Source organism: Marmota flaviventris, chromosome 17 (assembly GCF_047511675.1).
Source record: "Marmota flaviventris isolate mMarFla1 chromosome 17, mMarFla1.hap1, whole genome shotgun sequence".
In the NCBI taxonomy this organism is placed as follows: Eukaryota; Metazoa; Chordata; class Mammalia; order Rodentia; family Sciuridae; genus Marmota; species Marmota flaviventris.
This window is the reverse complement of record NC_092514.1, coordinates 77252638-77317321: the sequence shown is the minus strand read 5'-3', so window position 1 is coordinate 77317321 and position 64684 is coordinate 77252638. Positions and strand designations below refer to the sequence as shown.

The 64684-nt window shown below is 55.8% G+C and overlaps 9 protein-coding genes across 21 annotated transcripts in view; 7 read left to right on the top strand and 2 right to left on the bottom strand.

Moving 5' to 3' along the window:
• The window catches only part of Notum (notum, palmitoleoyl-protein carboxylesterase), a 5912-nt gene extending 5361 nt beyond the window's left edge, over positions 1-551 (top strand). Inside the window, exon 11 of the mRNA XM_027955576.3 lies at positions 245-551. Coding sequence (XP_027811377.1) covers positions 245-551 — 307 coding nt within the window. The remainder of the gene's footprint in view (positions 1-244) is intronic.
• Positions 552-11968: 11417 nt separating this feature from the next.
• Positions 11969-12892, top strand: Myadml2 (myeloid associated differentiation marker like 2). The gene has a single exon (XM_027955577.2). It carries the CDS (start codon positions 11969-11971, stop codon positions 12890-12892), a length of 924 nt encoding a protein of 307 aa, XP_027811378.2.
• A 3227-nt stretch (positions 12893-16119) lies between these two features.
• Pycr1 (pyrroline-5-carboxylate reductase 1) lies at positions 16120-20475 on the top strand. 4 transcript variants are annotated; one of them, XM_027955582.3, is made up of 8 exons: positions 16120-16176; positions 16510-16623; positions 16871-16941; positions 17562-17741; positions 17909-18073; positions 18335-18427; positions 18595-18758; positions 19543-20475. In XM_027955582.3, exons 2-8 carry the CDS (start codon positions 16557-16559, stop codon positions 19700-19702), a joined length of 900 nt encoding a protein of 299 aa, XP_027811383.1. In that variant the 5' UTR covers positions 16120-16176; positions 16510-16556; the 3' UTR covers positions 19703-20475. The 4 variants fall into 4 exon arrangements, with proteins under 4 accessions (XP_027811383.1, XP_027811380.1, XP_027811382.1 ...); XM_027955579.3 differs by having other exon boundaries at positions 17909-18130; XM_027955581.3 differs by lacking the exon at positions 16120-16176 and adding an exon at positions 16238-16257 and having other exon boundaries at positions 17909-18130.
• A 4763-nt stretch (positions 20476-25238) lies between these two features.
• On the top strand, positions 25239-29897 carry Mafg (MAF bZIP transcription factor G). Of its 5 annotated transcripts, none has more exons than XM_027955526.2 (3): positions 25239-25419; positions 29114-29175; positions 29263-29897. In XM_027955526.2, the coding sequence occupies exons 2-3, from the start codon at positions 29140-29142 to the stop codon at positions 29713-29715; spliced, it is 489 nt and encodes a 162-aa protein (XP_027811327.1). In that variant the 5' UTR covers positions 25239-25419; positions 29114-29139; the 3' UTR covers positions 29716-29897. The 5 variants fall into 5 exon arrangements, with proteins under 5 accessions (XP_027811327.1, XP_027811328.1, XP_071459142.1 ...); XM_027955527.2 differs by lacking the exon at positions 25239-25419 and adding an exon at positions 25904-25932; XM_071603041.1 differs by lacking the exon at positions 25239-25419 and adding an exon at positions 25931-25988 and having other exon boundaries at positions 29236-29897.
• Positions 29898-34157: 4260 nt separating this feature from the next.
• On the top strand, positions 34158-40877 carry Sirt7 (sirtuin 7). 4 transcript variants are annotated; one of them, XM_071603038.1, is made up of 11 exons: positions 34158-34289; positions 34360-34497; positions 34578-34682; positions 36886-36956; positions 37054-37126; positions 37820-37918; positions 37991-38227; positions 38350-38430; positions 38897-39003; positions 39738-39847; positions 40215-40877. In XM_071603038.1, exons 1-11 carry the CDS (start codon positions 34197-34199, stop codon positions 40355-40357), a joined length of 1257 nt encoding a protein of 418 aa, XP_071459139.1. In that variant the 5' UTR covers positions 34158-34196; the 3' UTR covers positions 40358-40877. The 4 variants fall into 4 exon arrangements, with proteins under 4 accessions (XP_071459139.1, XP_071459140.1, XP_027811340.1 ...); XM_071603039.1 differs by lacking the exon at positions 40215-40877 and having other exon boundaries at positions 39710-39796; XM_027955539.3 differs by lacking the exons at positions 39738-39847; positions 40215-40877 and adding an exon at positions 39483-39702 and having other exon boundaries at positions 34159-34289.
• Positions 40878-41280: 403 nt separating this feature from the next.
• On the top strand, positions 41281-48315 carry Pcyt2 (phosphate cytidylyltransferase 2, ethanolamine). 2 transcript variants are annotated; one of them, XM_027955540.2, is made up of 14 exons: positions 41281-41435; positions 43157-43245; positions 43703-43864; positions 44068-44134; positions 44852-44936; positions 45108-45152; positions 45332-45385; positions 45822-45960; positions 46167-46249; positions 46541-46618; positions 46968-47033; positions 47116-47181; positions 47408-47496; positions 47586-48315. In XM_027955540.2, the coding sequence occupies exons 1-14, from the start codon at positions 41347-41349 to the stop codon at positions 47686-47688; spliced, it is 1215 nt and encodes a 404-aa protein (XP_027811341.1). In that variant the 5' UTR covers positions 41281-41346; the 3' UTR covers positions 47689-48315. The 2 variants fall into 2 exon arrangements, with proteins under 2 accessions (XP_027811341.1, XP_027811342.1); XM_027955541.2 differs by lacking the exon at positions 45332-45385.
• A 1110-nt stretch (positions 48316-49425) lies between these two features.
• Npb (neuropeptide B) lies at positions 49426-50134 on the bottom strand. The gene is made up of 2 exons (XM_027955481.2): positions 49678-50134; positions 49426-49605 (listed from the first exon to the last, which is right to left on the bottom strand). Exons 1-2 carry the CDS (start codon positions 50122-50124, stop codon positions 49480-49482), a joined length of 573 nt encoding a protein of 190 aa, XP_027811282.2. The 5' UTR covers positions 50125-50134; the 3' UTR covers positions 49426-49479.
• A 1572-nt stretch (positions 50135-51706) lies between these two features.
• Positions 51707-56410, bottom strand: Anapc11 (anaphase promoting complex subunit 11). 2 transcript variants are annotated; one of them, XM_027955488.2, is made up of 3 exons: positions 56302-56410; positions 55748-55867; positions 51707-52050 (listed from the first exon to the last, which is right to left on the bottom strand). In XM_027955488.2, exons 2-3 carry the CDS (start codon positions 55854-55856, stop codon positions 51905-51907), a joined length of 255 nt encoding a protein of 84 aa, XP_027811289.1. In that variant the 5' UTR covers positions 55857-55867; positions 56302-56410; the 3' UTR covers positions 51707-51904. The 2 variants fall into 2 exon arrangements, with proteins under 2 accessions (XP_027811289.1, XP_027811288.1); XM_027955487.2 differs by having other exon boundaries at positions 56298-56388.
• Positions 56411-56553: 143 nt separating this feature from the next.
• Positions 56554-59849, top strand: Alyref (Aly/REF export factor). Its single transcript, XM_027955486.2, has 6 exons — positions 56554-56811; positions 57084-57215; positions 58328-58475; positions 59074-59137; positions 59243-59417; positions 59534-59849. Exons 1-6 carry the CDS (start codon positions 56575-56577, stop codon positions 59546-59548), a joined length of 771 nt encoding a protein of 256 aa, XP_027811287.1. The 5' UTR covers positions 56554-56574; the 3' UTR covers positions 59549-59849.
• Positions 59850-64684: the final 4835 nt, after the last annotated feature.

The following is a 64684-nucleotide window of genomic DNA, read 5'->3' as shown; positions in this document are numbered from 1 at the left end:
CCCCGGGGCCCCTTGGTCTGCAGTACTAATTTCAAACACCACAGGCTCCCTTGTCCTGCAAACACCTGGCCTGCACTTGTCCCCCCTCAAGCCCCCCACCCCTGCCTCTACTTACTAAAGGGCCTTTTGGGGTTGTCAAAGACATTCATTGTGTGGCTGGCTGTGAGGCCAGGATTACACAGGCCCCTCCACAGTGGTGGCAATGCCCCTCCTCCATGACTCCCACCCGGATTTCTGTCTGCAGTCACTGGACAGATGTCCAGGTGAAGGGGACCTCACTGCCTCGGGCACTGCACTGCTGGGACAGAAGCCTCCATGACAGCCACAAGGCCAGCAAAGCCTCCCTGAAAGGCTGCCCCGTCCACCTCGTGGACAGCTGCCCTTGGCCTCACTGCAACCCCTCATGTCCCACCATCCGGGACCAGTTCACGGGGCAGGAGATGAACGTGGCCCAGTTCCTCATGCATATGGGCTTCGATGTGCAGACCGTGGCCCAGCAGCAGGGACTGGAGCCCAGCAAGCTGCTGGGGATGCTGAGCAGTGGAAGCTAGGGGAGCCTCCTGGAGAAGGGGCCAGCACCCAGGGGCCAGGCCAGCCCTGCCCAGGGCCACCTCTTGGTGACTGGCAGGCCCTCCGCCTCTCCCAGGACCAGCCAGGACTCAGCCACACCCACTTGGGTGTGGCTGCCCTGCGCCCAGCTCCTCTCCCATGGCCCTCAGGAAGCCCATCCAGAGGGCAGCCCGGAGACCTTTCCCGTACCCACTGGCCTCCTCCCAGCCCCAGCCCCAGCCCCAGCCCCCAGCCTGTGGTGGGGAGGGGAGCCAGAAGCGAAGCACTGGATCCCTCACCCAGCAGCCCAGACAGCGTCCAGCCACCCCAGCTGATCATGTCCTTTTGTATTATTTTATAAAGTGACTTTTTTATTACTTTAATATTTTTAAGAAGGAAAATAAGCAAGAAATATATGATGAATGATATTGTTTTGTAACATATTTTTTTAAATATTGAAAAAAAAAAAGAAAATGAAAGAAGCTCACGCTTCGACCTGGTTATTTGAAGGGTGGCTCTACTCAACTCGCACCTCAAGGGCACAAGGGGCTGGGAAGGGCTTGGGGGTCACAACCACTGACCCCTTCTTGCGTGCTCAGTGGCCCCCACTCCACCTCAGTCTCGTTCCACCCCTGAGGAGTCTCTGTTCATTCAGCAAATCCCGACTCTCTGGCATTGACAACGATGGCTCACAGGATTTCCGTATTTTTCTTTTAATTGGAATAAAGTCCAGTAATGCCACCCCTGGCCCGCGCGGGCAGCTGACCTTCAGGTCACTCTGTGAATCTGCAGGGACACTAAACAAAACACAGACACAGTTTACTTTACACAAGCTTCAGGGCGGCTTCTCCACTCTCGGCCTCAGGCCCCCCAAGAGGGAGAGCAAGAGAAAGTCCAGAGAGGCTGGCGAGAGCGAGCGAGCACGTTCGGAAGTGAGTGTTTATTGGGGGGACTCTAGTTCTTAGAAAGTTTCATCCAAAAAAGGTCAGAAGGGGCAGGGTTACCAGGGTCAGATGAGTGTAACTGGACCCTGAGGATGACACCTACACCTGAAGACGTGCCTTTACCGGAGCTCAGACAACGCCCAAGTCACCACAAATGTAGTGCCTGGACAGAGCTTCTTGCTCCAGGACTGGAAGGTGTGGGTCATTCAGAGTGGCTCCTCACACAGTAAGAAAATAACATCAGCCAGGCACGGGGGCACATGCCTGTAATCCAGTGACTTGGGAGGCTGAGGCAAGAGGATCCCAAGTTTGAGGCCCGCTTAGGCAACTTAAAAAACCCTGTCTCAAAAGGACTAGGGCGGGGGGTGCGGCTCAGTGATACAGTGTTCCTGGGTTCAATCCCCAGTACAAAAATAAATCAGTAGCATGAGCTTTTTCACAGTGACGATGGCATCAGCACCTTCAGTGTTGTGCAAGGCCAGCTTTGTCTAGTTTGAAAACATACCACTGCAGAAGTACCATTCCCTACCCAGCTAACATTTTCTGAGAAGTTTCTGCATTTTTATTTATTTATTACTATGTCACTCAGTCATATAGCTAAAAATTTGAAAGGTACAAAACTGTGAGGGTGAAGTCGCCCCCTCCCCACCTTGCTTCACTTCCAAGAGCAAATACGTGCATTTTCTGTTCCGGCTGTTTCCACCCCTCACTATCTTGGACACAAGGACAGCTTCAGATGGGAGATGTTCCTGGTCCTACAACAGGCTTTGTGTCTCACACACTCACTGGGTGCAAAGGACATGTGTGGACAGCTTTGTGTCTACATTGCTTAGTGTGGGGGCAAGCAGTCACTTACGTTAACCACAGAAGCAGGATTGTTGGGACATAGGCAGAGAAGAGAGATTTTTTTATTTCTATTTTGGCCCTGGGGACTGAACTTGGACTTGAACACCAAGCTACACTCCAGCCTGTTTTTGTTTTATTTATAGATAGGGCCTAAGTTGCTGAGGCTGGCTTTGAATGCATGATCCTCCTGCCTCAGCCTCCCGAGCTGCTGGGATTACAGGTGTGGGCCACTGCACTTGCCTAGGGAGGAGAGTTTTTTGTTTGTTTGTTTGTTTGTCTGTTGGGTTTTATGTGGTGCTAAGGATGGAACCCAGCGCGTTCTGCCACGGAGCCACGACCCAGCCCTAGGGAGGGGTTTTGATGGTGCCACGGTTGGTGGTAGCAACACTGACCTTGGGCCTCATGGGCTGAATTCCTGAGCAAAGCCATCTGTGTGAATCCAGGTGACAGTGCTCCTACTTCCTGCCGGGCGGGTTCTATCCTAAGCTCTAGAGAGGCCCTGAGACAGCGCAGCCTGAGCTCTGTATCTGGCTCCCAACCACACACATCAGGAACCTACAGCTCCATTCCAAAAGTGGGCACAGCCATGTGGACCCTGACCTTCTTAGGGGTCTAACATGCCAACAACTCAAGGCAACCCTGCCTCTGAGAAGCACTGAGTAGGACCACAGCTGCTAGTGTTGCCCTGGCAGATGTAGCCCTGCTAAGTCCGGCCAAAGCACACTGAGGCCTTGCCCTGACCCATGTGGGCCTTTCGTCACCAAAGTCCACTTCCTCAGGTCTCCTCCGTGGGCCACCCTACATGGCTTCCTGCAGAAATCCATGGAGTCCCAGCAGCCAAAGGAGACAGCACAGTAGGTTTGCAGAGACCCTAGGCTGGGGATGGGAGAACACACACCCAGGGGTAGCTGTGAGCCTGGGAGAGCAGCCTTGTCCTCAGGCCTCCTGGGTGGGCTTTGGACCGCTCTCTCCATGAAGGAGGCTGGGCAGTAGAGGAGGCTGGGGCGACCCGTGGGGCTGGGGTGCCACCTTGGCTGGGGAGACGTTCAGAAGGTGGGGCCTGCCATGCTACTGTCAGAGCTGGGTTGGGTCATGGGAGGTGCTGCCTGTCTGTGCAGAGAGGGAGGTAGGCAGCAGCTTCGGCACAATTAGAGGGTGCATTGTTCCTGCTGCGGGGACCCAACAGCATCCAAGACAGCTCTGTGTGTCTGGGCGCAGCAGACACATTGAACACGACACTGTGGGTCAGGCCCAGAGGGATTTTCCCAGATGACTAAACCCTTTCTCTGCACGACTGTGGTGAACAAGGAATACGTCAGGCTCACCTTGGACTGGTGGTGAGTCTGTGCTGGACTTTCCTGCCAGGACCAGAGACACAAGGAACCTCAGCCTGCAAGGACCGAGGGCGCTGCCGAGAGCCACCCCTCGAAACCTACCCTGTTCACTGAAGCCACCCGTGGCACAGGGCCCCTCTGCACTCACCGCTCAGCCTTTCTAGACATGCTGGGGTCTCACACTTTCTGTAGGAGCAGCAACGCTCAGGACAGGCACCCACACCTGGGCCTCTCCTCTCCACCAGGAATGGCCAGAGCCGCACCTTCACTGTTCAGGAGCCTGACAGTGGGATCTGAGCTCCACGTCGACATCCGTGACACATTTCAGCCCCACACTGAAAAAGAGCCAACAGGGCTGGGGTGCCAGTGGTCAAGGACTCGCCTGGCGTGAGCAAGGGCCGGGGTTTGGCCACCAGCACAGGAAGAAAAAAAAAAAAAAGAATAGAAAAGTAAAGCTCTTGGGGCTGGGGTTGTGGCTCAGTGGTAGAGCGCCACCTAGCACGTGCAAGGCGCCGTGCTCAGCACCACATAAAAATAAATAAGTAAAAATAAAGGTGTGTGTTCAACTGCCACTGAAAAATGAACTTTTGTTTTTTAAAGTAAAGCTCTTGAAGGACAGAGCTGGGTTTCTGCTTTTGTATCTTCCTTTCTTCTTTCTTTCCCTGGGGACCAAACCTGGGCACTTTACCAGTGAGTTACTGCCCCCGACCTTTAAAAAAAAAAAAAAATTGTAGATGGACAGCATGCCTTTATTTTATTTTTTTTATTTTTTATTTTTGTGTGGTGCTGAGAATAAAACCCAGTGCCTCGCATGTGCCAGGCAAGTGCTCTGCCACTAAGTTATAACCCCAGCCCATTCCAGCCCTTGTGTGATTTTTTGAGATAGAATCCTACTAAATTGCCCAGGGTGACCTCCAACTTGTGATCCTCCTGCCTCAGCCTCCCAAGTTGCTAGGATTACAGGCTTATGCTACCACACCCAGCTTTCCCTCTCCTCTTATATTATCCCTGCTTCCCTGAACCGAGGCCACCCAGACCTTTCGGTCCCTTTTGGTCCCCCCCACACCAGGCCTTTCTGTCTGCCACACCCTGGCACCTGCTGATCACTCTGCCTAACACTTACCTGGGCCGGCCTTCTCACTGAGCTCCTGTGGTCACCTCCTCAGAGTGGCCCCACGTTGTCATCTCATCAGGAGTCTCTATGCAACACACTGCAGTCCACGATTGCCTCTTTTGTGGCCCAAGTTATGAGGACTTTTGGCTCCTTTCTCCACGTCTGTTTCTCAATGCCTAGAGCAAGGTAGGGCACTGTGCAATCACAGGGAAAGATTCACTTAGTGAAAATGTTAATTAGAATGAGAGAAAAGAATAATATATTGCTGGGTGGTATGATCCCAGAGACTTGGGAGGCCAAGGCAGGAAGTTCACAAGTTCAAGGCCACCCTGGGCAACTTAGCAAGAGCCTGTCTCAAAATAAAATTTAAAAAAAAGGGCTGGGATTGTGGCTCAGCGTAGAGTGCGGGCAGGACCTGGGTTTGATCCTTAGCACCACAGAAAAATACAGGCCTTGTGTTGTGTCCATCTACACCTGAAAAATAAATATTAAAATAAATAAAATCAAAACAGCTGGGGATGTGGCTCAGTATTAGAGCATTTGGGTTCAATCCTCAGGACCACAAAATAAAATAGTTCTAAAAAAAGAAACTCTGAGTAATAGTGGCACATGCCTGTATTCCCAGCCACTCAGGAGGCTGAGGCAGGAGGATCACAAGTTCCAGTCCAGCCTAGCAACTCAGCAACACCCTGATTCAAAAATTAAAAAAATGGACTGGGGATGTGGCTCAGTGGTAAAGCAGCCCTGGGTTGAATGTTGAATTCCTGGCACAAAGGAAAAATAGAAGGAGAATGAGAAGAAAGAAAGAAACTTAAATTTTTGTAAAAGCAAATTTGGGGTCTGGGGCTATAGTTCAGTGGCAGAGCGCTTGCCTGGCGTGTGTGAGGTACTGGGTTTGATCCTCAGCATTGCATAAAAATAAACAAAACAAAGTCATTCTGTCCATCTACAAGTACAAAAAAACGATTTTTAAAGCACAAATTTTGTAAAGGCAAGTTTTTTTTTTATTCATACAAGAATATGCATTAGCTTTTAAGTTTTAAAGCATGACAATTTTTTATAGTTGACAATTTTTAAAACTAGTCTTCTTTATAGTAGTTTAGAAAGTATCTGATTTATTTTGGAAAAAAAAAATTATAAAGTCCAAAGAACAAGCAGAGGCGCCGAGAACTGTCTCATTTCACAACTAAACACTCAGGGTCACTCCAGGTGAACTGGCTGCACCACATAACCACACAGAGACAGAGATACCTTTTTCTTTGGGTCCTGTGACAGCTCCTCTGACCCTAGGGTCCCTGGAAAGACACAGAGAGAGAGAGAGAGAGAGAGAGAGAGAGAACGTGCTGAACCCTTTTATTGGGGAGAGGCCATTCAATGTGGCAAGGGGTCAGGTTGCGGGGTGAGTCTAGCTTCCTGACGTCTGCTGTCAGCAGGTTGACTGACATCTAGGAAGGCCGTGCCCATCTCAGGAGCTGTGTGGGGGTCATGGCAGAGCGAGGCCTGCCCAAACAGAGGGGCCACATGGGTTCGGCCCACCCTGTGCGCCCAGTGCCCAGAGTCCACGCACTCAGCCCACGGCTGGCTCGCCACATCCACATTCCCATCTCTAGGGGCCAAGGGGCGCTTGTTCCTGTGTGGCAGCTCCCAACAGCGTATTCCCTCTTAGAAGTCGCTGCAGGGGACATTTTGGGGGCTCGCCCAGCCCCTCCCTGTCTCTGAGGCCTACCTACCCACACGGCCTCCTGTTGGAACAGTGAACGGTGTCACCCACACAGTGCCTGTGCGGGCTCCTCCCACGACCCCCTCAGGCCTGTCCTCTCCCGTCTGCAATGTGACCCTAGGGCGCCTGTCAGCCCGCACTGTGGCACTGAGGTCAGGGCACCCCACACACTGCTGAGCCTCTGGGTGGCCTGCAGCTCCCTTGCTGCGGAAACTTTTCCCTTCGCTTCCACCCCTGAGGAGCAGGCGATGCAGGCTCGGAGCCTCTGCTGCTGTGAGTCCAGGCAGATCGTGGCTGGCTGACTGCTGGGGCCTGGTGTCTGGGATTTGAGGCACAGCCCGTGTGTGGAGCTGCTCTGGGTTTTCCGGGCCAGCCTTGGGTCAGCTGCCCAGTCTGCTTCCCAGCCCAGGGTGCTGAGCAAGTCGGTGGGTAACAGGGTCAAGGGGTGAGGACCAGGGGCTTCCACACTAGAGACAGAAGCCCCACTGTGGTGGGCACAGTCCTGGCAGCAGAGCACATAGCACTTTTGTTCAGACAGGGATCTCCCTATAGGAGCCTGCTGGCCTCAACTCCAGGGCCAAAGCCATCCTTCTGCCTTAGACTCCCACCAAGCTAGGTGCTGCATGAGGGTCTCAGGGGTCAGCCCTGGGAAGGTGGCTGGGAGCCCAGTGGCTAGAAGAGGAGGTAGATTCTGTTTCCCATCTCTTCTCACACAGCCCCTGAAGGCCTGTCTTCTGAGAAGGAGCTGATAATAAGAAGGGGAGACAGCAACCAGGGCTGGGGCGGTGGCTGTGCCTACACCCTGTCCTCTGCTCCTCTGGACACTTCATTTCTCATCTTTATGTGAAAACATGGAGGCTTGACCCCCACCCACAGGCAGGAAGGGGTGGGGGAACAGGGTGGCAGGAGGGAGCCCAGCCTCACCCAGCCTAGGGGTCACTCGTGCATAGCCATCACCTTGGCGGGGTGGGTCAGGAAAAGCCACACCCTGAGGTAGACACCGAGGCTGGCTGGCCCACCAACCCAGGTGCTTCCCAAGGTCTTGGGGAGAGCCGCTGTGGGACAGAGGGTGGGGTGGTGGCTGGAAGCCAGGGCTAAACAGCCTCAGCATCCGCGTGTGCAGAAGGGTGATAAGGAGACCTCTTCGGGTGACACCGCCCTCCCCAGACTCCAGCCCATGGGGCCTTCTGGCATCTGACAGGCCCAGGACTCCCCATCCCCTCTTCCTCCCTAGCCCAGTGCAGCCCCTGGAGGACACAGCCTTCCCCTGGCCGGGGCCCTGCAGGCTGAGGTGGGCCTGGAGGGGGCTGGCAGGGAGCCCGCCCACGGCTCTGGGGCTGCAGGCAGTCACAGCTGCTGACTCTGGGACTGCTATGGTGGCTCCCAGGGTCACTTTCACTCAGAACTCAGAGTCCGCTGGTCACTCTGAGGTGCCCAGCAGGGCTCCCAGGATGGTCTTTCCTTGGTTGAGACCTCTGTTGCCCATTTGTGCAGGCCAGCCTGATGCCCCTGGGGACACCATAGGCCCTGGCAGTGCTGAAGCTAGGTTTCCCCGAAGTGCCCAGTGCTTCAGGTGCCACAGCCAGCTGCTCATGGGTGGCAGATGTGGGCGGACAGAGTAGAGGCCAAGGGTAGGAGCAGAGGGATTGGCTCTGGGGTTGGACCTAAGGGGTGGTGACACCAGGAAGGTTGTGATGGCCTGGCAGCTTAAGAGGCTGAGGCAGGAGGCTCTTGAGTCCAAAGCCAGCTTCAGGGGCTGGGGATGTGGCTCAAGCAGTAGCGCGCTCACCTGGCATGCGTGCGGCCCGGGTTCGATCCTCAGCACCACACACACAAAAAAAACAAAGATGTTGTGTCCGCCGATAACTAAAAAAATTAATAAATATTAAAAAAATTCTCTGTGTCTCTCTCTCTTTAAAAAAAAAAATAATAACAAAGCCAGCTTCAGCAACTTAGCGAGGCCTTAAACAACTCAGCAAGACTCTGTGTCCAAAAAAAATATTTTTAAAAGGGCTGTGGCTGTGGCTCAGTGGTCGAGCACCCCTGGTTTCAATCCCCAGAACCAAAAAAGTAAATAAATAAATAAGAAGGTTGGGATCATCAGTAACCACCGGACCAATGTGGTGCCAGCCTCTCAGCGGTGAAGACATCTGAGGTCGGACACTTGCTGCTTCTTTGGCAAAACTGAGATGAAGAGATGGGCTGTGGGGATCAGCTCTGTGGTCCCTGCACACACAGTGGCTGGTGCCAGACGCTACGGCACGCACCTGTCACCCCAGGAGGTGTTTCTTCCTATTGCAGGAACTCCTGTGGAAGGGTCCCGGGGGACACCCTGGAGCGGAGGAGCCCTTGAGAAGCATCAACAGACACCAAGACCCCTGGGGAAGGCCGCATAAAAGGGATCAAGTGGACACCTAAGTGGGGGCCCCAACCAGACGGCTGACCTTCACAGGCTCTGGGTGAACTGTCACATGAGATGTCCCCTGCCGGGTTTTTCTGCCACAAGCATTCAGCTTGGAGCCCAACCAGGAGGAAACAGGCAGACAGCACTCGTTCTGAAGGCCAGTCTGTGACAGCCCTGAAAAGGTCAGTGCGACGACACCCAAAGAAGGACGGCTCCAGAGTAAAGAGTGGCGAAGGCCGGGATGGCCACCCCAGGGCATCCCCCGGTCAGATCTGTATTCCAAGGACAGGTGGGGACGCGTATCGGACATCATCGCTATGTCGTGCTTCTCTAGGAAAATGGCCTTGCTCTGAGGAGCCACTATGGAAGTGTCTAGGGCCACACTGTCACATCTAGAACTAGAGCTGATTGATGAACTAACTAATGGAGGTGCAGACAGGGCACACCATGACCAGTTCCTGGGCGTGCGCACACACCAAGAAAATCCTTGACTCTGGGGGAAGGAGGCACTGTGTTGGTCACACTCTTGCAACTCTTCCCCAGATCTGAAGTTTTTCTGACTACAAGTTGAGGGAACATCTATGAAGATACACCAGACATTCTAGTGTGTGTGTGGTGTGTGTGTGTGTGTGTGTGTGCGTGTGCGTGTGCATGTGTGTGTTGCTGGGAATTGAACCCAGGGCCTTGTGCATGTGAAGCAAGCACTCCACCAACTGAGCTATATCCCTGGTCCTTTTTTTAGTATTTTTTTTAGTTGTAGATGGACACAATACCTTTATGTCATTTGTTTATTTTTATGTGGTGCCTTGGATCAAATCCAGTGCCTCACACATGCTAGTCAAGTGCTCTACCACTGAGCCACAACCCAGCCCTGGACATTCTTTGTGTGTGTGTGTGTGTGTGTGCGCGCACACACACACACACACGCACATACTGGCATTGGCACCCAGGGCCTCACACGCGCTAGGCAAGTGCTCTTCACTGAGCCACCTCCCCAGGGCCGACACCATGACATTTTAACAGGGGTTTGATCCAGTGGAATTTTAGGTGATGCTTCCTATCTTTCTCTTTTCTTTACTGACTGGGTCTGAGCATCTACTAGCTTTACAATCAGAATTTGCTTACCATTTCAGAAACATTTCATATTGCATTAAAATTTCAGCATGGAGTTGGAGTTACAGTTCAGTGAGAGGGTGCGTGATCCTAGCATGTACAAGGTGCTGAAGTCAATCCACAGCACCAAAAACAAACACATAAAACTTAATTTAAAAATGGAGGGCATGGGGCTGAGGCTGTGGCTCAGCGGTAGAGTGCTCGCCGAGCACATGCGATCCTCAGCACCACATAAAAGTAAATAAATAAAATAAAGGTATTGTGTCCATCTACTACTGAAAAATACATATTTTAAAAAAAATGGAGGGCGTGGGCTGGGCTGGGGCTCAGTGGTGGAGCACTTGCCAAGCATGTGTGAGGCCCTGGGTTCAGCACCGCAAATAAATACATAAAATAAAGGTCCATCAACAAATACATACAAAATAACTAAAATTTTTTTAAAAAATGGAGGGCTGGAGTTGTGGATCAGTGGTATAGCACTTGCCTGGCATGTATGAGGCCCTGCCTGGGTTCGATCCTCAGCATCACATATAAATATAAAAATGGAAGATCCATTGACAACTAAAAAAAAAAAGGTGTGGTGGTACACACCTGTAATCTTAGTGATTCGGAGGCTGAGGCAGGAGGATCATGAGTTCAAAGCCGGCTTCAACAACTTAGTAAGGCATTTAGCAACTCAGCAAGATCCAGTGTCTAAATAAAACACATAAAAGGGCTGGGGATGTAGCTCAGTGGCAAAGTGCCCCTGAGTTCAATCCTCAGTACTTGTGGGTGTAGGGGAGGTTAGCCAGGTACAATGGCGCCCACTGGTAATCTCAGCTGCTCCAGAGGCTGAGGCAGGAGGAACACTTGAGCCCAGAAGTTTGAGGGCAACACAGTGAGATCCGGTCTCAAAATAAATAAATAAACAATAAATAACATAAAACAAGCAGCGCTCCTGTAATCCCAGCGACTCTGGAGGCCGAGGGAGGAGGACCGCAATTCCCAGTCAGCCTGGGCTACTCAGCAACGCCCTGCATCAAAATGAAATGAAATAAAACAAAATTGAACAAATGGCTGGGGTCGTGGCTCTGCGGCTGAACACTGGGGTCAGTCCTTAGTAAAAACTGACTGAATAAATAGCACTAGGAATGCAGCTCAGGGGTAAAAGCCCCCGAAGGTTCAATCCCCAGCACCAAAGACAAAAAACCAAAGCAACAGTGCAGATCTATTTTCTAGGTGTTTCCATGCCTAAGAAGGACAGAGGCTTCCGGAGGCCACCTCCAGATAAATACTAAAAACCCAACCTCCCACCTCCCCAGCCCAGCACCACCAGGGCCAGGCTGGAGATCATGGCCAGAATGAGGATGGACTCTTGACAAGTGGCCTGGGGTCTCCACACTTCACTCCCCTTCCCCAGAGCTCCAGGGACAAGGACAACAGGGTTCTGAAACCCAGCAGAACTCTAGAGGCACTGTCTGGGAGGGGTGGGGTGAGTGACAAGAAGGGAGCCCCCCAGGTCCTCCCACCTCCTGTGCCCCTCCCCCAGAGCTGGCTGTGGAGGCTGCTGGGGCTGGGTGGAGGGGGAGCCCGTGCTCTCTGCATTCTCCCCACCCGTCCCCGTCACTGACCGGACTGAAGGGTGCAGGTGCTCAGGCAGTCCAGGGGTTAACGTCCCAGCAGAGAATCTGCGTGGGACGAAGGGGTCAGATGCTCCTCCTGGACGTGGACAGGCACACAGGCTGCTATTCCGGGGCTCTGATGGAGGTTGTCTATTTATAGCTGCAGGGAGGGGGGCGCTCACCACTCAGGCGGCAGAGAGGCTGCCCTGCTGCAATGTCACCATCGTCACCGCTGCTGCAGGCTGCCGGCACCTGTCACTACTGCAGAGGACAGAGGGCCCCCAGGCCATCAGGAACCCCAGGGCCGTGGGGCACTGCGTGAAGCCAGGAGGTGGCTGGCCAGATGGGGAGCACCGTGGAGCCCCCCGGGGGTGCATACCTGCACCTGGGTGCTGTGACGTCCCCAGTGGGCACAGCCCGGGTACTGCAGCTGGCCTTTGGCTGCACCACCTTCAGCCTGGTTGCCCACCGGGGTGGCTTTGCAGGTGTCCAGGGCACCTTCTGCATGGCTGCCTGGGGCTTCTGCTTCGCAGTGTCACTCCTGGTGGTGGCCTGTGAGTTCACACAGCTCCACGGTTGTCTCCGCCTCTCCTGGGGCAACTTCACAGCGGCCTTCGCCATGCTGGCCACGCTGCTGTGTGCCACGGCTGCTGTCGTCTACCCACTGTACTTCACCCGGCTGGAGTGTCCACCTGAGCCTGCCGGCTGCGCAGCTAGGGACTTCCGCCTGGCGGCCAGCGTCTTTGCTGGGCTCCTCTTCCTGGCCTACGCAGCGGAGGTGGCCCTAACACGGGCCCGGCCTGGCCAGGTGGCCAGCTACATGGCCACGGTGTCAGGGCTTCTCAAGATCGTCCAGGCCTTTGTGGCCTGCATCATCTTTGGGGCACTGGTCCATGACAGCCGCTATGGGCGCTACATGGCCACCCAGTGGTGTGTGGCTGTCTATAGCTTGTGCTTCCTGGCCACAGTGGCCGTGGTGGCTCTGAGTGTGATGGGCCACACGGGGGGCCTGGGCTGCCCCTTCAACCGCCTGGTGGTGGTGTACACCTTCCTGGCTGTGCTCCTGTACCTCAGCGCCGCTGTGATCTGGCCGGTCTTCTGTTTTGATCCCAAGTACGGGGAGCCCAGGAAGCCCCCCGATTGCCCCCGCGGCAGCTGCCCCTGGGACAGCCAGCTGGTGGTAGCCATCTTCACCTACGTCAATCTGCTCCTCTACATCGTCGACCTTGCCTACTCCCAGAGGATCCGCTTCGTGCCCACCCTGTAGCCTGGCAAGTGGCCACTGGCCCACCTCCACGCTCCGGCTGGGGGTGACAGGCATGCGTGGGTGACCCAGGTGAACAGACGTGAGGGCGAGCAGGAGGGAGTCCAGTCCGAGGGCTTGGAGTAGACGCACGCAACAGGCAGAGGACGCCTGGACTTCTGGCTCCACTCTGAGGTCGGGCTGGATGGGGTCCGAGGAAGGGTGGGGGCAGAGGCCTGAGCAGGAAGACAGGGCAGCTCTCGTCCCAACTCTTCCCGTCTCCGTCTGTTTCTAATCTCTCTCTGTCTCTGTGTTTCTCTCTCTCTCTCCATTTCCCAGTCCTCCCTGGGTCCAATACTGACCACTGTAATGTGGGAAACCTTGGAGCAGGTGCTGCTGTGACCCATTTTATAGATGGGGACGCGCAGGCTAAATGGACTTCAGAGGTGGACCAGCATGTCCTTCAGTGTCTGGACATGGCACCCACACTGGGTAACATGTTAGAAAGCGGACGATTTCCAGAGGTGTGGGAAGGGTCACACACAAGCCCAGGAGCACCAGAGGCAGGCCCATGGGGTCGACTGAAACCTCCTCCTCCTTTGAAGGGGCAGTGCCCGGAACCCTGCGAAGGGAGCTCTGCTGGAAACTGCACCAGCTCACAGAGAAGGAGCCCAGAAATCAGGACCCTGCTTCACTGGCCTCTGGGGAGCCTCCCGGTGGCCACAGCCACTGGAAGCCAAGTGAGGACTGTGCTATGGCCACCCAGGGCTGCCTTCCAGAGCTCAGTGGCTGGAGATGGTGCTGGTGGCTTGGAAGGGCCTGCTGAGCTGGCAGCACCACCAGGAGCAGAGTGCCAAGGTGTTGGGTTCCCAGTGATGGAGGCCCTGCCCAATGCCCACCATGGGCTGTGACGTAGCAGCTTCTGTAGAGACTCCTGCGGGAGGCTGGCCTGGTGGGCAGTCCTGACACGGGGTAAGGGCCCGGCCTGGGGCAGTCACTAGAACATGGAGCCTGGGCACCAGGCATCTAGCTGCCTGCTGCTCCTGACCCTCAGGGCCCACTGGCACCAACATCCTCCACGCTCCAGCCAGCTTCTCCTGCACAAGAGCCCAGCCCAGGGCAGGCCACCGGCCACCAGAGCAGGAGCATGTGTGCAGCAGCTTGTCGGTCCCTCGGCTCATGGCTGTTCCCAGGACCCTGAGCAGTAAATAAAAGGAGATTCATTTGCACCCCAGCTGTGGCTAAGCCTTCTTTGCTGAGGGGCTGTGCCCAGTTACACCTCCTGGGCTCCCGGCATGCCCTGGGAGGAGGGTCTGCACTGGGGCCTGGCTGAAGGAAGACATGGCCCTAGGAGCACCCTGGGCTCTGGAGTGCAGGGAAGGCTGGGCCTCATCTCCTGAGGAACTGGGCTCCTCCTTGGTGGGTGACAGTCCAGGAGGGCTCAGATGGGCCAGTGGGGAGAAGGAGGGTCAGCTCAGTCCCCTCCTTCCTAGAGGCCTTGGCACTCATCCCACACCTCCACCTGGGAGTCTCCGAGACTTGGGGCATGGGCAGAGGGGCTGCTGCCCTTTCTGGATAGCCCTTTCTGACAGCTTCTGAGCAGCCCCGAGGCAGGCCCCGATGGTCCTGTGGTACCACGTAAGCCCAGTGGCCTGGGCTGGCTGACTGGAGAGGGTACCCTTGAGTCAGTCAACAAGCTGGGTCTGGACCAATGTCTTCTACTTGGAGGGGGTGAGGGCTTAGGGCTCAACCGCAGATCCCCAAGGGCAGGTAGACAGCTGCTGGGTCTTGGGGCTGAGAAGGCTGGGGTCAGGAGGTCATGTCACAGGTGGGCCACGTCCATCCTGACTCTCAGGGGAGGGCTGGACATGATCCAGGAGGGACCCTGCTTTCTTCTTTCCTTCCTCTGATAGACAAAGCTTTGATACAAAGTACCTGTCACCAAGCCCCCAGTCTCCTCAATGGCCCAGGGGCTTTCTGCCCCCCGCACCCACGCCACCCGAATTTCAGAGATCCTGAGGTAAGGCAGAGGAGGGGCCTGGGAGAAGGGCTTTGGGAGGCTCGTCTCAGGGCTGGTCCTGCCATGGTTACTCCCTGGACCAGAGGATGGTCTTTGCTTTGTTTTTAGGAAAGAGTAAGATGTGTTGTTACCACTTGGAGAACAGTGCCCTTTACACAGGGAGCTCTGTTCTAGGAGTGTAAAGCAGACCTGGCTTCCTGTCGTGGGTCTGAGCTGCACTGTGGAAACCCACCATTACCCAGGCCCTCCCTTGGAGTGCAAAGACCAAACTCATCCCTCCCAAACAGGGCCCTGGTGTTGGTGGTAACAGTTAAAGGTCAAGGAGAAGGAAACCAGGGGGACAGGATGCCAGAGTTTGCAGCCAGGCCTGGAGGACAAACACATCTTAATCATTCTCAGGTTATTTTCTGAAGCAGCTTGTCCTCACCCTTTTGTTTTTTTTTGGGGGGGGGGGTGTTTGGTAATCCGGAATGGAACCCAGAGGTGCTTGACCACTGAGCCACATCCCCAGCCCTTTTTCAAATATTTTATTTAGAGACAGGATCTCACTAAATTGCACAGGGCCTCGATAAGTTGCTGAGGCTGGCTTTAAACCTTTGAACTCTGGTGATCCTCCTGCCTCAGCCTCCAGAGCCACTGGGATTACAGGCGTTGCCACTGCACCTGGCCCACAGCTGGTCCTCATTTAAGACACACAACAGAAAAAAAATGATACAGGACACCTCTGCCCTCCGTGGGGGATGGGTTGTCGTGGTGATCACTTCTACTATGCCATGGTCCTAGACTATCCTGCAGCCCCAACACAGGGAAATAGGTCCTGGGCATGCCCTGGGGCGCGGGAAGGATGACTACAGTCCTGTTCTCCCTAAAACCCAGGGCCTAAGAGTTCCAGGAACTTGGGGAGCTGGGGCACTACAGGATCGTCCTCCCCAATTTACGAGTTGAACACCACCTGTTCGGAGTGTGTGTAGAGGCCTGTGACCACCGAGTGGCCAGCTTCCAAAGGCGGTCTGCGAGGAAGCTCTACCGAGGAGACACCCACCCGGAGGGGTCTCCGGGCGGCTGCCTGGAAGCGCTAGCGCCTCCCACCCCCGGCGGCCGGAGTGGGGCGGGGCCGACCGGCCGGCCTCCGGAATGATGCAACACCCCAGGCTCCGGTCGCCGCTCCCGATTGGCCGGCGCGCGGCGGCTGCACCGAGGATTGGCTGGGGCAGAGGGGGGCGGGGCCGGGGCGCGGGTGCCGCGTGGCGGGCGCGGCGCTGCGGCGGGACAGCCTGCGCGGGTTTAGGTGGGCGGGGGTGCCGCGGGCGTTCTGCTGCTGGGGCGCGGGCAGGCGGGGGCTCGGACGTGGAGGGCCTCCTGGCGCTGGGTTCTCTCCCGGTCCTCTCTCATTCCCGGCGGCTCCCTGGCTCGTCCAGAGAGCTCGCGACCCTCGACAGCGGGCCGGGGACTGCGTTGTTATGGGCGGGGGGGGGGAGCTGGGACAGTTACCGAGCGGGACGCATGGGCAACATCCGGTTAGGCTGGCTGGGTTAGGAGGTAGGGGGGCGCCTGGCCGCCTGAGGAGTGGCCAGCCCTGGTGCTGACCACCTAACTTCCAGCTCTCCATCCTGCCCTGCAGAGCCGAAACCAGCTGTGAGGGCTTCGGGCTTCCGGCCTCCAGGCGTCATGAGCGTGGGCTTCATCGGGGCTGGCCAGCTGGCCTTCGCTCTAGCCAAGGGCTTCACATCAGCAGGTAGACTCTGGGGTCAAGAAGGGACCAAGTGGATGAGGTTGGGCCCCCTTACCCTGGGTAGGGCTGGGGCTGAAGGTGGGGGTCTGAGTTACTTGGCTTGAGTCCTGGGGGATTGGAAGCTTCCATATGTTTGGGGTTCCTCTTTTATCCTGAGGGTGGGATTTCTCTGCAGCTTCTTTCCCCCAAAGGTGGGAGAGAGAGGCCGGAATTGGCCTTGAGGGAGGAAAACTTGTCTTGCCCACCCCAGGTATCCTGGCTGCCCACAAGATAATGGCCAGTTCCCCAGACATGGACCTGGCCACAGTTTCTGCCCTCAGGGTAGGTACTGGGCAGAGGGTAGGCAGGAAGGCTGGGTTCCTAGAGAGTCAGTGTCTGGGGCTGGGTGTTGGGCAGCCCTGACAGTGGCTGGGCCTGGGCTGGTGTGTCTCCAGGTCCTGCCTCCTGGCCCTGCCTATGGCTTCCATTGCTGGTGGTATGCAAGGCTGGTGGGAGCAGGGAGCTCTGGGAGTCAGCTCACAGGGAGCCCTGGGAGTCAGGCAGATGGGGCCATAGCAGAAGGCCAGACAAGACACACCTGGGGCTGAATAGAGCTTCAGTTTGTCACCTCTGAGTCAGGATTCCAGATCTAAGGGTAGGCAAGCTTTCAACTGGAGACTGTTACCCATACCTGAAGAGCAGGCATCTCTGGAGGCTGCATCCTGAGATGGGGGAGGGGGTTGGGGTTGTGGCTTGCATGCAGTGTCCCTTTTCTGTCTGCAAAGGGGACTCGATGAAGAACAGAGTGCTTCCTGCATTTCTGGGTGAGAAGGCAGCTGAGGGTGTTCCAGGCTCTGTGCTGTGGGCCCTCAGCTCAGCCTGTAACTGGCCCAGCAGCCTCTGGGTTAAGCAGAGGGGAGGACAACTTCTGGGGCAGTCTGAGTTGCCTTACATTTCTGCAGAAGATAGGGGTGAACCTGACACCCCACAACAAGGAGACTGTGCGGCACAGTGACGTGCTCTTCCTGGCCGTGAAGCCGCATATCATCCCCTTCATCCTGGATGAGATTGGCACTGACATCGAGGACAGGCACATCGTGGTGTCCTGTGCAGCTGGTGTCACCATCAGCTCCGTTGAGAAGGTGGGTGCTGTGGGCTGGGTTCACGGGGCCTGCTGGGGTGGGGGTGGGGCTCGCCATCTGTGAGTGGGCAGGAAGTGTTCCACTAGGGCAGCACGTCCATACGTATGCCTACCTGAGGTGAGGATGGGTGGCCAAGGCCAGGGTGACACACCCCGTTTCTTCTCCAGAAACTGACAGCATTTCGACCAGCGCCCAAGGTTATTCGGTGCATGACCAACACCCCAGTTGTGGTGCGAGAGGGGGTTACCGTATATGCCACGGGCACCCATGCCCAAGTGGAGGATGGCAGGCTCCTGGAACAGCTCCTAGGCAGCGTGGGCTTCTGCACAGAGGTGGAGGAGGACCTGATTGATGCTGTCACAGGGCTCAGTGGCAGTGGCCCTGCCTATGTGAGGGCTGGTAGTAGTGGGTGGTGACTGGGGGGAGTTGAAAGTTCCTAGGGTTCTGGGGTACCCTCTGTTCCTGCTTCCCTTGGAGGGCTGGGTGGGAACTTCATGGCTGTGGGAACTGGTGCTCTCTTGCACTGAGCTCTGGGCCACAGAGGGAGAGGAAGAGAGGCCAGGACTGTGGCTCAGGGTGCCTTCTCCTTGCAGGCATTCACTGCCCTGGATGCCCTGGCTGATGGCGGTGTTAAAATGGGACTTCCAAGGCGCCTGGCAGTCCGCCTTGGGGCCCAGGCCCTTCTGGTCAGTGTTTCCTGATCCTCTGGTGAGGGTGGTTCATTGCCAGCTCTGACACTGTACACAGGGGCAGACGGGTGGGGAGTTGGCTATTACTGTGCTGGAGTGGCTGGGGACTGTGCTTGCAGAGGCAGGGGGATGGCCCATCCCCATTAGTACCTCTCTGGCTGCAGGGAGCCGCCAGGATGCTACTGGACTCGGAAGAGCACCCAGGCCAGCTCAAAGACAACGTCTGCTCTCCCGGCGGGGCCACCATCCACGCCCTGCACGTGTTGGAGAGTGGGGGCTTCCGCTCCCTGCTCATCAATGCTGTGGAGGCCTCCTGCATCCGCACGCGGTGAGGACCTCTACTGCCCCATCCTGCTGCCCATTCCAGCACACTATAGCCTTGGCCCTACAGGGGCAGCTCAGGGCAAATTATTTATTGAGCTGTGGCCTAGACTTGGGCAGGACACAAGGAACACCGAGCTTCCTGGAGTCACTCTGAAGTGCCCCCCTCACCCCCCTCCATAGTCCTGTGGGCGTCTACATGTGACGAAAGCTTCTCCAGGCTGCACTGTCGTCCCTGTGCAGTTTCATCAACATGGCCAGAGGACTGGGTTGGAAGGGCAGCCTGGCATGTCAGAGAACCCTGGGGTCCGGCTTCAACACCCTCCTGCCCTGTCTGGGGATTAAGGGAGTTAGATAAGTGTCCTGGCCCAAGGAAAGCTTGGTGAGAGTTGAAAGAAAACTGCTGGGATTCTGCGGCTGGTCCAAAGCGGAGCCAAGTCTACAGGGTGGCCGGCAGCACCTTTCTGGCCACAGTGCCCACTGGCTAGTGCAAACTCCCAGACTACTGAGTGGCACTGCCCGACAGCAAGCCCCACGCAGGGCTGCACTGCAGGGGAGACAGGAGTGGCAGGAGGCTAGTCCTGCAGTCAGGTAGCGAGAGCTCAGGGACTGAGGCATGCCACAGAGAGATGTGTGACCCTGAGCCACCTTGAATGGGGTTAGTGGGAGCCCTGCAGCTGTGCAGGGAAGGCAGGTTGTATGGCACAGCACCACTGAGGTGGGTAGACCCTAGGAGCTGTGGCCTCCAGAAGGAGGCAGAGGCCTGAGCCCAACCCTTGCTGCCTGTCCAGGGAACTGCAGACCATGGCCGACCAGGAGAAGGTCTCACCTGCTGCCATCAAGAAGACTGTTCTGGACAAGGTGAAGCTGGACTCCCCTGCAGGGGCCTCTCTGTCCTCTGGCCCTGCCAAGCCACTGGCCCGCAACCTGGCCTCGGCAGGCAAGGAATGATGCACCCTGCCTCCACCTGCTCTCCCTCCCTCCCTCCCCTCCTCCTCTTGTTATTTTGCCCACCCTGGGCCTGGAGTCCTTGGATTCAATAGATCCTCCCACCTGAGCCTCCAAGTGCTCAGACTGCACGTGCATACTACCGTGCCCAGCCTTTCTCTCCGCTTCTTGCTCTCCTGGCTCCAGGCTCTTGTCCTGGGGGGTCTCCAACCCTTCAATGGGCATCTGCCCACAGTCTGGGTCAGCCAGGGTTGTGGCCAGGGAGGGGCATATCCCCTTTCACTGGGAGCCTCCATGATTCCCAGGCTTCAGCCCATAACAGGGATGGGCTCTTTGACCTCTTCACACCCCGAGCTTTTTATATAGCTGTAGCCTGAGGTCTTCACCCCCCTCAACCGCAGTGTCAGCTGGTGTGGGCTTGCCCCTTCTTTTTGCAAAGGTCAGTGGTAGAGCACCTGGCATGGCAAGGCCCTGGTTCCGTTCCTAGCACCCAACACAGAAAGACCCAAGGGCCCTTTTCCACTCCCCACTCACCCTCCCTCCTGTGTGCTGGCAGAGGATCACGGGCGTCTTGAGCTTGGTGCCAGGGACCCAAGTTGTCTTGGCCAGCTGCCCAGCTTCCTCAATCCTGTCGAGTATTTGGGAAGAGGACTCCTTGGGTAGCTGCTGAACTTCCAGTGACCACCAGCACACTCAGGCCATCACACTCCTGATCTGCCTGGTGGGGTGCGTCACTTCCCTCCCGACCTTTAGGTTGAATAAACTGTTTTCTGAAAGCTCTCAGTGCCCTGACTTCTAACTGCCACTTGTGAGGGAGGCCTCTGCACCCGAGAGTGTAATGCTGAGGGCCTAGCCAGCAACTCGTGGTCCAAGCCCTGCAGTCCCAAGGCAGCCAGGCTAAGGCCCCCAGAAACAGAGGGCTGGGAGCTTCTGGGCCTCATCCATTACAGACTTGCCTAGAAGCTGGCACTGACAGAGGCTTACATCCAGCTGTGGCCAGCAGGGCCAGGTTCCTGATGAGAAACCCTTAAGGAAGGTATATTGGAGTTTGCTACAGAAATGTAACCGATAGAATACACACAGAGAGACCCTAAAATGGCAGGGGGTGGGCTAGCAGGTTGGAGACCCTAACGCATTGGCAGGACAAGCAGATGTTCTAGTTCAAAATCTGGCAGGCAGGAAAAATCAATATGGTAGAGAAAATCTGAAACTGTGAGTTGGAAAAATTCTCCCTTACCTGGGAGAGGATTGGTCTTTTCTGTTACTTAGGCCTTCAACTGATTGGATGAGGCCCACCTACATCCTGAAGGGCAATCTGCCTTATTGAGTAACATTTTGCTCTTACCTGATGTTAAATTCAACTGATTTACATGTTCATCTCATGCAGAAATGCCTTAGCAAAAACACCAGAATAATGTTTGAATAGATATCTGGGTACAGTGTGATCCCATCAAGGCCACACATAAAGTGCACCCCCACAGGAGGCTCAGACTGGAGGACACAGCTGGGATCAGCAGCAGTGGACACTGCTCTTGTGAGGGGAAGTACCAGGCGGGTGGGGGCCTCTCTTGCGGTGGGGAGCGGATCAGAGGGCTTCTCAAGGGACTCTGCGGCAGGGCTTTGTTCCAAGTCCTCCTCCTCCTGGGCCCTTCAGAACCAAGGCCGGTTGGGGTAGGCAGAGGGGTACTTTGGGACAAGAATCCAGCCTGTCAAGGGGAGAAGAGAGTTGGAGAGGAAAATGGGGGGTGGTATATAGCAAAACAGGAGGTTGAGGTCATATTCTTCCTCTTGGCCATGGAGAGCCCTGGTCCTCCCCACACACTGATGTGGACCAAGATGAGGGTGGGTGGGTTGGGATCTGGCAGCACAGCAGGTGAGCTGTGGACAAGCCAGGGCTGGGCAAGGAGGACCAGGATGACATGTGTAGGCCCCTTCTGAGGCCTGGGCCCCAGTGCAGACCCCTAGGCTGTGTGGGTAGGTGGGCACTGGGATGGGCAGTGAACTTCCCAGCCTCATAGCCATGGGCACCCAAAATCATTCCCTTCTCTGAAAAGAGTCCTTGGCAGTATAGGAGACCCTGATGTCCTCCCCTGAGCAAAGAGACTGACCCAGATGCCATGTGTCTGCCCGAGGACTCAACTGTTCCCTCCAGGTCAAGGTCAGTCCCTATTTGGGTACCTCCTGTCAGGCACTGACCAACAGAAAGATGAGTGCTTGGCACAGTGCACCTGGTCTGGGCATGAGGGAAGCCAGCAGGCCAGCCAGGTGCTTCGGGTGAGGCACGGTCCCGAAGAAGGCAGGGCCTGGGTCCAGACAGGCTCTGCAAGGAGGTATTGGTACCGGCTTATTCAGAACATGACTGGGACAGAGCTCCACAGTGGTGCATACCTATGATCCAGCACCTCAGGAGGCTGAGGCGGGAGGGATGCAAGTTCAAGGTCAGCCTGGGCAACTTAGATCTTTAGATCTTGTCTTAAAAAGAATAAAAATAAAATAAAAAAAATATATATATATATATCTTTTTTTTTTTTTTTTAAAGGAAGGGGGCTGGGGCTGTGGCTCAAGCGGTAGCGCGCTCGCCTGGCATGTGTGCGGCCCAGGTTCGATCCTCAGCACCACATACAAACAAAGATGTTGTGTCCGCCGAAAACTAAAAAATAAATATTAAAAAAATAAATAAATAAAAGGAAGGAAAAAATAATTATAAGGGCCTTGGACGTAGCAGTGCTTGTCTAGCACACATGAAGCCCTGGTTCAATCTCCAGCACACAAACAAACAAAAAATAAATAAATAAAATTAATCAATTAAAAATTATATAGAGAGAAGGTGCCAGATTTCAGCAGGCAGGCTTGTGAGGCTTCCCAGTGAGGCTCCTGGTTGGGACTGGGTTGGAGCCAGACCAAGCCTGAAAGAGGGTGTGGGGCAAGCTGTGGGGACATGTCTATCTGGAGCCAGCAAGAGGGTGAGCCTAGCAAAGCCAGACAGGGACACATCTTCTCACAGATCCAGAGCAAGCTGATGAAGAGGGTTCCAGGGACGGGGAACCCTCTCGGTCCCTGATGCTGGCAGCGCTGATCCCTCCCAGTCTTGGGGTACAGCTTGGAGTGAGCCACACTGCCCTGGGCACAACAGCTGGAGGACGCAGTGGGAGAGCCAGCTCCTTCAGCTTGGTCCAGCTTCTCCTGTTTCCTAGCTGGAATGGCCCTTGACACCAGCCTGTTTGGCTGGGCCTTTGCCCTGTTCACCTCTGACAGTTCTTTCCTGTTCCAGGCCAACCCCTGTCTGTGGTCCCTGTGCAGGTCAGGCTTCAGAACAACTGGGTCAGAAACCCCTGCAGGCAGAGAAGGAGGATGTCCACCTGCACAGAGAGAAAGCAGGAATAACCCCTGTCTGGGTGTGGATTCCAGCCATGTCCCATGTACCCTCAGCCTCCCAGTGGCAATCAGGCTGGGGCCTGCTGCTCTCAGGAGGGGGCAGTGGAGTGCTAAGGTCAGCCCATGGAGGGTGCAGACTAGCCTGAGAAGGGGCTGTGGGGGCCAGAGGCTGTCAGAGTTTCCTGCAGATGGTAGTATTCAACTAGGGTGGGAAACAAGGTGCTGGAGGTGTGGAGAGAGCCTGACCAGGGAGTCAGGCCTGAGCATTGCCCCCAGCAGAGGTTCCACAAAGATCAGCCCCTAAGGTCCTTGCACCCTTGGGCTTTGCATCTCTTCCTTTATCATCCTCATCCTGGGTGCTGGCTCAAGGGGGCGCCACGGAGCCATTCCCCTCATCCTTTGTTTTTGTTTTTGGAACCAGGGATTGAACTCAAGGATGCTTAACCACCTAGCCACATCTCTAGCCTTTCTGTCTTTTCTTTTTCTTTTCTTTTTTTTTTTTTTCAATATTTTTATTTTAGTTTTAGTTGGACACAATACCTTTACTTTATTTTTATGTGGTGCTGAGGATTGAACCCAGGGCCTCGCACATGCTAGACGAGCCCTGCACCTCTGAGCCACAACTCAACCCCTCTTTTTTTTTTTTCCAAACATTTTAGTTGTAGATGGACAGTATGCCTTTATTTTATTTATTTATTTTTATGTGGTGCTGAGGATCAAAACCAGTGCCTCACATGTGCTAGGCAAGTGCTCTACCATTGAGCTACAACTCCAATCCATCCCTAGCCCTTTTAAAAATTATGTTTTCTTCTTTCTTTCTTTTTTTTTTTTTTTGGTATCAGGGATTGAACTCAGGGGCACTCAACCACTGAACCACATCACCAGCCCCTAAAATTTCTTATTTTTAAAAATATTTATTTATTTTTGTTGTAGTTGGACACAATACCTTTATTTAATTACTTTTATGTGGTGCTAAAAGGCTGTGCATGTGCTAGGTGAGCGCTGTACCACTGAGCCAAAACCCCAGTCCCTAAAGTTTCATATTTTGAGACAAGGTCTCACTAAGTTGTTTAGGGCCTCACTAAGTTGCTGGGTTGGCCTCTGTGGTACCTTCACTCTCCATTCAGTGGCTCTTTCTTCTGTCGTTTCACCTTCTTGCCCACCTGGCAGGATGGGTCATATTTCTCGGCTTTACTCCAGATAAGAGAGGAGGACTGAGTAGAAAGTTCAGAGGTTGAAAGGAACAATTGCATGCCTCCCATTTCCATGTTGCCCTTTGTAACTTCCTCTGCTGGGAGTTTTCAAGAGCAGTGGTGTTTCCTTACAGAAAGTGCAGGCGAGAAAGAAATGGGAGAGAAAAAGGGCAACTGACGACATTAACTCTTTTCCTTTTATTTTTTAAGGGGGAGTCTTGTGAAGCCTCCCAGGGTGGTTTTGAACTCCTGCCTTAGCCTCCAGAGTAAGCTGGGAGTACAGGCATGTGCCACACCTGGACCACATCAACTCTTTGTTTAACTGCACACTTACTATGCGACAAGACACCGCTTGGGAGCCCCCTCCCCAGGCGTCCTCTGTAGCGTGGAGTCTTGGGAATTAGGGCCACTGGTGAATGTTCTCCGGGGCCTTGTGCACACTGCACAATTCCAGGGACTGAGGCTGGGGTTTCGGCTCTGCCCCTGAAGAGCGCGCGCCCTCCGGCCTGCTGCGCGACCGGGGACCAAGCAGGCCCAGCGGCTACGTGGGGTAACCAACGGCATAACGGTGCAAGAACTTGAAACACGAAGGTCCTCTCCGTCAGACCTAGAGCCCGGGTCCGCGCCTACATCTGGAGGCGCGGCCCCGGTGGGCTACGCCCACAAGTTGAGACTGGCGCCGCACCTTCACCCCGTTCCCTCCCGGCGCCCGGCTGACTCCGGCTACCCTGGGCGGCACCGCGGCAGGGGCGTGGCCGGCCGGGCGCGCGCCCGGGCCTGGTCCCGCGAGAGCCGACCGGGGAGAGGGGTCGGGAGCGCGGCGCGTGTTGCTAGGGGCTACGGCGCCCGGGCGCGCAGGCGCAGTGAAGCACGCCCGCCCGTCGACTCGCCGCCGCCGCGCCTTCCCCTTTAAGCTGAGGCCGGCCGCGTCGCCGCTTCATGAATGGAGCCCACGTGACCAAACATCATGTGACGTCTGAGGAGCGGCGGCGGCGGCGGCGGCGGCGGATCCCGAGCCCGGTCCGGCCCGGCCTTCCCAGTGCGCTCGGCTCGGCCCGCGCAGACGGCCAGCACCCCCAGCCCCGGCCCGGACCCCTCGCGCCGGCCCAGCCCCGCGCGGCCCCGCCCCGGCCCGCCCGGGCCCGCAGTGTGGTGAGTGCGCGGGGCCGGGGCCGCGGCGGCGGGGCAGCGCGAGCGGGGCGGCGGGGCCCGGCCGCGGGTGTGCTTCGCGCCCTGTCGCGGCCCGTGCCTCGATTTGCCCACCGGCCAGGACCCAGAGCCTGGTCACCGCCGCCGGGTGCGGTGGGCCCGGAGACGGCGAGGCCGAGAGCGGGTGGCGCGCGGCGGACCGACACCGGCGCCCCGCGGGGGGCGCGAGGGAAGGGCGGGGCCGGGCGGGCGCGGGGTCCGCGGGCGGTCGCGCCGGGCCGAGCTGCTGACTCATCAGGTGTCTGTCGCGTCTCCGCGCGCTGGGTCCCCGCGGGTCGGCAGGGGCGGCGGCGGCGGCGGCGGGGAGACCCCGCTGCGCGGCTTCGGCCCGCCACGCGCGTGCGAGCCCAGCGGAGACGTGCTGAGTCATCAGCATGAGGTCACTCGGTGCTCCCGCTGACGCTCGGCGGGGGCGGGGGCCGGCGGGCCGGGCCGCGGTGGCGGAAGGAGGGCCAGGTGTGGGGCGGCGAGGGTCGGGCCCTGTTCAAGTTTTGCAGAGCTGCGAGGAGGGCGTGGGTGTCACGCTGCAGGTTTTCTCCCGGGGTGGAAGGTGAAGCCCGGGCCTGCGCATCCCTCTCAGGCAGTTCCCGGGCAGCTGGCCCTGATCCCACGGCTGGGGCAGTTCCCCAAACTGGGAAACAGTTTTCTGAGTGAGAAGATGGGAGGAGCTTAGGTGGGTTGAGCTTGCCCGGCTGGGAAGCTGGCATTCTCTGCGACTGGTAGGGCCCCTGTGACTGGTCTGGCCGGCCAGGCTGGGCCTCCCCTGATGGAGAAGACAGGGAGGCAGTGGGAGAAAAAGGGGTGTGTGACATAGAGGAAGCAGGGACAGTTTTACCAGGAAATTGCGAATGAGAGGAAGTGGGGGACCTAGACAGCAGGTGGGAACCTTGGGTTACCGGCATGGTATAGAAGAATGCAGTTCCAGTCCCCCTAAAGTTTGCCCACGTGAGTGTGGGGTTTCAGTGTTGTGTAAAGTTAGCGAAGACTGTGCCCTGATGGGTGTGTAGCCTAGTAGCTGGGGGTTCAGAACAGCCTGAGAGTGGTGTGGCTTTGGAGGGCTGGAGCAGAAAAATAGGCACTTACTCTTCTGTACTGCTTCTTTTGCTCAGGGTTCATGGCTGGGTTAGGCTGACATTGTGGTTGCACTCAGGGATGCTCCCAACCCAAATGCAGTACTCTGACTTAGACTCTTACTTACTGAGCCCTGGAGCTTGTAGGGGCCAGGTGTCTTCACACTTTAGCTCATCCTTGGTGTAGAATTATTTTGTCCCAGGAAAATTCAGAGTTCCAGAGAGTGTGTGTGTGTATGTGTGTGTGTTTAAGTCTTCTCAGTCATTTGTTTCAGTGGAAACTAAACTTTCGATTGTTTTCAAAAGGTGATTGTCTGGAGAGGATGGGTCTGGAGTTTCGGGTGCCAGAGCATCCAAACTCCTGCCTAGGAATTTTGGTAATTAGGGTTTGCAGGCCAGGATGAAGGAGCAAGGACAGCTGTCTTGCCACTTGCTTTTCCTTTCTTGGCTCTCAGCCTTGAGTGGTTGGCCCAGAGTCTCTTGGAAGTCTTTGGGTGTGACCAACAGTGCCTCCTCCATGAGGCAGGGTTGGCCTATAGGTAAGCGAAAGGTGAAGGATGCCTGGGCCCCTTCACCAGGCTTCAAGACCCGAAGGAGGGCTGAGATGGGGTCAGTGCCACAGGGCCAGGGAACGAAAGCGTAAGGGTCAACTCCCATACACTCACCTGACTCTTTGGCACCCCTTGATCATCCAGCCTTGGGATCCCCCTCCTCTGGCTCAGTGTTTCTCCAGGCAGGCAGCTGGAAGCACCAGCTTGCTGAGACCTGCCCTTCCCCCACCATGCACACATGCATACACACATGCACACACACACCTTTGATTAGGAGACGATTGGCTGTACTTGTGCTGAGTTCAGGCCTTCTGCAGAGGGTGAAATCTGTTGAGGAGGCACTTTTTGGCTCCCAGTTGCCACACTCGGCACTTTTCTATGTGGTCTCCTCAGGAAGTCACCATTGTCATTGTGCTTAGCAGTCAGGGTAGGGAAGGACGGGGGTGAGAAGAGCCTGTGCCAGGGCAGCATCCCTGCATCCTGTCTGTGCTCAAGGTGGGAGAGCTCCTGTAGGCTCTGCTCTGCGGACCTGGCTCCTGGAGTGGGCTTGGGGCCAGCATGTGGGACAGGCAGATCCCCTGAGGACCTATAACTCTGATCTTCTGCCTTTTGATCTGGAAGAATTCTTGCCTCTCCGATGCTCTTGGTGGCCTGGTGTGGGGAGGTGTCTTTGGCTTCTCCAGCCTATTCTGCAAGCAACCTGGTCTCTGGGTGCAAGGCTAGGTAATGTAGGGTCTCTAGTGGGAACATATATCCCTACTTCCCCAGCCACACTCTATCTCCCCTGATGAGGGTGAGGGTGAGAAGTCCCCTCAGCCCCCCTTCCCCACAGTTATCTGAAGTGCTTGGCCCTGCTGTCCAGTTACCTCCTGTATCTAACCTGGAAAGGAGTGGGTAGTACACTGGGGTGGTCTTTGCCCAAGGGTCTGGTGGAGGCTGAGCCGGGTGGAGATTCCCTGGACTAGGTGCACAAAAATGTTCTGGCAGGGCTTCAGAAAATAGAAAGTGAGGTTGGGGTGCCAAAGAGTCAGGTGAGTGTATGGGAGTTGACCCTTGTGCTTTCGTTCCGCGGCCCTGTGGCATGGACCCCAGACAAGGAGTCAGAGAGCAGTCAGGCTGACTCCTGCCTTCTTCCAACTGAGCAGGCCCCCAGTGCGGGTAACTGGGGAACTTTGTGAAACACCCTGGTGGGGGTGAGGCAGGGCATAGGATGCTGCAACTTAAAGCCACAGGATGGTTACTCCATCATTAAATGAGGTGGACAGGGAGGACTGGCGGGGTCTGGAGTCTCTTCTAGCTGGATAGCCTGCTAACTGGAAAGTGGTGGGAATCTCTGACCAGCCCTGAAAACACAGCATAGCTGGGAGGCCCACCCCTGACCTCAGACATCTTTGGGAGATTGAGGCCTGAATCCCCAAGGGACAACCCCCTGAGCCCTGGAGGGAGCAGGAACCCGAGGACTTAGAGAAGACAGCAGTAGGAGGTGGGACCCTAGGATACACAGCACAGTCGCTGGCTGGCCCTCACCTGCTGTTGGCACCAGCAGCAGGTCTCCTGGGGTGCTGGCTGTTGGCTGGCCTCAAGAGCAGGCTGGGCTTGGAGGGAGGGGTATGCTGAGTCAGCATGACTCGCCAGGCACAGTGAGCTCTGGGGCAGCACTGGGGTTATTTTTAAAGCTCCGCTTCCTTCTAGGCTTGCCCCTCCCGCAGATTATTCCTTCTAATCTCTCCCCCTGCCCCTTTGTCTTGCCCCTGGCTCCCTCATAGCCTTCAGTTCCCCTTCCCCCATCAGATCTCCCTGACCTGGTTCTCTAGGGGCAGGGTGGTCAGGAGCAGCCCAACTCAGGAGAGAAAAGCCCAAAGGTACCAGGGGAATGGGCATATTAGGGGCAGGGCTCTGGGGGCTGGGTGGCAGGCTCCCTGGAAGGATGTGTATGTGAAACTTGTGTGAACTGGGGAGGGCAGGGCAGGGATGGTGTGGTCTGCAGGGTCCTGACCCCTGCCCTATGTCTTGCAGAGTGGCTGCTCACTGTGCCCCGGGTTATGACGACCCCTAATAAAGGAAGCAAGGCCTTGAAGGTGAGTGGGCAGAACAGGGGAGGCTGTGGTTGGGCAGCGTGGAGCGAGCGCCCTGCTCAGCTGCCACCCTGCGCTATGCTACTGTAGGTGAAGCGGGAGCCAGGTGAGAATGGCACCAGCCTGACGGATGAGGAGCTGGTGACCATGTCGGTTCGTGAGCTGAACCAGCACCTGCGGGGCCTGTCCAAGGAGGAGATCATTCAGCTGAAGCAGCGCCGTCGCACACTCAAGAACCGGGGCTATGCGGCCAGCTGCCGCGTGAAGCGGGTAACACAGAAGGAGGAGCTGGAGAAGCAGAAAGCCGAGCTGCAGCAGGAGGTAGAGAAGCTGGCCTCTGAGAATGCCAGCATGAAGCTGGAGCTCGACGCCCTGCGCTCCAAGTATGAGGCCCTGCAGAACTTCGCCAGGACCGTGGCTCGCAGCCCTGTGGCCCCAGCTCGGGGCCCCCTTGCCGCCGGCCTGGGGCCCCTGGTCCCTGGCAAGGTGGCCGCCACCAGTGTCATCACAATAGTAAAGTCCAAGACGGACGCCCGGTCATAGGGACATGTGGGATTGCCGGGCAGGTCTTCGAGGGGCCACTAGGCGCATGGCGAAGTCAGCAGCCCTGTCCCACTTCCTCCTCCTTTTCCCTCTCCTTCCTCTTCCCCTTCTCCCTTCTTTTCCCTTCCCTGCAAAGCACAACCTGTTCCCCAGGGGCACTGGGCTGAGCCCCTTTGATCTCATCTTGTCGTCAGTGCGTGTGTTTGTACGCTGGGATTGGTCAGTTCGGTGGTGATGTTGGGTTGCTCCTAACCCTCTTTGTACCTAGGCCATGCAGGCTAGGAGTCTAGAGTGGGCACTGTGGGAATGGACAAGAGAATGGGAAAGCCAGTGAGCAAACTGGGCCTCAAGGTCTGCCCTCCCCTCCTCCGTGCCCACAGCCCACAGCCCACAGGCTGCCGGGCTTAAATGGGACTGGAGGGGTTCTCTCTCTTCAGACCTGGCAAGCAGCTCGCTAAGCCCAGAAGGAAGAGAGGGGCTCTGCTCTGAAGAGTGGGGTGTCCTTGAGGGCCCTGGACAGGTAGGTCACCTGCCTGGGCACTGTGGGTGCTGGGGCAGGGGCTGTGGCGCTCAAACCTGACACGGTGCACTGAACAAGACTAAATCACTGGCCGTGAGCGTGCGTGGAAGGTATGTCAGTGTGTCCTGCAATGGGTCCCGTGTCACTGTTTACATGACCTATTTGTGTGGTTATATAGCCCTTTATTTAAAAGAGAAGTTCCTTTTACGAAGTTATTAAATTATATGTTTAAGAGCTAAAGAGAAAAAAAAGAGCTGCAGAGTATTTATAAAATTGTCTTTTAAAAAAAAGCAAGTAAAAAGAACATTTGACCATATAAATGGAAAAGGGAAGAAAGTATAATAGTAACTTTGCTAGTTTAAAAAAAAAAAAAAAAAAAAAAACACCCAAAAAACAAAAACAAAAAAAATCCCTTCTTGTAAACTTACGGACAACTCTTTGTGGCTGTTGGAATTTAGTTTTTATATACACAGAGTTATCAGACATTATTTATAAAACTTAGTTTAAAAAAAAAAAAAAAAAAGCCAAGCCGCGCGCCGACCAGAGGCCGTCCTCTTTGATATCTCTTTTGCAATTGTACCGAAAGTGACTTACTACTCCTTTGCCCTTCCTGCTTCCGTCTCTTGCCGGTGCCGTGGTGTTGTCCGTGCCTGGTGAGGTTTTGTGCAGCCCGTAAAGTGCTGGTGCTTCTGGTGACCTTTGACCTGTGGCCGTCCCTTTTTGTGTATTTTCCCGTGTTTGTTTTTTGGGTTTGGTTGTGTTTTTGCTTCTGCTGGCTTGTTGGACCTCAGCCGAGCCAGGGTCCCTGATGGCGCCTCCTCCACTGGAGTGAGGGCGTCTGCCTGCCAGCCCAGCCTTTTCTGCTTTCAGAGCCTGCCCCTTGCCCAGGTAGTCTGCCAGGGGGCTCTGCCACTCCCACCTGTGCTGAGCCTTGGCTTCATCGGTGGGTCTGTGGCTTGGGCTGACCCACTGGCTGTATAGGTGAAATTGAGGGGCCATCCAGAGCTTCAGTGCTGCTTCCACATTCACCACCCCTGGCCCTGCCTGGGTGGTGGTATTGCAGGGACCAAGGAGTCACTGTGGGTTCCCACAGGGCCGTGGCTAAGCTGTTCCTGGCTGTCTTCCTCCTGGCTTTGGCTTTATTCCTATAGACCACAGATGGGGTGGGACACTCAAGGAACCCACCCTAATAGGTTGCAAATCCTACTGCTCACTTACCCCTTAGCTGTTTCCATGCTGTGGTGTGCTGCTTCCTGCGCAGAATGGACAGGGGCCCCACCTGGGGAGCCCCTTCTCTGCTTCACTGTGAGGGCCTAGGCAACCTCCACCAATTCCAGACAAGGGCTTGGACTCCAAAGCTGGCTCTGTCCCTTCCCTGCTGGTCTCTGCTGGCAGCTCTTGGCTCCAGGCCCTTCTTCCTCCTCTCTTTGGGAATCTGTGTCTTCCAGGGATCGCTGCTTAACTTGGAGGTGCTTCTCTGTGGGGTCCCAGCCCACTTCCCTGTTCCAGCTACCTGGCAGAGGCTGCCAAAATTCTGGGCTTGGTTCAGGAAGCTCCTCATGGGATGTGACCAGAACTGGTGCCTATGTCCTCCGCCCCCAAAAGAGGTATAGCCCCATCTCTGGGCATGTGGGCTTTGGCCTCTTGACAGGGTTGCTGGTGTCCTCTTTGGGGGGGCCCTGGATTCCTGAAAAGCACAGGAATGTGGGCTGGTGAGAGGAAAGACTTTCACTTCATGGACAACAGGATTTTCACCCAGAATTCGATCTGGTGTGCTATGGGGTGGGAGCTGGGCATCTGCCAGCTCCAGTCTTGAGGGGCTTCTTCAGTTTAGGGTGCTCAGACAGACCTGTTGGTACCTGTGGCTGCTACAAAATGGGAATTCTGACTTGACTGAGTCACCTGATGACTTCATGCCTTCCTTCAGTCTGGCTGTCTAAATGGGAGCCAGAAGCAAGCTGCTGCTGTTGGCTACAGCAGCAGAGTTGGAATGGATCAAGTTTGTCCCTAACAGAGGGGTAGGGGCAGGCCCTCTATGTCGTCTGGTCCTGGCTGGGGTGGGGTCATCACCCCCAGGTGATGAACAATGCTCTCCAGGTGTAGAGCTAGAGAGCATGTGGTGGGTGCCGTGAGGAGGAGGTTGGGCCAGTGCTGAGCAGAAGTTGCTGTCTTGGTTTGGTGTACAGAAGTAGCTCTGAGGTTGGTGAAGCTGTGCTTCCTTCTGTGGTTTTTGGATTTGGAGCAACTGTTCCTTGGGTCCATCAAACTAGGGCCGCATCACCCCTTTCCCTTCACCTTGATTTCTTGACAGTAAATCCTGTGTCCACATGTGACTATTGGCTGTCTTTCTGATCCTTGTTGATTATGTTTTCTTGCTGTGAGGGTATTGTGTTCTTTTTTATCAGCTTTTCTGACACAGTGAATTGAGGGTTTTGGCTGAGGCCAGGTTTCCCAGACTTGTCCGCCTAGTAAACCATAATGTGTGTCTTCCCTCCTATCTTGACTTTGCCCCCTTCCTCCTTTATCCTAATGTGGATGCTCAGATTTCAGAGGGGAGGGGGAAGAAGTGAACAGGTCAGCTCTTGCCAAAATCAGTGGCCCCAGAGAGCTCTCCCTGTGGTCCCTGGCTGCTGCTCCAGGATGGTGCTTCCCTCAGTAGAGGCGCTCCATGACTGCTCTGTGTTGTGTACTAGGCTTTCTGCTCAACAGGCCTTCCTGCAGGCTACTCTCCGTCCACACTTCAGGTCTGTATGCACACCTCTGTCAGCAGCAGCTTCTTTGTGCAGTGCCTGGGCTGACATCTCTGATCAGCTGCAGCCTGCTTTGGGATGGTGGTCCGGCCATATCCCTACTGCCCCCTACCTGGAATAGCCACTTGGCCAGTGCTCCCATCCACAGCTGGCAAACCTGAGCCACAGCCCGCTGCACCGTTTCCGCTCTGGGATCTTGTGACTTACATTTTTAGGCTGTGGTTTGGTGAAAGGAACCAACACATTAACGATTTTTTCCCCAGAAGCCACTGAATAATTCTTTTTGGCATGTTTTTACCTTCCGGTTGGCTGTCTGGTTTTGGAGCAGTTGTAGAGAGCAGAGTACATAATCAGTGTCACACAGAGGCAGGGCCAAGCTTCTCATGGCCTATTCTGCTCTGGCTTGTGTATCTTGGTCATGTTCTGTACCTGCTGGTCCACCTGCATACATTTCCACCTCACCCCTTGAGCAGCAGCATTGATACTGAGTGTTGCTTGAGTCTGAGGTGGAATGTAAGAGTGTGTCCCTGTGAGCTGTACTTGGTGACAGCAGTTGGGTTTTCTGCCTCTCTAGCAGCCTCATGTCCCAGCCTTGCCCTTCCTTCCATCCCTCCATCCGCTAGTCCCTGAAGCCTTTAACCAAACGGGAGTGGGTGCAGAAAGCCTTCTCCTGGCAACTTAGGGCAACAGGACAAGGGCTACCCTGTGTCCAGCTCTGTTGGTCTCCTGGCACTGAGAGGTGTGTCCAAGCAGAGTTGATCAGCCCCTGTCTGCCCTGCGGAGGGCTGAAGCCAGGGGAGGTTGGAGGGGGTACCCTGAGATCCGCTGGAGTGAGGGCCGGGGTTCTGGCTGCAAGGAGAGGCCCAGGGGCCCACACCGTGTAGGGCGGTCAGGGACCTGGCCTCGGTGGGACAGCGGTCTTGGTGCCCACCCGCGCCCTGCGCAGTATTTATTGCTAAGTTATTGTCCAGGAGGGGCGGCGCTGGGCCTGGCCCCGGGTATTTATTGCTGTACATAGTGTATGTTTGTGATATATAAGGTTTTCTTTATTTTGTATATGATCAATAAACGCCTTTTAAAGAGACCTGCAGGTGCTTCTTTGGGGCGACGTGCTGGGGCCGGAAGGGGCGGGGTGGGCCCGGCGCGCGCATGCGCCCGCCTGGCTGCTGGGCGAGGCGGAAGCGGAAGCCGGAAGCGGGGTCCCGGGAGCGATGGCAGCCGGCGGTCTCAGCCGCTCGGAACGCAAGGCGGCGGAGCGGGTCCGGAGGCTGCGGGAGGAGCAGCAGCGGGAGCGACTCCGCCAGGTAGGCTGCCGCCGCGCCCGCGCCCGCGCCCGCCCGCGCCGTCGCTCACCGCCTGCCCGCCCGCCCGCAGGTGTCGCGCATCCTGAGGAAGGCGGCGACCGAGCGCAGCGTCGAGGAGGGCCGGCTGCTGGCCGAGAGCGAGGACCTTGTCACCGAGCTGCAGGGCCGGAGTCGGCGGCGCGAGGGTCTCAAGCGGCGGCAGGAGGAGGCGAGTCCAGCGTGGCGGGCGGCGGGCGGCGGGCGGCGGTGGAGGCGGCGGGCGGCGTGACCAGTCCCGGCTCCCGGCAGGTGTGCGATGACCCAGAGGAGCTGCGGAGGAAGGTCCAGGAGTTGGCCGGCGCCGTCCGGAATGCCAAATACTTGGTGGTCTACACCGGCGCGGGCATCAGCACGGTAGGGACCGAGGCGGGCCGGGCGGGTGTGGGCGCCCCCGTCTGGGCGACTGACCCGGAACAGTGCAGTGTAGAGTTAGGTCACCACCCAGTCGCAAAGACAAATTTCACCTTTAAAGCAGCTGTAAGGTCTCTTCATTTCTCTATTTACGAAACGACTTGATATAAAAGTTAACTAAGGCAGACATTAAAAACGCTTGATCTGGGCTGGGGTTGTGGCTCAGTGGTTGAGCGCTCGCCTAGCATGTGTGAGGTCCTGAGTTCGATCCTCAGCACCACATATAAATAAAATAAAGGTTAAAAAAACAGACAAAAAATAAAAACAAAAAACGCTTGATCTCTTACAAACACTAAAAATAAACAGACGGAAATAGGTGTAGAAGCCAACTGCCTTCTGGCACCCCCTCTTGAAGTTAACAGAGTTAATGGATGGACCCAGGTTATCCTTCAGTGTCCTGATATTCTGCTCATTGTGCTTTCCCCACCTTGTAAGGAAGAAAAATAGAAAGCAACCCGGTAATAATCAGAATATATGGGCAAAGAAAAGAAATGCACTGGGTTTTGAGAAGTTTGATGAGCTATCCTGGACTGTGGAACAGGGCTAGCTTTGAAAGTGTGACTCACAGGTCATTTAAACGCAGTCTGATCAAGGAGTGTGAAGTGTTAGGCATGTGTAAGCCCAGTAGAAGTGGACACCAAGTGATTTCTACTCTGAGGAAGTTAGGTGACAGTAATCAGCCATGTAAACAAATAAACAGAATGCTGACTGGGGTTGCTATCCCAGAAATCCAGACACACCCTCAATACTCAAAACTGGGGCATCCATCCTGATGGGCTTGCTGCATGAGGTATTGAATTGGGGCCATGAAAGGAGAAAGATTTACAGGTGAAGTGGGCATGAGGCACTCCAAACAGAAAACAGCAGAGGTTCAATAGCAAGAATGTGCAAGGTGAGTTTGCTGCCTTAACTTGTAAATACCTAGAGCCCAAGCATCTGGGGCCCCCTCCTTCATAGCCATGTCTAAAAATCCAGTTGGGATTATTGAGGGACAGTGCTGTCACGTTTTATAAAATCTAATGACAACTAAAAGCCACATGCAGCTAATTTTGTCTGTTAATTGTTTGAATAACATTGAATATACTACTGGTTTTTTTTTGTTGTTGTTGCTGTTTTGTTTTTATACAAGGGATTGAATCCAGGGGTGCTTAACCACTGACCCAAATCCCCAACTGTTTCTATTTTTTATTCTGAGACGGGCCTTGCTAAGTTGCTGAGGCTGGCCTCAAACTTGGAATACTCAAGTATTACAAGCCTCTCTCTAGCTGCTGGGATTACAGGTGTGTGCCACCATTCCCAGCTCTGTTCTCCTTTTGAAATGTGACAGAGTGGGCATTTGTCTTGAGATTAAACAGCAGTGAGGAGACAGGGCTTCCCCAGAGAGGAGCACAAGTTACTTGGATCCTGTTTCTTTCTGCTTTCTTTTTAGGATTGGTTTATTTCACTGGACCAAAAATTTGGAAAATTAAGCAGTGTGTGGTGGTACATGCCTGTAATCCCAGAGGCTTAGGAGGCTGAGGCAGGAGGCTCACAAGTTTGAGGCCAGCTGGCAACTAAGTGAGAACCTGTCTCGAAAAATTAAAAGGGTTGGGGGTGTACCTCAATAGTGAAGCATACCTGGGTTCAGTCCCTGGTGCTTTAAAAAGAAAATAAATGAAATTTGGAAAATTGGATATTTATCTCATCTGGAGAGGTTGACCTCTATGTGTTGAGGTTCAGTAGTAATTATTCAGTTTCAGGATAAAATAATTTGGGCAGAGGAGTGCTCCCACCCAGTGGCTTGCCATTGTTAAGTATTTCTTTAGCAGGCTCTGAAAACACAGATGAACCTGATCAGTTTTCCACCTCAGTGTGGTGGATAGACATGGCCACAGATCTAAGCCTTGTACTCAGCTGGAGAACCTCCCATAGAAGGACAAATCTCCATGGAGCCTGGATGGATGAGCTGGGCTTGGCAGGAAGAGGAAGTACAGATGGAGGGAAGGAGCTGCATTGGGACACACTTTACCTGGCGTCGGGCAGATAGTTGTGGAAGTAACAGAGGCCAGTCTGTGGGTCAGCCCGCAATGTGGCATGTCCCATTTGGAGAATTCTGCAGTTACACACAGTGATGACTTTTCCTTGGGCTTTTTTTCTGAATGTGCAGGCAGCCTCTATCCCAGATTACCGGGGCCCTAATGGAGTGTGGACACTGCTTCAGAAAGGGAGAAATGTGAGGTGAGCAGCCCACACACAGCCTTCCCGCATGGTTGAGCAAGGGCCTAATGGCCTGGCCTGCAGCTCCCTTATCTCCGCTTTTCCTTCTGCCCAACAGTGCTACTGACCTGAGTGAAGCAGAGCCTACGCTCACCCACATGAGTATTGCTTGTTTACATGAACAAAAGCTGGTAAGAGCATACTGACTGGCATACACACCCAGGGCCAGGCTTGGGACCCAGAGCCGTAACCTTAGTACCCAAGTGGGCAGCTGCATCCCACCTCTGCCAGTTGACCCTATGATGATGAGCAGCCCCAGCAGGTCAGACTCCTGTTTGATCCTGTGGAGTTTCCTCTTCCAGAAGAAAGGGTATCCCCCGCCCTGTACTGTTCTCTCCAGGGCCAGCTTAGAGTGTCTCCAGATTCTTCTGCATTGCTCCAGGTGCCTTGGAAGCCTCCTTAGCCACAGGTTAGCTTGTCAGAGATGTCTTCAGACCCTCTGGTGAGCACCTTCGACCTGCGTCCTCAGGGACCTGAAATAGGTGATCCAAGAGGGCATGTGTCTGGAGCAGAGTGGTCATACCTGCACCCAGAGCCTTAAGTCTCTTCCCAGCCTTATAGGGACAACACAGATGCTTGCCTTCCCAGCTGCTCTGGGTGTGTCAGAGCTGGTAGCAGGAGAACACGGTATCTCCCCGTGATGGGGCCCTACCAAGTCCTCGTGGTATGCATCTGCCCCATACTTTACCTTCCGAGGCTTTCCGTAGGGTCATAGTTGTACCTGGTCTTGGGAGCTCTTGGCCAGGCTGGGCTAAGAAGGGTTTCACCGTGGTAGGATGCGTCCTCCATTCCCATGCTGACTGCCACCATGTCCTGCCTTCCAGGTACAGCACGTGGTGTCTCAAAATTGTGACGGGCTCCATCTGCGAAGTGGGCTGCCACGCACCGCCATCTCAGAGCTCCACGGGAACATGTACATTGAAGTGAGCAGTCCTGCGGGGACACAGGGCCTGGGTGGCAGGCAGGTCCCACTCACTGTGCCTTCTTGTCCTCAGGTCTGCACCTCCTGCATCCCCAACAGGGAGTATGTGCGTGTATTTGATGTGACAGAACGCACTGCTCTCCACCGACACCAGACAGGCCGGACCTGCCACAAGTGTGGGGCTCAGCTCCGGGATACCATTGTGCACTTTGGAGAGAGGGGAACTTTGGGGCAGCCTCTGAACTGGGAGGCCGCAACAGAGGCTGCAAGCAAAGCAGACACGATCTTGTGTTTAGGGTCCAGCTTGAAGGTATGTGACAACAACGCAGTAAACCCAATTGGGAATGAGCCTACCTGCCTTATGTGCACTGGACTCTGTTTCTCCAGCCTGGCTCTTCACATGTGTATGCTATGTCTTATCTATTCTCAAAGGTTCTAAAGAAGTATCCCCGCCTCTGGTGCATGACCAAGCCCCCCAGCCGGCGGCCCAAGCTCTACATTGTGAACCTGCAGGTAACTTGGGTGCTCAGAGCTGATTTCTTTGATCTGAAAAGCCAGAAAGACATCTCACATCCATATCTCAGGAGGTGTAGTGCAAGCCCGGGTGGTCACCTGGGGAGTGCTGAGTGCTCACCCAGTGCTGACTGGCCCTGTGGAGTTCAAGGCTGTGCTCACCCAGTGCTGACTGGCCCTGCGGAGTTCAAGGCTACAGGCTAGGAAGCAATAGGGACTTCTTGATTGGTTTTGTTTTGTTGTCTTTAGTATTGGGGATTGAATCCAGGGGCACTTTATCACTGAGCTACGTCCCCACCCCTTTTTATTTTATATCTTGAGGCAAGGCCTCCGTAAATTGTTGAGGGTCTTGCTAAGGTTGCCCAGAGTGGCCTCAAATTTGTGATCCCCTGCCTCCACTCCCAAGTTGATGGGATTATAGGGGTGTGCCACTGCACCCTGCCTCACTTGCTTTTCCTGCCTTCAGTGGACCCCAAAGGATGACTGGGCTGCCTTGAAGCTTCATGGGAAATGTGATGATGTCATGCAGCTCCTCATGGACGAGCTGGGCCTAGAGATCCCCCTCTACAACAGGTGAGTGGGCAAGCTGGGTCAGCCCTGTGTCCTCCCCTCCTTGGTGGGCCGTGTCTGTCTGCTCCTGTGCGCTGAGCGTGGAGGAAGCTCTGAGGTGTTGTGAGCACTGTATGAGGTGGTCTGAAGCTGGTGTCCTCCACAGCGACTGGCCTTGGTTTGCCAAGGTGGCAAGACTTCACGTGTACACTTCTCTCTGGCTGGTGTGGTGCCCAGTATCCCTTGCAGGGAGAGGGCATCAGCCAATTCGTTCTACTTGACCTTTCCTTGTTGACCTCTCAGACAAACCTGAATGGAAAGGGGCCTGGAGGGGATGAGGACTTGGCTACTCCAGTCAAACGGAATCTCATTGTCCTTGGTTTTGGGAGTTGGTATATTTGGGGGAAGCTTAACCTGTGCCTTAATGCGGAATTTGTGATAATTTAGATTTGGTGTATATGTTGAGTAAAAAGTTTACACTTTCTTTCTCTGTGAATTTTCAGGGTCTTATAGGGGAAATCAGTAACTTCTTTTAATCAAAGGGTTCAAGAAATTAAGGATCCCTTCACCTCTGGGCCTGGCAATTCTTGTATGTTATGTTTGTGGTGTTCTGTGACGTGGGCCTATTGTGTCCTGTATTTTTTTTTTTTTTTTTACATTAACTTAGCTCATTTTCTTTATCAGTGCTTATATGTACCTTACGTTTATAACATGTGGTTCTACATCTCAGTCAGACACATGATTTCTTCACGATGTAGTCTGTGGGCCGCTCCTCCCCAGTCAGCTGGCCATCCTTCTCATCCCCGTCGTGCAGTCTGGGAAGGGGAAGAGGGTCTGGTCCACCTGCCCCTGGCTGAACAAAAGAAAGGTGGGGCCCAGCGTTGCTAGTGACCATCCCTGGAGACACCCCCCCAGCCCCAGCCCCCCCCCCCCAGGGCTGTTGCCATCCTACCCTGTGTGAGCACAGCCCACTAATTGTGGATGAGACACTTGAGTTCTGAGGAGGCCAGCTCGGGTGGGTGCTGGCCTTTGAGTTGCCACCCAAGGAGATTTCCTCTCCTGCAGCTCTTCTGTAGCTTGGTGAGGATGCAGCTACCACCAACCAAAGCCCAGCCATGGTTAAAAGACAAGGGATGGGGAGGGAAGGCAGGTGACCTCAGGCAGCTTCCCTGTGCTGGGGTGGGTTGCACTGAGAGGGTGCAGACCTGCCTGATGCAGCCTTCCCTTCTTGGTAGGTGGCAGGACCCAATCTTCTCCCTGGCGACTCCCCTTCGAGCTGGTGAAGAAGGCAGCCACAGTCGGAAGTCGTTGTGCCGAAGCAGAGAGGAGGCCCCGCCTGGGGACCGGGGTGCCCCACTTACCTCAGGCCCCATCCTAGGGGGCTGGTTTGGCAGGGGCTGTGCCAAACGTGCAAAAAGGAAGAAAGCCACATAACCTGGTGTTGATGAAGATAATTGGCACTTTGTAGATGGCTGGAACTCTTGTTCAGGGGCCAGTGTCACTGTCAAGGCCAGGTTGCCCCCAAAGGGTCTAGTGGGAAGAACTGGGGTGACAGGTCACCTTGACGTTTTTTAGCCATTTGTCTGTCCTTGTGGGAAGCCCCCTTGCACTGCACAGTTGCCCCCATTATGGGCTTGACCATCCAGGACATCCCCTCTCCATACAAGAGGTGGCAGCAGGCCTTTCTGGGAGGACAGAGCCGGGTCCATCCCAGCCTGGTCGGCAGAGGAGCCCAGGCTGCCTTACCTCACTCATCAGGCTACTCTCAGGGCCTCCCCAGTTTCTACTCCTTACTAAAAAGCTGACTTTATAGAGATCTCTGTTGGGTATGCGGCAAAGGGGCGGTTCTGAGCCTTGGCTCGGAGCAGATCTTTCTTATTAAACATTTCTGCACTGTGTTCGTGTCCGGATGTCTGCTGTTATGCTCAGTATGGAGCGGCCGCGAGCCGGCTCCTAGGCGCAGAGGTTGCTTAAAAGCTCCGCCACTGTTGTACTGAGGCGGTGGCGGAAGCACCCGCGCGGTACCAGCCAGTCCTTTCTGCCAGGTGTGCGGCGAGTCACAGAGGCCAATGTGGCGGGAGGGCGGGGGTGACGTATGCCATTGGCTGCGCTGGTGGGCGGAGGGGCGGTCGGGCTCGGAGATGCTGATCATTGGCTGCATGCTGGGGGCGGGGCCAGGGGGTGCTCTCCATTGGCCAAGTGCTGCCGGGTGGTGGGCGGGGCCTGAGGGCGGAGCCCGGTGTTGGCGGCTCCTGCCATTGGCCATGCGCCGCGGGTGAGGCCCGCGTGACGCCGCGCGCGAGGCGGGGCGGGGCGGCGGCGCTCGGAGTCACCGGAGCTGCGGGACCGCACCGCCGCTGCGGGGCCATGATCCGTAACGGGCACGGGGCGGCGGGCGGCGCGGAGCGGCCGAGCCCAGCGGGCAGGCGCGCGGTGCGGGTGTGGTGCGACGGCTGGTGAGCGGGGCGGGGACGGGCGGCCAGCAGTCTCCTCCCGGGGTCGGCGCCGGCAGTTGCCTGGGGGCCGGCCCGCGCCTGCGGTCGCGCCCTTCGGTGTGCCACCGACCCCAGTCGGGTCGCGGGGGCCTAGTCCAGGGTTTCCCTGATGTCCCCCTGGGCTCCTCAGCGACGCCTGCCGGCTTGGGCTTGGAGCCTTCCGGGGCTCTGTCGCTCCCGGCTGCGCGAGGCCAGCCGACGTCCGATCACTGGGAGGTTAGGCGCGAGGTTAGGCGCGAAATGTGCAGACGCTGATGCAGCCGGCAGTGTCCTTCCGGAAAACTGGAGATGCGCCCCTCGGGCGCTCACTGGGGACTGCCAGGTCGTCCGAGGCGCTATGGAGCACACAGGCTCCCAGCCCGCGGTGGGTCAGGAATGCCATGGGCTTTCTGGCAGTTTAGAGGAGGTCATTGTTTTGAAGAAACTTTGGGGCTGTCAACAAGTAGAAGGAAAGTTGACCTTTCCGATAGCTTGCTGCCCTCAGTGATTTCACAGGCCTGCACCTGATGGAGTGGGGAAGGACCTTGGCTAGTCAGCCCATAGCTCCTGAGAAGGCTTAAAGGGAGCGGGCAGCACCTTGTCTCTTTTGCACCTGAGTCACCTTGGGAAGAGGGAACTCGGCTTCCTGTTGTACTCTGACCTTGGCCCTGGCCAGGGGCCCACCCCAATCAGGCCACAGGCCGCAGTAGCTAGGATTCAGTGTCACTCTTTCCTCCGTGTGTTCCCCCAATCCAGCCTCTGACCCCTCCTCCCATCCATCCTGTGCAGAGGGCACATGGCTGGATGAAGTTGACCCTGGGCCTGAATCCTGTAACCCCACCCAGTTTGTCTGCTGGGACCCCCTGCACTGTGGTGAGAGTGGTAAATGGCTATTCTGAGAGGTGGGGGGCTGCTCCAGGTCACCTGATCATACCTCACAGGGGATGGGGATCTCTGGAGGGAGGTAGAGCCAACCCAGGGCCCAGCATTGGCCCACAGAGGATTTCGAGGGCTGTTCCCCAAGTGTGCAGGAGAACCTGGGGCCCAGCACATTGCAGGGGCTGAGGAGCCTTGAACTGGGGAATGCACTCACAGCTAGACTCGGATCTGAGGATAAGAGCTGCAGAACCAAGTGACACAGGCTGTTTCTCACTCAGCCAGGCAGTGGGCGAGGAACCAAAATTTTCAAAACCAGTGATTCCCAGGCTTCTTTGGTTGGAGTTTTGGTTTTGTGTTGACCCCAGGGACCTCAAGGTAGAATAGGATCCAGACCCGACCCACAATGTTTGTTTTAAAGTTTAAAGTGACTCCCCACAGCAGGTTGTATTTAGTGAAAGAAGGGGACAAGTGCAGAAACCACCTGAGGCCTGAGAAGTGACCACGGCCACCAGTGGGAGAGTCTGTCCTGGGAGCTCCTCAGCCGTGCTCTCCTCCAGGCCTGTCCCTGGGTGCACCATCCTTTCTAGTCCTGACACTGATAGGGTCCTGACCTCTGGCCCTGGATCTTGGGGGGTGGACATCTTAGTGCCCACCTCCCTGCTCAAATCCTGCTTCTGGATAGATCCTGGGTAGCAGTTTCCCCTGGTGTTTTTTTCAAGAGAGCTATCTCACGAATTCTGGAAGGATCAAAGATGTGCCCCACAATGCCCCTTACCACCTACCTTCCTTAACATAGGGCCTGACTGCCCTGTCTGTCCCCACAGCTATGACATGGTGCATTATGGCCATTCCAACCAGCTGCGCCAGGCACGAGCCATGGGAGATTACCTGATTGTGGGCGTTCACACCGATGGTAAGGTGCAGGCTGCTGTGCCCACACCACCCACAGTCTGACATGGTCTTCTCTGACTGGGTCAGGTAGGGCAGGTCCACACATCCTTCCCAGAGCTTGGCTGTGAGGGAGCTTGGCAAGCTCAACCCAGCTTTGCCTGACTGAGGAAGGCCCCAGCTATAGAGAACAGGCCGGTGGCATTCATGACAGGCTCCTTGGCTGTGCGGCCCGTCCCCTCCACCCCTGTCCTGGCTCCTCAGCGCCTAGACTGAGGGGCTGTCCTGTTACCCAGCAGATGCTCTGATCCATTTTGCTGGCCAGAGCACAGCGGTGGTCTTGCCCCGTGGCCTGAGCACCCAGTGAGAGGCAGGCTCCCTACTACACCCCACTGTAAGTACAGGACAGGGCGGCTCCTGAGGAAGGAGCCTGGGGGGCTGGAGGTCACCTCTCTCATCCTTGTCTTGTCTTGTGGTCATAGAGGAGATCGCCAAGCACAAAGGGCCCCCGGTGTTCACCCAGGAGGAGAGATACAAAATGGTGCAGGCCATCAAGTGGGTGGACGAGGTGGTGCCTGCGGCTCCCTATGTCACCACCCTGGAGACGCTGGACAAGTACAACTGCGACTTCTGTGTGCACGGCAGTGAGTGGGAGGGCCTGGGGCTGCGCTCAGGTCCCGGGTGGTACCTGGCGATGGTGGGCCTCCTCCCTGTGGGCTCCAGGAAAGCTCTGCTCCCTCCCCAGAAATAAGTGCACAGATACTGGGACAGGCTGGGGACTGAGAGGGGAGCTGGGTGCTGGCTCTAGGCTGAGCCTCCTTGTCTTGGTGTGCATGTCACTCTCTAGATGACATCACACTGACTGTAGATGGCCGTGACACCTACGAGGAAGTGAAACAGGCTGGGAGGTACAGGTAAGTCCCCAGGTGGCCTACCAGTCAGGGCACCAAGTGCAAGGGTTCCTTCCAGCTCATTCTTGGCCGCTTTGTGGCCTCCTCTGAGAAGAGTGTCTGGGCTTCTGGCCAAGACTGGGTACACAGGAAGGGGAGCGCTTGTTGTGGCCCTTACTTCATGGCAATTCCAGGGCTTCAGAGAAGTGTTACAGGCAGAGCTTAGCAGGGATGGCCAGGTTCTTGATCAGAGCTGTGAGCACGGCCACCACAGCCTAGTACAGCTGGTGAGTGCCTTATGGGACTTGTGCCCTTTGGGAGCTGGCTTTTAATTACTTTAAAGACCTAGTTGTGGCCAGTGGCTCCTGCAAGAAATGGGGCAAGCTGGAATTCCCTTGGCAGAGAGGGCACAGTCAGGCAGGACCTGGGTGTGAGGGAGGCTGGGGGCCTGATGCAGAATGGGGACCACCCTGTGTCTGCCCTGCCTGCTCCCAGCTCCCAGCACTGCAGGAATGGGCCTTAGTGGTCTTTCCGCTCTGCTCCTGCCTCTCTGTAGCTGATCTCAGTACAGGGCTCTTCCCCATGCTCCAGTTCTGTGTTCTGCTGTGGTCAGTGCAGAGAGGTGCACAGGCAGGGTTAAGGTCATGTCCCTCAGGTGGGGTCCACTGCAGGTGGAGCCTGACAAAGGGGTCCTGTGGGTCCAGGACAGGAACCCCCCCATACTCCCTTTGGTCCCCCCAGAGAGTGCAAACGCACCCAGGGCGTATCTACCACAGACCTCGTGGGCCGCATGCTGCTTGTGACCAAGGCCCATCATAGCAGCCAGGTGAGTGCAGGATGGGGCAGGGTCCCTGGTTCCCTGGGTTGAGGACAACCACCCTTCCCCATCTTTCTCTTCCTCAACCTCTCCTCTGGCTGGGGGAGCCACAAGCTATGCAGTCATGGGGTTGGCAAGTCTGGAGGGTAAGACCCCTCAGCGGCTGTCCCTCCTGTGCAGGAGATGTCCTCCGAGTACAGGGAGTACGCAGACAGCTTTGGCAAGGTGAGTGAGCTCTGGCCAGTAAGGCCACCTGGGAGTGCAGCCAGTGCTTGGCTGCCCCTCCTCCACCACCCACACTCCCCTTGGGGCTCTCTTTAGGGAAAGGCCAGCTCTCCTCCCTCCCTGCCTGGAACTGACAGGTGGCCTCTAACCAAATGGCCCGCCCCTCTCTCCCTTTGTAGCCCCCTCACCCGACACCTGCCGGGGACATACTTTCCTCAGAAGGCTCCTCCCAGGTGACCAGATGGTGGCCTAAGGGTGCTGGGTTCCCAGAGGGCTGTGTCCACAGGCCACTAGGTTCTGTACCTCATGGTGGTGAGTCCACCAAGTGGAGCTGGTGTTAGTTGCAGTACCTACTGTGGCCATTAGGCAGAGCCACAGTCCTGCCAGTGGCAGTGGCCTTGCCTGGACTGGCGGTGGTGTCCCTGCTCCTGCCCTGTTCCAGGTACCTGCCTGGAAACAGACCCAGTGGGCCTCTGGGTTGTGGCATGCTGCAGTGGGGGTGTGAAGTCCTGACCCATGGTGCCCACTGCGTCTGCTCCCCAATCCCCACCATGACAGACAGGGGTACAGGCAGCCCTATACCCAGAAGAGTGGTCCCAGGAAGGAGCTGGACAAGGGACATGCCTGAGAGGCCTCTGCTGCTGACCAGCTTCCTCTTTTGGCTGACAGTGTCCTAGGGGGCGCAACCCCTGGACAGGGGTGTCCCAGTTTCTACAGACATCCCAGAAGATCATCCAGTTTGCTTCTGGGAAGGAGCCCCAGCCAGGGGAGACGGTTATCTATGTGGCTGGTGCCTTTGACCTGTTCCGTATCCTCCTCCGTACCACTGTGGTGCCACGCCCACACCATGGAAGGGGAACCTGGGCCACAGGCCCCTCAAGGCCCTGGGACTGGGCTGGGGTGCGGGGAGAGCAGCCTGGCAGGGAGAAAGAGTGGTGAGGTGCTGAGCCAACTCCCTGGGAGGCGGGAGCTCTCTGCCCTCTTGCCTGTTGTTGCCTCTTGACCTGTGTACAGATATTGGGCACGTGGACTTTCTCGAGAAGGTGTACAGGCTAGCTGACAGGCCCTACGTCATCGCCGGCCTGCACTTTGACCAGGTCTCTGCCCTGCCTCTTTGTTCCCCAGACCCAGACAATTGACGGGCCATGAGGCCCTGGTGGGGCTCCAGGGTGGATGTTGGGCACAAGTGGCCTGTGGAGGAACGAGGCTTCAAGTGCCTTTTGAAAGCAAAAGAGACCTCCTGGGTGGGTGAGCTTGGGTCTCTTCTGGGGTCCAGAACCGTTCTGCCTGGCTCCTCTCCTAACTCCTGCCCATAAGGGATCACTGGGAGGGAGAACACCCGGTCCACATGAGGCCCTGAAGCTGAGCTGACCTTGCTCTGCCCTTAGGAGGTCAATCGCTACAAGGGGAAGAACTACCCCATCATGAACCTGCATGAGCGGACCTTGAGTGTGCTGGCCTGCCGGGTGAGCACAGGCTAGGAGCCAGCCCGGAAGGGGAACATCCCCTGGCCTCTCCCTTCCAAAGGCTTCCCTGAGCCAGGGTGTGGGTGCCTGTCCATCCCACTTGGTAAGGTGGTCTGGCCTCCTTGGTGGTGTGTTTCTTCCCAACTAAGGAACCCAAGAGGCCCAGGAGGTAGGACGCCGTGGGCTCCCTGGCCAGCCAGCCCCAGCCCTGCCTGTCTCTGCTCGCTCACCTGCAACCTCAGCCCTGCATCTAGGGCCATCTCCTACCATTCTCCAGTCCTGCCTGCCAGGATTGGGGACCTCTGCTACTACTCCTTGTCCCAAGCTACTCTGCTCCTTGTCCCCACAGTATGTGTCAGAAGTGGTGATTGGGGCCCCATATGCGGTCACAGCAGAGCTCCTGGGTCACTTCAAGGTGAGGCTTCTCATGGGGTAGGTACTTGGTGCTGCTGTAGCTCCCAGAGAGGCACCTGGGCTGACCCCTGCTCCCTTCCCAGGTGGACCTTGTATGTCATGGGAAGACAGAAATCGTGCCTGACAGGGATGGCTCTGATCCCTACCAGGTGGGTTTCACTGCTCCCCGATGCAGCTCCCTGAGGCTTCACCTGTCTCTGGGATGGCACAGAGATCCTTGCTGCTGTGTGGCTCCAGGGGACAGGGAGGCAGGTTGCTAATGAGCACCAGTGATTGCTCTCCTGGCCCTGTGCTAGCCTCCCTCTGGGGCAGGGCAGAGACAGCTAGTTTCTGTGGTCAGGAGGGAACTCATCTCTCTCTCCTTGAGGCTTCCAGGAACCCAAGAGGAGAGGCATCTTCTATCAGATTGACAGTGGCAGTGACCTCACTACGGACCTCATTGTGCAGAGGATCATTAAAAACAGGTATCCCCAGGGCCCCTTGGGGTGGGCACCAAGCAGCTGCCAGCAGAGGGAAGATTCCCTGGCGCAGCTCACCATAGCCCGGCCCCCAGGTTAGAGTATGAGGCACGAAACCAGAAGAAAGAAGCCAAGGAGCTGGCCTTCCTCGAGGCCACCAGGCAGCAGGAGATACAGCCTGTGGGGGAGGGCGACTAGACTTCCGACTGGAGGACTGTCACGGAGAGCCCCTGTGCCGGTGCCTGCCCCGCTCTGCTTCTGCGTCTTAGAGTTTGGCTCACGCAATTCTAGAGGAAGCTGCAGCACCACCCACTAACTGGCCTGGCTCCAGCAGGGCTGGTGGGGAGGGCACTACTCCTGCCTGCCTGCAAGGTGCCTGTTTTGTAGTGGGCTCTCAGCTCCTCCTGCTCAGAGAAGGCATCCGGCAGTGGAGCAGCCCAGCAGGCAGGGTGGGCAGAGAGGACCAGTGATATTGAAGGCTGTTGCTCCTGTGTGCTTCCATCCAGTGGTTTCTAACTGCTGCTCCTCCCCCATCTTGGAGAGAGATGACCCTCCTGCCTGGCTGGAGGCTGCACTTCTTGCTTATCCAGCTTTGTGGAAGGCACAGAGTGGATGGCTTTGGGGAGCTGTGTTCCTGGGGTCACTCCCCATTGGGCACCCTGTGCCCTGCAGCTCATCCCAGTACCCTGTGCCTGGTTCCAGGAAGGTGCACTTGTCCTGCTGCCCTCCCAACAGACTTCCTGGTCTTGATTTGTACATCTCTGGTGCAACTGAATAAAGCCTGCTGGGAAGTGCTGTGTCTGCCCCCAGCTCACCCACCCACCACAGGGCTTCTGGAGTGGCAAGACCAGGAAGGCCGCAGAGCCTTGGGGCTGCCTACCAATGGGGCTGGGAGGCAATGATTTGGCATGTCTGTTAAATTCAGATGCGGGAATTAGGGCTATAGGTGTGGCTCAGTGGTACAGCAAGGCCCTACCTAGGGTGCATTAGTCCCTGGGCTCATTCCCAGTTCTGCAAAAATAAGAATATGAAGGTGCTTTCCAGCCCAATGCCCTCCCACTTTGAGCTGCTGAACCAGGTGGAAAGGGGCAGGTTCCTCTGAGGAAGATGGGCCTGCCCTTTCCTTTTAATCCAGCTGATTTTGAGGTCTGCTTTACAATCCCAACAGAAGCCTCACCCACTTTCCCTCTGTGCCCCCAGTCTCAGAAGTGGGGTGGTGCTCATGTTCAGACCCCTGAGCTGTGGGATTCCTGAGCAGAGAGGCCAGGCAGTGCCTGCAGGCTAGATCTGGTAGGGCATGGCTGCCTGGCTGCTGGGCTGGGCAGAGAACAGGCCTGGCCTAGACATGCCAGCACCTAGAGTATGCTGCTGCTTGCACCCTGGAGCAGGGGCTGGGGACTGATCTGCACCAGCAGCAGGTAGAGCCTGGGCCCAGCACCCCAAAGACACAGGGTCCAGCCAGGGGAGACTCCCTGCTCACCTGCCACTCATGGAATCCCTGGGTGGAGGGCTGGCAGGTCCAGCTGGCAAGGGCACAATGGGGACACCCTGAGAGGCAGACCGCAGAACTCTGGGCCTTCCGTCCGCCCTGCCAGGAGTGGAACAAGAGGGAAGCAGCCAGAGGCCCCAGCTCATGCTCTAGAGGAAGACCCAGAACCCTTGAGTGTGCCAAGGGTGGGGGGAGCCAGCTTGACCAGGGGAGAGCGGCACCTGGGGCACCCTAGCAGGAACCCTGGTTTTACGGGCCAGGCGGCCACTAGTCTGGGTGACTTCGGGGCCCCGCCCTGCTCGAGGCCCCCCCCCCTCCAGCAGTCCCCCTCTGAAGACTTGACTGAGCTTCTCCTTTATTCATTTGGCGGATTACTGCATGGGGCGGGGAGGGAGGGTCAGGGGTGCCATCCCGCGAGGCAGGTCTGGGGGTCCCTGAGCGGGCAGTGGGCGTTGGGGGCACCCACCGGGTCAACGAGGTTGGTATTTTGGGCCGGGGGCTCAGGTGCGATGGCAGTCGGCGGCGCGCCGCGACAGGAAGACCTCCGCCTTGCACTGGAAGGTCCCGCCGTCGGGGAGCCGCTGGCAGCTCTGCAGGTTCGGGGTGACGTCCTTGACGCACACGGCCTGGGTGGGCGGTGGAGGCTGAGGGGGCCGCCCGCACCCACCGGCCCCCGCCGCCCCCCTGCGCGCACTCACGAGGCTCCGCAGGCTGGGCCGCAGCTCCGAGGAGGCGCCGGCGCGGCGCTGGAGGCCCGTCCCGCCGGCGAGCTCCGAGCGCCGCGCAAACGGGGATCCGCGGAAGCCGGACAGTAGCCCCGCGGCGCGGCCCACCGAGTAATGGCTGGGCCCGGCCGCCGGCTTGTACCACGCAAGGCCCTGTGGAGCCCGCAGCAAGAGCAGCGCCAGGGCCGTGGCCACCAGCGTCGCGTGCCGGGCCATGAGGACGCAGGCAGCGGGAGGGCTGGGGAGCGTCCAGGTGGAGCCGCAGAACCTGGCCGCCTTATATCTACTGCGGTGACAGGGCGGGGGCGGGGCGGGAGGGGACCCGTCAGCGCCTCGCAGGCATAGGGCATGCAGGAGGCTCGGGTGAGGCCCACGCAGCATCATGCTGAGGCGCACAGACCCTCCCACTGACCCGTCCATCCTGGACTGACAGCACTGAACCCCCAAATAGCCCAAGGATCCACCTCCCACCCAGTCCCCAGCACTCCCAAGACTGTACCTGCACAGTACTCAAGGGACAGATTCTCCCTCCCTTAAGGGGAACTGAAAATTCTTGACCATAGGCATTAAAGTCCCTGGGTAAAGCATGGGGGCCACGGTCTGGTTCATGCCCATGGTGGGAGGTTCTGTTACTGGCTGGATCCTATAGGAAGAGGAGGGTAGCAAGGCCAGGACCCAACTTTGGGAAGGCCAGACTAAGAGACTGCAGACCCCAGGCCGCTCCCTGCCCAGCTCTGACCCTGTATGGTGGTCTCTGAGATACTTCCACCTGGAGCCTTCCCTGCATTCCTTCAGCCAATACTGGGCACACAGGAGACTGCCCAGAAATAAGACATACTGAACACCTCCTGCATGCCAGGGCCAAGGCCACAAACAGGGCTCAGTCCCTGCCTAGGACAGGTGGGAGTAAGGAAGGGGTCCTCCCAGGGAGGTAAGAGGACGCTTGGGAAGAGTCTGCAGAGACCAGTGGGGTGACCCTCCCACAGGAGTTTCTGTGGCTTCCTGGAACAGGGGGCTAAGGGGGGGAATGCTACAGGGTTTGATGAGGACTTTACAGAGGTCCTGACCTGGGAGGAGGCAGGCAGCAGAACAATGGGATCAAAGGGCAGGAACTGGAGCCCCCATGTGCAGAGTGGGGTGGCTACTAGGTTTGTGATCTCCAGAGAAACTCAACATTCTGGGAGGTCTGGTGAGCAGACCAGAGATGGGTGGAGCTGACCCGCAGGAAAGGACCCAGGTGGAACTCAGTGGGAACTCAAATGGCAGGGAAGCCAAGAGGGAGGCTTTGTGGCGATAGAGGGTTCAGAGGTTAGCCTGAGGAGGCTGAGCCCTGGCAGACATGTCCTGTCTCATGAGAAGATGCTTCAGAGAGGACGAGGGCAGAACTGGTTCCCAGGAGTGGGGCCCCATACTGGCTCACGCTGGGCCCGGGTTCCGAGTGCCTAGTAGCAGAAGCTACTAAGAACAGCATAGGAAGGACGGCAGTGGGCTGCTGGTCCCTCCGTAGGTGCCTTCTCCTGGCTGTGGGGACCAGAGGAGCCTCCTGAGAGGTGTCCTTCCCTAGGACACCTGGAGACATCCCAACATGGAGAGCCTGCACTGGACCTGGTCTTCAGTTTGAACAAAGGACAAGGTTCTGTGAGAACAGAATGCCATAGCCATCTGCAGCCCACCTGACACTACCAGAACTTGCTCGGGGACATCTTCCTCCTGCCAAGGCCTGAGTGAGGGTTCTGGGGGTGACAGCCATTAAGAAGCCCACTGACAGGACATGGCTGCTGTGGCTCCCGTTGGCACACACATATTCCATTCCGGGGCCTTGATTTGGCCATGCCCTGCCCCAGGCTCTTTCATGATTCTGCACTCTTTTCCCAGAACTGTGACTCAGGACTTCAGCGGTGTTTCATCAAGATGTTTATTCATGAGAGTTTTCATATCAAAACACTGCAGCTTCATCAATGTGCCAAGACACAGGCAGCCAAAGCCTCCAGCAAGGCTCAGGTACTTTAATGAGTTTTATTTATTGAATAAAAGCGTCAGCATTGTGATGGAAAACAACAAACAGGCTCCAGTCCTTGTTTCAACCCTGTCATAGCCCAAGGACTGTCTCCAGACCATGGCCATCGGGTCCCACTAGGAAAAGGGGGACTCAGGGCCATCTTGGGGTGGGGGAGAGGGGTCCAGGTGCAGCGTGGGCGCCTCACTCCTTGAACTTCCACTCCTGCCGGCACATGGGGCAGTGCTGCTGCACCTGCTGTGCGTTGAGCCACTTGAGGATGCAGTGCATGTGGAAGCAGTGTGAGCACTGGCCCCACACCAGCGGGCAGTCATCGCCAGGCACCTTACCTGCAGGAGGGCCAAGATGGGACAGCATTAGGGAGGGCCCAGCATTCTCAGGCAGGCTACACAGAGCATGTGGCAAGCCAGAAAGGGGTCCCAGGACATCAGGCTGTGGCTCCTACCCCAGGCCAGTACCTCTCCTGTCTCATGTTTCAAAGACAAAAATCTGGTCAGGCTCGCTTGTAATTCCAGCAGCTTGGGAGGCTGAGGCAGGAGGATCACGAGTTCAAAGCCAGCCTCAGCAATTTAACAAGGCCCTAAGCAATTCAGTGAAACCCTGTCTCTTAATTATCATCATCTTATTGGCTCTCTGGTGTCACCTCTCAACCACTCCTTCTGGCAAAATGCCATGCGCCATCCCTACTCGGCTGTGGCTCTCAACACCCACCCCTACACCAAGTGAAACAGAGGGGAGTGAGTCTGGCTGGACCACCAGAACCCTGTACCTTCAGAGTTTGGGTAAAGAGACAACGTCTGACCTCACGGGCCTTGGGGACCATCTGTGGACTCTTGACTCACTGTGATAACCAGAAAGTAACATTACTGGTCAGATGCCAAGGAGCTGATCTGAGCAGTGAGCTATTCTCTCTTTATCAAAGCAGGAGGGGTGGAGACCTAGAAGATCCTCTCTTTGGACTTCAGGGATTTGGTGACCTACAAGCATCCTGGGGACACTGGTATTTAAGGGCCAGCTTTCTTCCTACGTATAGCTTCAAAGGGCCCCATCTCCAAGGCCAGGTGAACAGGATGCAGACACCCAACCTGTGGGTCTGGAGATGCTTCCTGTGGAGAGGAGAGTGCAGAGAGGGACACTTCATACTATCAAAGTTGTCCTGATTTCTCAGGATCTATGCAGAGCACAGCAATGCTCCCTAGTCCTGCCCCAGTCAGTCTAGCACCAAGGAGCTAAATCTCTCTGCCTCTAACCCACCCTCTGGTGCCAGCTCTATGTCACATCTACTCCCAGTCTCCACACAGTGCCTGTCCATCAGCAGCAGAAGTCTCAATGAAATCACCCCTTTCAAATTAGGGTTAGAGCCTGTGAGACCACAGTTGTGGGCACCCAGTTGGCCCTGTTGGAGGGCTACTGTGGAGGAAGGTTCTCCCTCCTTCCAGTCAGATACTGGTAGGCAGCCTGCTGGGCATCCAATGACTGGACGTACAGAGGTCTGGCTGGACCTCCTGAGGATGACTCAGGAGGGCTTGCTAGTGTCCTGATGAGGTTTTTTTTTTCCCCTTTTTTTTTTTTTTTTAATTAAAACACCTCTCAACAAGACCGCTTTCACCCAGGCCCCTCTGGGTCATGTAGCAGATTTATTATAGCCTTAGTCACTCTGGATTGCTCACAGTTGTTAAAGAAATGTGGCACTAGTTAACCTATCCAGAAAGCACATTAGACTGCCAAACATTTTGCACATTAAAATCAGATCCCGCTAACTCCAAGCACTGGACTGAATTCCCTATTCTTTACAGCCAACAGGCCATTTTAACAAAAACTCCGCACACTGCACAAGCACGAAATGCTGAGTGTTCAACCACAAAGATCTTGTTTTCATGTCCCAGTCAAAGACACCCCTGGCATGCTGCAGGCTAGGCTCTGTAGGCTACGTGTGGGTCCATCCTAAGGGGTCTAGCAGGTTTGGGTACCCCACAGCCATCTTCAATCCACAGGACCAACTGCCCATGCCCAGCCTATGGGAGGGGCCAGAAAAGGCAAAGTTACTGAAAATGTTTCTGAATTATTTCCCACGTCAGATAAATGCTCTACTACTAAGCCACACCAAGGTCTTTTTGTTTTCTCTATCTTATTTTTTTGGCACCAGGATTGAACCCAGCAGTACCTAACCACAAAGCCACATCCCCAGCCCCTTTTTATATCTTACTTAGAGATTTCTCCCTGAGGTGCTTAAGGTCTCGCTAAGTTGATGAGGCTGGTTTTGAACTTGAAATCCTCCAACCTCAGCCTCCCGTGATGCTGGGATTACAGGTGTGCATGTGCCACCACGCCCAGCTCCTTTTTGCAGGGTTTCAAGGAGTTGCCTAGGCTGGCCTTGAATTGGAGACCCTCCTGCTTCAGCCTTTGGAGTAGCTAGAAGGCAGCAGTACATGCCTGTACCTGTCTCACAGATTTTTCTTGCTATCAGGAATTGAACCTAGGTGCTCAACCACCCAGCCCTTTTTGTTTTGAGAGAGGGTCTCACTAAGTTGCTTAGGGCCTAAGTGGCTGAGGTTGAACTTGCAATCCTCCTGCTTCAGCCTCCTGATTTGCTGGGATTATAAACATGCATTACCACGCCTGGCTTTAGGAGTCATTTAAATACAATCAATCACGCCTGGCTTTAGGAGTCATTTAAATACAATCAATCAGTGATTTCTTTCTTGCATGTGCCACCACACCCAGCCAATCAATGATTTATTTCTTAAGATACATTTCACCTATCAGATTAAGTCAGAATGCATTAACTCCTGGATGATGGAATTTCTTTTCAATCAGGGAAGATATAAAAATTTGAGTTGGGCTTGGTGGCACATGCCTATAATTCCAGTGACATGGGAGGCTGAAGTAGGAGAGTCACCAACTTTGAGGACAATCTTGGCAACCCAGTGAGACCCTGTCTCTAAATAAAATACAGAATAGGGCTGGGGATGTGGCTCAGTAGTCAAGTGCCCCTGAGTTAAATGACTGGAAGAAAAAAAAAATGACTAGGGATGTAGCTCAGTGATAACGCACCCCTGCATCCAATCCCTAATACGAAAAAACAAACACCCCAGCCCCCAACAACAAAAGGTCACACAGTTTACTTTTAAAGACTTAAGCATGAAGGCTGGGGATGTAGTTTAAAGGTGGAGTGCCTGCATAACAGGTCTAAGGCCTGGGTTCCAGTCCCAGTACCACCATGAAATTTTTTTTTTTTTTTTTTTTAGGTATGACCAACTCAGTAGTGCATACCTGTAATCACAGGGATTTGGGAGGCTGAGGGAGGAGAATCATAAGCTGGAGGCCTGCCTCAGCAACTTAGTGAGACCCTGTCTCAAAAAATAAAAAGGGCCGGGGCTGTAGCTCAGTGCTAAAGAGTCCCTGGGTTCAATCCCCAGTACTGAAAAAAATAAAATACTTTCTTTTTCTGGGGGAAGTACTGGGGTTGGAACCCAGGGTCTCTCTCTCTTGCACATGCTAGACAAGTGCTCTACTATCAAGCAACATCTCCAGCCCAAAGGTGTCCTTCTTTGTTTCACTGTTTGAGAATTTTCAAACAAAATGTCTAAAACATATCTTTCTTGGTGCTACACATGCTCTGCTGGTCTCCAATTCCTGGGCTCAAGCGATCCTCCTATCTCAGCCTCAGAGTAAGGCCCACAGGTAGGAACCACACCGGCTTTTGACCGGATTTTTTTCGGGGTGGGGTGGGGTGGTGTTCCAGGGATCGAACTCAGGGGCACTCGACCACTCAGCCACATCCCAGCCCTATGTTGTATTTTATTTAGAGACAGGGTCTCCCTGGGTTGCTTAGCGCCACACTTTTGCTGAGGCTGGCTTTGAAGTCGTGGTCCTCCTGCCTCAGCCTCCCAGGCCGCTGGCATTGCAGATCTCCGCAGGAACCTGATCCCAACCTGCCCGGCTCTTTTCTGGAAAGGAGACGAAAGCCAGGGGTTTCGAGGCCGGGGTGGGCCAGCAAGAGCTGGGCGCGCAGGAGACACTTACAGTCTGGACAGCAGCCATTGAATGCCATCCTGCAGATCCCACAGTTCTCGTCGTTGGCCACCCAGAGCCAGGTGGCCACGCCGTTCCAGCACTTGATCTTCACCTTCATGGCGGCGGGGCCTGCGGGCGAGGGCAGAGGGTTACCGGCTAACGTTATTCTGCGCAGCTGCAGCGTGTGGGCAGCGAGGCGGGCGCGGTGCCCGACGGCCGGGGCTCGGCGCTCGGCGCAGCGCCTGGGGGCCGCGTTCGGACGCCACGTCCGCAGGGCGCAGGAGCCACAGGCCGCTCTGCTCGCCGGGCTGTGGTCGGACCTGCGCCGGCCGCAGGGCGCACTGGTTCTCAGGGAGTCGCCACGACGCCGCGCGGAGTCTCCAGCGGAAGTGAGCGGGGAGGCGTGGTGGCTGCTCTCCCGCAGGCCCGAGGGAGGCGGGCTGGGGGCCTGGCCAACGCCGTTCGTCGCCCGAGGGCAGCTCTCCCGGACCCGCGCGCCCGCATCCCAACCCTCGGGCAGAGAGGGGCGCCAAGCCCCGCCCACCCTGTGCCCTCGCACCTACGCCGCCTAATCACGCGCCGCCCCGCCCTTCCGTTGGCGGCGCCGGCGTCCGCGCGGGAAGGTATAAAAACGACCGCACCGCGTCCGGCGCCTTCAGAGCTGCGCTCGCCGAGCCCCGCTCCCAGTGCGCACGCGTCTTCCCGCCCCGCGCGCGCCGCGGCCAATCGCCTGCCGCTCCGGGGTCTCGGCGCCGGAAGGCCACGCGCGGCGCCGGAAGTGACGCGCCAGCGTGCTGACGCGCGGGCTCGAGCTGAGGCCCGATTCCGCGCCCGCCATGGCCGACAAAATGGACATGTCTCTGGACGACATCATTAAGCTGAACCGGAGCCAGCGAGGCGGCCGCGGCGGGGGCCGGGGCCGCGGCAGGGCCGGCTCCCAGGGCGGCCGTGGAGGCGGGGCGCAGGCCGCCGCGCGGGTGAATCGAGGCGGCGGACTCATGCGGAACCGGCCGGCCATCGCCCGCGGCGCTGCGGGCGGCGGCGGCAGGAACCGGCCGGCGCCCTACAGCAGGGTGAGTGCGGGGCCGCGCGGGCGCGAGCGGGCGGCCCGGCAGGCGCGGGCACCGTCTGCGGAGCCGTGGGCGGGGACGAGGTCGCGCCGCGAGGCCCGGCCCCGAGGCGGGGGTTCTTCCGCCGCTTTGTGCGATCCCGCCGGGCCCTCGTGGCGGCGGCGGCGGGAAGGCGAGCGAGCGGCCGCGGGCTTGCGCGGGAGGGCCGGCTGGCGGAGCGGGCCAGGGGCCCGCGGCGAGGCTCACGGGCTGTTCCGCTTGCGCTTTCCCTTCAGCCCAAGCAGCTTCCCGACAAGTGGCAGCACGACCTGTTCGACAGCGGCTTCGGGGGCGGTGCCGGCGTGGAGACGGGGGGCAAGCTGCTGGTGTCCAACCTGGACTTCGGAGTGTCAGACGCCGACATCCAGGTAGGAGCCCGCCGCTCGCGCACCGCGCGGTCCCGCTTCCCGCCTCGGGGCCGGGCTGGCGGCCGCCCAGGGCGCCCCGGCGCTGGCGAGGGCTGTCGGGCGGGGACCGCCGGGGCCCGAGGAGCGGTCGCGGGAGCGTCCTCCCGGACTTGTCAGCAGCACGGTCCCCAGGTCCATCTCTGGGGGACGAGGCTTTTTCCCTTTTTGATCGGACCTCAAAGTCATTTAAAGTGATTTGGGACCGGGACGTGGCTCGTGGCGGCGTGCTCGCCGCGTGTGCAGGGCCCCACTGCAGTCCCCAGCACTGCGGAACGAATAGGTGGCTCCGTGTTTTTCTGCTCAAGAGGCAGTATTGGTGATGGCTGGGGCAGGGTGCCGGGCCCCGCAGCCCGACCGTGTGACCTTGCCATGGGGACGGAGCAAGGCCAGTGAGCACTCACAGTGTCTCAACACTTTTTTTAAGGTGGTTTCTGGCATCCACTGGAAACCGCTTTTGGTGAACTCCACTTCCCTGCTGTGTGCCTGCGGCCGGAGCAGCCCCACACTCTGGGTTCCCTCTCCAACTCCCAGCCTGCCTGAGGTCAGGGCAGTTTCCATGGCGTGCTTGACCTCGGTCTTTGAGGCAGGCTTGAGTAGGAGGAGAGGGAAAGGTGAGCAGCCAGAATCTGCCTTTGGGGGAGGGCCTGGGGTCAGGGCTCCAGAGGCAGTGGGCCCTTTGAGCCGGCCTGGTCTATTGGACAGCTTCCCTTGCTCTTGGCCTTTTCTGTTTTGTGAAACAGCCCTTGAGTGTATTTTAAGTTTTCCATTGTCGAGAAAAGAGAGTGCCTTAATCCTTGTACCACCAGGGAGCGTTGCAACTTGCTTTATCTGCATGGTGGTACAAATGTCAGGTCCCCAGATGGGCAGGAGATTTCCTGACTCAGGTGCTCTTAAAAGTTGCTGTTTCTCCTAGCCCATCCCTTCCCTCAGTTTCTGTTACCTCTGCCCCATCCTCTTTGTACATGGCTGCCAGGGATGTACCCCAAGCATTCATACTTGCAGGGACTGACCCTGGGCCAGTAGAGGAACACAGTGTAGCTGCCTTGTCAACACATGCTCTTTCTGACTCTTAGGAACTCTTTGCTGAATTTGGAACGCTGAAGAAGGCGGCTGTGCACTATGATCGCTCTGGCCGCAGTTTAGGGACAGCAGATGTGCACTTTGAACGGAAAGCAGATGCCCTGAAGGCTATGAAACAGTACAACGGTGTCCCTTTGGATGGTGAGTCTGGGGCTGGGCCCAGGATGCCTGTGGGGCTCGTGGAGTTTGGGGCTGGCACCTGTCCCTGTAGGAATATGGGTTGCCCCTCTGGCTGAGGACACTTTGCATTTGCCCCTTTGTCTCTCTCTTCCATTCTGCCACCTCTCATGCTGCCCCACACATCTGGACCAACCTCTTGTGAACCCCCATCCAGCAAGCTACATCCCTCCCCTCCTTCAGCTCCTTCCGGAAGATTCACTTCTGTGAAGCCTTCTCAGAACCGCCATAGTACACCTGAGTGCGGGGCTGTAGTCGTAAAGACAAAGGTACCTGTTCTTCTTCCGTCAGGTCACCCACACCTGTCCACCCATGAGCACCCTGGACATCTGAGCAAACAGCCCACCTAGCCTGGACTGAGAAGGAGTGAGGAGGTGTTGGTGGGGTTGTTGTTGTTGCCATTTGTTGTTCTCCCACCAGACTCTCCAGGCCATTTCCCTTGTTGGGGGCATTGGAGACGCACAAAGGCCCTTTCCAGAGCTTGCATGGAGACCAGGGTATGGTGCCCCCTGGGCTGGCTTCAGAGCCTCTGGAGTGAGCCTTCTTATGTTCTTTGCCACAGGCCGCCCCATGAACATCCAGCTTGTCACATCACAGATTGACACACAGCGGAGACCTGTACAGAGGTGAGTTCCATGGTCTCTGGGGTCTGTGGAGATCAGCTTTGTTGTGTGGTCATGTTCCCCTCAAGGCTTTCCAGCTCGGTCATTGAGTTCTCTTTTCCTCGCCAGCATAAACAGAGGTGGTATGACTAGAAACCGTGGCTCTGGAGGCTTTGGTGGTGGTGGCACCAGGAGAGGGACCCGTGGAGGTAGCCGGGGAAGAGGCAGAGGTACCGGCAGGAATTCAAAGCAGCAGCTCTCTGCGGAGGAGCTGGACGCGCAGCTGGACGCCTATAATGCAAGGGTGAGTCCCAGCAGGCCACCAAGGCCACAGTGGGGGAGTGGGTCCTTTGGGGCTAGCAAAGCTAGGAATGGGCCGAGGCCAGGGCCTCCTGAGTGAACCTCCTCCCTCTGTTTCAGATGGACACCAGTTAAACAGCCGGGCAAACCGTGTGTGGAACAGGACCCAGACGTCTCGTCCCTGCTCCCTGGTGGGAGGGGGTGCTGGGCTGTGCAGCCAATGACGGATTTGTTTCTTTTATGTTTTAAAATAGGATTTAAAAACTGATGTAAAGGTTTTTTCTTTCTTTCTTTCTTTTTTTTTTTTTTTTAATTCTGAAACAGACCTGTTTTGTACCAAGTTATTTTTGGGATAAATTTTACTGGTTGCTGTTGTGGAGAAGGTGACGTTTTTCACCTTTGCCATAATAAAATAGAAACGTGTGTAGACCTGGAACTGTCTGGTCCATCCCGCTGCTACAGCCCTTGCCTGGCAGCGCTGGGTGTCTGCCCTGTGGGAGGGGAGAGTAGAGCCATCTGTGGCACCTGGCATGGGGTTGGAACTGTGCTTTGAAGGTGGTGGCTGCCACTCTCCTGTCCCCTTCCTCACCTTTCCTAACTCTTTACTCTCTGATTCCTAACTCTTTACTCTCTGGTGGGAGGACACCAGAGGCGCAGCGGCCCCTTCCCTAGAGCTGCCTGTTCTCTCTGCCTGTGCCACAAGATCAAGGGTGGGTGGGTCATCTGTGCAGTGTCTAGAGGTCTCCCATGACAGGCTGTTGGGCTATCTTTTCTCTTCTCTGCACTATATCGGGGAAACCTGGGCTCTGAGGTTCTGATTCTTCTGTGTGGTTCCAACTTTTCATAAATAGGACATACATTTTCCCTTTTACTTTTGTACAGTTGTGCAGATAATCAAATCCAGGGGTGTTTGAGTCCCTCTCGTACAGCAGCTTGGTGTGTGCATAGGTCCCGTGCACACTTTCCCAGAGACTTCTAAGTTGTCTCTAGGCTCCTTATGCCTGGTGCAAGGCACATGTTCTGCTATTGCTTGTTGTCCTGTAGTGGTAGGGAAGAGTTCTGTGTGTCCCAGCACACCCAATCTTCCTGGTGTCTGCATCCTTGGTTGGCTGACCAGGACATTGGAGAGCTGGCTGTGTTTGATAGTGATAAAGTAGGTCGTGGAAGTGAGGGCAGAACCTAACCTCCATGCCAGAGGGGGCAGGGCAACAGGGACAGCTTGACGTCACGTAGGTGATACTGTTTTGAGAATGGGTTGGACGTGGAGATAAGAGCTTTAGATCTTACCCTGCTGGTGTGAGTATTGTGGAGACTGAGGCTGGAGAGGGAGTTCACTCAGGGAACTGATGGCTCTCTCTGCAGACAGTAGGTTCCACTGGGCACATGCTGCAGACCAGCTCTGCTTCCAAGTTTGGTCTGACTCAGTCACGCAGGAGAGAGTGTGTCAGTTACAGTGACCCTACGTAAAAATCAGTGGCTGCCATCTGAACAGCCTTTCCCTGTGCCAGGAAGGGCCACTACTATTAACAAACAAGGTGACTCATTCTGGCTCTCTGAGGCGGCTCGTCCAGTAGGGGAAAGGACTGCTGCATGTCTGACTCTAGTTGCCAGAGCAGAGGAATAGATGAGAGTCAAGGCAGTCCATGCAGTGGGACAGAGGCTGTCCCTGAGAAGGTGGCCTCGACTGGTCCTGAGTGTTGGAGCCATACCTGCTGCCTAGCAAGCAGAGGAAGCACTTGGTAGGTGTACCTCACAGGGAGGAGCGAGGAGAGTTAGGGGCTGTGGCCTTCCTGGGAGGAAGGAACACCAGAATGATGTGAGGTGCAGTAGGTGTGTGTCAACGGGGAGAAGGCCGCAGGAAGGAGCAGGCTGAAGATGGCAGTCACGGATTGGCTATGTCACACACGTGGGAGGTGGGGCAGAGACACCCAGGTGTCTTGTATGAGAATGCTACTTTGAGTTGGACATCTTTGGTTTGGTAGCTGGCAAGTGGAAGTGGCTCAGAGGAAGGCGTTGGAAGAGATGGAAATGGGGTCACATCACAGGAGCAGTGGCTAATGTCTGCTGTGGGGACATAATTGCTGTTCAGAAGGTAGAGGACAGTGGCATGCGGGTGGCAAGCCTGACCATTTGTAATTAGTTTTGCTAGTGGGGCCAATCTGGAGGCCACCTGGCTTCCTTTTAAGTGGTGAGCAAAAGAGATGGGTCACCTACTTTCTGAAGTAGACCTTTGTTCCCAGTGGGCACCACAGGGAAGACCTCATTTGTCCTCTGAGCCACTTAGTCTGGGTATTTTTCAGGGAAGAAGATAGAGGCTCTTCTGTGGAATGCACATGCTGTAGTTCAGGTCCTCTGGAGGCTGGTGCCTCAGTTTCCTGCCTAGAGAGGGAGGGTAAACCACTGACCCCAAGAGTGTTTGAGGAAAGGATGACTTGAGACTTGATGTTATGCAGGTTTTTCTCCTTTATGCTCCTCCCTCAGACCATGAGCTGCAGATGTTTGGTTGGCTGCCAGAGCCCTTCAGGTGCCTGGGGCGACCCAGTTCCTTTTGTAGCCCTGTGGTCTGCATGAGAAACTACAGTGATTGGCTCAAAGGAGGGCATGTGACTCAGGAAGGGCAAGAGGGGGGCTGAGCTTTCAGATGGGCTGAAGGAAGGAAAGGTCAGCAATGGGGAGAAGCAGCAAGTCCAGGTTTCAGAGCTCTTACCAGGTTAGCTCAGAGCACCCAGTGCTGACGTCAGCTCCGTGCATGTGGAAGTAGCTTTCTATTGGAAGCAGGAGGAGTGGAGCAAAGGCCCGCCAGACCCATGCATTGAGAAGGAGTTGTCCTCCCTTTGGAGTTCAAATCCTATTAGACCTAACCTGACCTCAGGCGCTGGGTTCAGTGATTCATGGTTTGGTTGCTATATGCAGACACCATTGTAATAATTTGTTTTGCTGTTTATACCTTGCAATGGGGTCATCTTGTAAGTTAGTAAGTTTTGTTCTAGCTTTCAGCAAACTGATGGTTTAAGTAGGAAACAAAACACAGTAATGATAGGTGTGATGGTGACAGAAGAAGTAGGGGGAGTGGAGGTGCAGTGGTCAAGTAGACGGAACAGCGCCGCTCCGTAGCAAGCTGCACAGCTGTCAGACGTCTGTTGAGGCCCTGGCCTGTGCCTTGTACTCTATTCAGTGTTCTATGTAGTTTTCTCCTCTTTTCAAAAATCTAGTGATATGATCTGTTCACTTTAGAACTTAAAGAAAATGAAGTTTATTAACTCACCCAACAAAAATTTGTGCACCCGTTGCAGGGATAAAAGCACTGAACAAAATACGTAATCTCTTAACAGAACTCTAGTACATTCTAGTGGAGAAAAGAGGAGGGCTGGAGCTGTCTCAAAAAATAAAATGGGCTGGGGATGTGCTCAGTGGTTGAGTGCACTTGGGTTCAATCTGTTACCCTAAAAAAATGATGAAAGGAAGTGAAGTACAGACACAGGGTATCCATTGAGGCCATGGAGGAAAACCTTGCAGGGTGGAGTTGTGAACCCTTGGACAGTGGAGGTGAAGCTCACTGGCAGAGGCAGAGAATAGCAAGTAGAAGAGCCCAAGGTGAGCACACACCAGGGAAGGGTAGGAACAGTCCCAAGATCCCAGTGCGGGGGCGGTGTAGGTGACCTGAGGCATTAATGTGAGGACACCAGCTAGGGGATGAGCCAGTGAGTGGAGGGCCAGAGTTGCACCCATGGCCAGTAGACCAGGGCCATCCGTGTTAGATGGCACTCCATCACTGAGCTCGGTCCCCAGCCCTGGGAATTGAGCCCACGGATCCATGTACGCCAGGCCAGGGTACTTCCACTGTGCTACACACCAAGTCTTTAAGTTTGTTTTGTTGGGGTGGGGGGATTGGGGATTAAACCCAGGAGTTTACCACTGAGCTATGTTCTCAGCCCTTTTTATTTTGAGAAAGGGCCTTACTAAGTTGCTGAGGCTGGCTATGAACTTGCAATCCTTGAGTTGCTGGGTTTATAGGTGTGCTCCACCATGTCTGGCAATCCTTTTCGTGTCTGGATAAGATAGAAGTTATCACAGAAAGACTTACTTTCCTGGGAAACTTGGAGGATTTCACTTGAGAACACTGATGGCCTTCATGGGGTTGAACACTTTTGGCATTAATCCATGCAACAAAATAGATTCAAATACTGATTTGTTACCAGGCCTGGCGGCCTTCACCTGTGGTCCTAGAAACAACTGATGTTCTTGAATGTGATGAATGCCTGTACTCCAGTCTGTTGTGCTGTTAGCTGCTGATAGGACCTTATAGGCTGAAAGGCAGTTGGAAGTTAGGTTTTTGGAAGCATGCCCTTGAAGGGGGTATTGAGACCCTGGCCTCTTTCACTTCTTGGCTGCCATCCTAAACTATGCTGCCATACACCCAAACAAGCTGCCAACAGCTCATGGACTGAAAGTGGAAGCCAAAATAAACTTTTCTTTGATTACATTGCTTGTCTCAAGTATTTTATCACAGTATCAGAAAGTTCAGTGTTGTTAAATTTAATAGAAATATGTATCTCTTGGGGCTGGGGTTGTGGCTCAGAGGTAGAGCGTTCGCCTATCATGCACGAGGCACCAGGTTCTATCCTCAGTACCACATAAAAATAAAATAAAAGATTTTGTGTCCACCTATAACTAAAAAATAAATGTTAAAAAAAATAAGGTGCATGCCTATTAACTACTTGGGAGGCTAAGGCAGGAGGGCCCAAGTTCAAGGCCAACTGAACAACTTAGCTACACCCCATCTCAAAAAGGGTCGGGGCTGTGATCTAGCATCTCTCTTCAATCCTTCTGTTAATGTCAGCTTGTTTATTTAACTGAATGTTTGAAAAGCTACTATGTAATTTTGGTGTTCCTATTCGTTGAAAAGAATTCCTGTATAACTCTACCTAGACTCCCCAGATGATGATTTGCTGCAGTTTGTTCTCCATGTTTTCTGAGTGAATCGAGAGAAGAATGTAGACAGGAAACTTTATCCCAAAATCCTTCTGTGAGATTTATTTATTTAGATACTAGGGACTGATCCCAGGGGTGCTCTACCACTGAGCCCTTTTTATTTTTTACTCTGAGACAGGGCCTTGCTAAGTTCCTCAGGCTGGCCTGGAACCTGTGGTCCTCCTGCCTCAGCCTACTGAGTCACTAGGATTATAGGTATGTGCCTTTATGCCTGGCTCCATAAGTATCTTGAGATATTTAGGTGAATATCTGTTTTTCTTCATTTTTTCCCCCACTAAT

What these genes read in the sequence shown, in the direction of transcription:
- Pycr1 (XM_027955579.3), top strand. Translation starts at nt 16,557, where the DNA reads ATGAGCGTGGGCTTCATCGGGGCTGGCCAGCTGGCCTTCGCTCTAGCC. An exon ending in CCACAGTTTCTGCCCTCAGG is followed by an intron (nt 16,942 to 17,561) that starts GTAGGTACTGGG and finishes ACATTTCTGCAG; the next exon opens with AAGATAGGGGTGAACCTGAC. An exon ending in CCATCAGCTCCGTTGAGAAG is followed by an intron (nt 17,742 to 17,908) that starts GTGGGTGCTGTG and finishes TTTCTTCTCCAG; the next exon opens with AAACTGACAGCATTTCGACC.
- Myadml2 (XM_027955577.2), top strand. Translation starts at nt 11,969, where the DNA reads ATGGGGAGCACCGTGGAGCCCCCCGGGGGTGCATACCTGCACCTGGGT.
- Sirt7 (XM_071603038.1), top strand. Translation starts at nt 34,197, where the DNA reads ATGGCAGCCGGCGGTCTCAGCCGCTCGGAACGCAAGGCGGCGGAGCGG. An exon ending in CAGAAAGGGAGAAATGTGAG is followed by an intron (nt 36,957 to 37,053) that starts GTGAGCAGCCCA and finishes TCTGCCCAACAG; the next exon opens with TGCTACTGACCTGAGTGAAG. An exon ending in ACGGGAACATGTACATTGAA is followed by an intron (nt 37,919 to 37,990) that starts GTGAGCAGTCCT and finishes TCTTGTCCTCAG; the next exon opens with GTCTGCACCTCCTGCATCCC.
- Alyref (XM_027955486.2), top strand. Translation starts at nt 56,575, where the DNA reads ATGGCCGACAAAATGGACATGTCTCTGGACGACATCATTAAGCTGAAC. An exon ending in GGCCGGCGCCCTACAGCAGG is followed by an intron (nt 56,812 to 57,083) that starts GTGAGTGCGGGG and finishes CTTTCCCTTCAG; the next exon opens with CCCAAGCAGCTTCCCGACAA. An exon ending in CAGCGGAGACCTGTACAGAG is followed by an intron (nt 59,138 to 59,242) that starts GTGAGTTCCATG and finishes TTTCCTCGCCAG; the next exon opens with CATAAACAGAGGTGGTATGA.
- Pcyt2 (XM_027955540.2), top strand. Translation starts at nt 41,347, where the DNA reads ATGATCCGTAACGGGCACGGGGCGGCGGGCGGCGCGGAGCGGCCGAGC. An exon ending in CCTCAGAAGGCTCCTCCCAG is followed by an intron (nt 45,386 to 45,821) that starts GTGACCAGATGG and finishes TTTGGCTGACAG; the next exon opens with TGTCCTAGGGGGCGCAACCC. An exon ending in TGAGTGTGCTGGCCTGCCGG is followed by an intron (nt 46,619 to 46,967) that starts GTGAGCACAGGC and finishes TTGTCCCCACAG; the next exon opens with TATGTGTCAGAAGTGGTGAT.
- Npb (XM_027955481.2), bottom strand. Translation starts at nt 50,124, where the DNA reads ATGGACGGGTCAGTGGGAGGGTCTGTGCGCCTCAGCATGATGCTGCGT. An exon ending in GGCCCAGCCTGCGGAGCCTC is followed by an intron (nt 49,606 to 49,677) that starts GTGAGTGCGCGC and finishes CCGCCCACCCAG; the next exon opens with GCCGTGTGCGTCAAGGACGT.
- Anapc11 (XM_027955488.2), bottom strand. Translation starts at nt 55,856, where the DNA reads ATGAAGGTGAAGATCAAGTGCTGGAACGGCGTGGCCACCTGGCTCTGG. An exon ending in CAATGGCTGCTGTCCAGACT is followed by an intron (nt 52,051 to 55,747) that starts GTAAGTGTCTCC and finishes GCCCTCCTGCAG; the next exon opens with GTAAGGTGCCTGGCGATGAC.
- Mafg (XM_027955526.2), top strand. Translation starts at nt 29,140, where the DNA reads ATGACGACCCCTAATAAAGGAAGCAAGGCCTTGAAG. An exon ending in AAGGAAGCAAGGCCTTGAAG is followed by an intron (nt 29,176 to 29,262) that starts GTGAGTGGGCAG and finishes ATGCTACTGTAG; the next exon opens with GTGAAGCGGGAGCCAGGTGA.